Genomic DNA, 60,948 nt, shown 5'->3' on the forward strand with positions numbered 1-60,948 from the left:
GTGCGAACATGGGATGAAGAGTGCGACCACGCATTTGAGACTCTCAAGAAATACCTCACTAGCCCTCCACTCCTCAGCTAAACCAGATGTGGAGAAACTTTGGTCTTGTACCTATCAGTCTCCCCATAGGCGGCTTCCTCAGCCTTAGTAAGAGATGAAGGTGGGGTCCAAAAGCATGTGTATTAAACCAACTAGGCTTACCAAGGAGCAAAGGCTAGATATCCACGCATAGAGCAGCTCACCTTCGCCTTAATGGTGACCACCCGAAAACTCTACCCGTACTTCCAGGCTCATCCTAAGGGTCCTCACCGAGACCCCCTAAAGAAGATCCTACAAAGACCGGATGCCCCAGGTCGCCTTACAAATTGGGCCATGAAGCTGAGCGAGTTTGACATCGAATACGAACACAAAACACTATTAAGGGAAGGGTATTGGCAGATTTTGTGGCAGAATTCATCGGCTTCCCAGAAGGCATCGAACATGCACCTCCCATCAAGCCCTAGAATGTCTTTATTGATGAATCGTCCTGCCAGGCTGGAGGGGGGAGTGGGGGTGCATATTATTACAGACAAGGGTAAAGAGCATAATTTTGTTATTAAGTTTACATTCAAAACCATAAACAATGAGGTGGAGTACGAGGCACTGTTCTCGAGTCTGGTGGTCGCCTGGTCTCTAGGTGCCAAAGAAATAGAGGTGCAAGCCAACTCTCAAGTTGTGGTCAATCAAGAAGGGGGGGAGTTCACTACGAAGAGCAAAAAATTGAGAAAGTATCTAACACTGATAAAGGCTGAGCGCGCCTACTTCGGATACTTTCATATCCAACAAGTGCCGAAGACCGAGAATCAAAAGGCGGATAAATTGGCGCGAGCGGCATCTGGTCAAGAAGCTTTTCCCCTGCCATAATGAACAGTGATCAGGATCGTTAAAATACCCGTCATGGGAATTGAAGTGGTAGAAGTGAAGTCAAGAGCTCCAGAATGGGCATTGGTTATTATCATGTACATAGATGCCAACGTGGTACTCGATGGTAGGCGCGAAGCCAGAAAGATCAGAAAAAGTGTAGCGTGTTACACTCTAGTCAGAGGGTCCTATATCGAAGAGGATACTCCACACCTTTCCTAAGGTGCATCTCATTCGACGAATCCCAATACGTGCTATGGAAGTACACAAAGGAATCTACAGCGACCACTCCGGAGAAGAGTTGATGGCAGGAAAAGTGATGAAGGTAGGGTACTACTGGCCTCACGCCCTACAGGATGCCGAGGAGTATGTGCGAAAGTGCAAGAAATGTCAAGAATACTCCAAAGTGCCCCATTGCCCCCGGAAGAACTAACATCAATCACCTCGTTGTGGCCCTTCGCCCAATGGGGAATTGACCTAGTAGGCCCCCTTCCCTCGGGCAATGGAGGAGTAAGATTTATAGTAGTGGCAGTGGACTACTTCATCAAGTGGGTAGGGGCTAAGGCGTTGGCAACGATCACGGCAAACAACATCACACCATTTTTGTGGAAGACGATCATTTGCAGATTTGGCATTCCCCGCGTCATCATATCAGATAATGGGAGACAATTCGACTCTAACCACTACCAAGACTGGTGCGAAGAACTGGGGATCAAATTCCGCTACTCGTCTATAGGACATCCTCAATCCAACGGGTAGGTGGAAGCGATAAACAAGACACTGATGGGAATGCTTAAAAAGAAACTTAGTGACATAAAGAGCGCTTGGGCGAAGGATTTTCCTAGAATTTTATGGGCGTACCGGATCACAATGAGAACCCTGACAGGAGAAACCCCATTTAGCCTCACTTACGGTCATGAGGCGATGCCACCAATAGAGATCGGGATCCCTACCTACAGGTACAACACTTTGAGCACAACGACAAACGATTAGAAAAATAGCTTGACTTGCTGGAAGAGGTCAACCTTGAAGCAGAAGGACAACCGTCAACAAGAGAAGAGCATAATGATGCTTCAATAAACATGTACGATCAAGGGCATTCAAGATCGGGGATCTCGTACTGAAACAGACATGAATAACTACCAGAGACGAAGGAAAGTTGGGCCCTCGATAGGAAAGCCCCTATGTGGTCACCGCCAACAATCGCCCGGGCTCAACTAGCTCCGAGACTCCCAAGAGAACGAGCTGCCACACCCCTAGAATGTCGAGCACCTGTGAAAGTTTCATTGCTAGAAAATTTTATGACTTGTAATTTACATTTCCACAGTGTATGCTCTATTAATGAAATTATGACTTTTTAGGAATAAAATATGTCTCATCTATCTCGACTCCACTTCATCAACGTAAACTATATCAACGTAATCTCCATCGACGAAATCTCCATCGACGACTACTTACCTCCCTGCAAGGCACCAAATGGATGAGTTACGCCTAAGGCTGCCTTATCCCTCTCGTGGTGGAGAGCGGGCCAACCCTTACCTGCTCGACATTTACCTTCTTAGTAAGAGTCAACAAGCGGGAGCGAGTCTAGTCCCAAATTACCTGGTAACTTACCTCCCCGCAGGGTCCTAAAGGGCGAGATGCGTCTTAAGGCCATCTCATCCCTCGCGCAACTAAGAATGGGTCCAGCCCCTCAGCTACCCAGCAACTTACCCCGACCTCCACCACGAAAAAGAGTGGGATCAGCACCAGCCTGACCCAATACTTACCTTCCCTGTGATGTTAACGGGCGGGAGCGGATCCAATCTCAAACTATACCACAAACAAAGCACAACAACCATGGAACTAATAACCCCAAAAATGTTCTTTTTTACAACCATCCCAAAAATGCATTTCTTATAACCACTCACGCCAAAAACTCCTTTGTACCCAAAATACAACCATTTATTACAGTGTACACCATGGTCTCCCCTCGGGACCACCCGCACACTCTGGCTCCTTTCGTCACACCACGGGTAACGACCGCGTGTGTGACTTCATTACAGCGATGCCAAGCTTCGTGCCCGACACGTAACATGACCAAGCATCCTCTAACACCCGCCAGCAGAAGGGTTCCAAAGTCGTACCAAAAGCGTTACCGTCTTGGCCAAACCTGTTGTTGCCTAGTGACAGCCCAAGGGACGTCACTCAGTTTTACACGCTCCTGAGTGACCATAGGACCTCCATCGAGATAATACCCCATATCGGCTTCACAAAAATATATTATTTTTCCAATGACACCAAAAGCAATTTCAAATTTTGCCAAATAGCATAGCACAAATGAATGATTCAAGACAAATATTAATTACAATGAATATGCAAATGCATGACAGACAGTATATTGGACGACATGGCATAGCACAAACAGTCAACCAAACAACAACACATAAGTTACAATTCCACATATTCACAAACCCCAACTATATGCGTTTCCCATCCTTCATCCACCCCTCGGCCCAAATTCTGATAACAACCACATCAATTATTCCCAACACTTCTCTAGGCCCAAGGCCCTTCTTAACACAACAAGACTGCAACAAAGTTTGTGATAAATTTCTCATTAGAATTCCAAGGGTCACGTTGGAGAGTTACTTACAATGCGGAAGGCAAATAATCTGGATGATCGCACGTGATGGTTTATGGGGTCCCTCAATTGAATGAGTTAGCGTGTCGCTGTGTGGACGGACAGAGTTTGTTAGATTAAAAATTGGTCATCCAATAAAAATAAAACACAAGGCAAGAGGCACAAAGGCTTACGGTTGTGGCGTCTAGAGGGGCGGAGCACGGCGGAGCAGTGGCGGCAGGCAGTGGTAGTGGTGAAACTGACAGAACATAGGGGCTAAAATGGGTTTCTTTTAACAAAGATGGCAGATCTGACATGCTAGTAGGTGAAGGTGGGGATTTTCGCAGCTGGGTGCAGCGGAGCATGAAGGGGCAGCAGCTACGGTGAGCTTTAGCTCACGGGTTGGGTGGAACCCAAGGAAGAGGACGGTGGGAAATGGTAGTTGGGGTACACAGGGGTGGTTGTGTGGCCACCAGAAGGTAGCTGGGAGTGCAGCGCACGGCGGTGTTAGGGCAAAACTAGCCTTAAAGATTTTGGGATGCAGATCCAAGGGTGAGGAAACGCTAGAACTAGGTTTTGAGAGAGGGAGAAGTTGATTGAGGGATGGTTTGAGAGAGGGACAAGCTAATTGAGGGATAGTTTTGAGAGAGGGAGCGGCAACGGCAGCGGCGGCTACGATTGGGGGGAGGGGACATCATTGGCTTGACTAGTAACGCACGCGTGGAGTGCGACGAGGGGTGGGCAGCAGCGCTAAGCAGTTGTTGTGGCCTCATGGGTCAGCAGGCTTCCAAAAGCGTGGGTTGGCCAAGACGCACGGTGGAGCCAATGAAGGGGAGGGCTCTGACCAGCGGACACATGGAGTCGGGGTGGTGGTTGCAAGGAGTGGCACTGTAGGTCACGAGATGGCTCACGAGTCTGCAGGTAGCGGGGAGAGAGAGAGAGAGAGAGAGAGAGAGAGAGAGAGAGAGAGAGAGAGAGAGAGAGAAGAAGGAGAAGAAGAAGAAGAAGAAGAAGAAGAAGAAGAAGAAGAAGAGAGGTCTTGCAGCGGCAGGGGAAAGAAGAAAAGATTAGGGTTTTACCCTTAAGCTAAAAACGGCGTCGTTTAGGGGAAGGAAGGCAAAAAAATTCATAGCCTCAAAACAGAGTCGTTTCAAGTAGGGGAGGGGCTAGGCTATAACACACAGGCTGGGCCTGAAATCCTCACTCACAAGCCTAAAAATAATTGGCCCACAACAACTACAACAACAATAAAAAGGTCCACAACAACCAAATGGACCTAATTCCTTAAAGAAAAGAATAAAAATAAAATAAAATAAAACACGCTAATTTTTGGGGTCTCACATCCTCCCTCCCCCTTAAAAGAAATTTCGTCCTCAAAATTTACAGGCTTAATCCATTAATTCCAAGACAACTTGCAAGATATAGCTCAAAACATGCTTGAAATATGATATACAATCAATAATACCCAAACAAATACGGGTAATGCTCCCTCAAGACTGCCTCTTTCTCCCAAGTGAAGTCCTTAGCCATTGGATCTCCCCAAGACACCTTCACTAATGGTATTGTCTTGGCTCTCAGCCTTTGTTCCTTCCAATCCACAATCTGAGTCGGTGCTACCTCATATGTAAGGTTAGGCTGCAGTTAGAGGCTACCTGGGTCGTCCAGTCGTGGTTCCTGTTGCCTAAAACTCTTCTTCAACAAGGATACATGAAACACGTCGTGCACCTCCCCAAAATATTCTAGTAATGCGATCCTGTAAGCAACAAGCACAACCTTCTCCACAATCTGAAAAGGGCCAACATACCTTGGGCTAAGCTTCCCTTTCTTTCCAAATCGCTTGATGCCCTTAATGGGTGAGACCTTGAGGTACACACAGTCACCTTCTTTGAATGATAGGTCTCTTCTTCTTGTGTCAGCATAACTCTTCTGGTGACTCTACGCTCCCGCCATCCTGTCTCTTATGATCCAAACCCGATCCTTCATCTCTTGAACTATATCTAGCCAAAGAAGTTTGCTTTCACCAACCTCATCCCAAAATAATGGTGATCTAAATTTCTTCCCATAGAGAGCCTCATAAGGTGCCATTTGAATGGATGTTTGGAAGTTGTTGATGTACGCAAGCTCAATGAGCAGCAAGTGATTCTCCCAACTACCTTTGAATCCCAAGGCATAAGCTCACAGCATGTTTGAATAGTGCGCTCTGATTGGCCATATGTCTGAGGGTGATAAGCATTGCTAAACTTCAACTTAGTGCCCATGGCCACCTTTAAGCTCTTCCAAAAATGTGATGTAAACCGCAGGTCCCGATCCGATACAATGGTCATAGGTATCCCATGCAACTGGACTATCTCTTTCACATACAACTGTGTCAGCTTCCCCAAAGTGTCGGTATTAGTGACAGTTAGGAAATGAGCACTCTTGGTCAACCGGTTGATAATAACCCAAATCAAATTCTTCTCGTTGGGAGTTCTCGGCCAACCCATCACAAAATCCATAGCAATGCTGTCTCATTTCCATTCTGGAATCGAGAGGGGTTGGAGGTTACCGGAAAGTATTTGGTGCTCAGCTTTGACTTGTCGACAAATGGCACATCTCTCAACGAACATAGCAGTGTCCCTCTTCATCCCTTCCCACCAAAATTCCTCTTTAAGTCCAAGTACATCTTCGTACTCCCGGGGTGAACTGGATAAGGAGCCACATGCGCATCTGCTAAAATTCTCTCCTTAAACTCTGAATTAGTGGGAATCACCCTACGATTTCGAAATAGTAGAATATCATCCTTATCCAAACTGAAGTGTGTAGGTCCTCTTGACTTTATGACGCTCTTCTAGATATCTAGTAGCTTCGGGTCCCTCCTTTGAAGAGTCTTCAATTCTTCAAAATCGACAACTCAGACTTCATGCATAGAGGCTAAAACTTTCTTTTGCTATGAACTCTCTACAAGAAGCCTTCTCATCCCGCAAAGGAGAGAGTCTAACCCCACGACTCAGCCTCATCCACCAAGTGATACTTCCGACTTAACGCATCAGCAACCTGTTTTGCCTTCCTGGGATGATACTTAATCTCACACCGGTAGTCGCTGATTAACTCTAACCACCTTTTTTGCCTCATGTTGAGATTTTTTTCTATGTGAAGAGATGCTTCAGGCTCTTATGATCGGTGTAGACCTCACATGCCTCACCATAAAGATAATGTCGCCAGATTTTAAGAGCAAAAATCACTGCTGCAAGCTCCAAGTCATGAGTGGGATAGTTCTTTTCATGATCCTTCAGTTAGTGGGACGCATAAGCTACAACTCACCCCTCCTGCATGAGAATACAATCCAAACCAAATTTGAAAGTATCACTGAAAACCATAAACGGCTTGCGCTGCTCTGGAAGTGCCAAAACAAGTGCCGAAGTCAATCTCCTCTTCAATTCTTGGAAGCTTCTTTCACACTTATCAGTCCAAAAAAACTCAGCATTCTTCTTAGTCAGGGCAATGAGTGATCCGGACAATCTAGAAAACCCCTCTACAAATCTTCGATAGTACCTTGCGAGTCCCAAGAAGCTTCGAATCTCATGCACTGAGGTGGGAAGTGGCGAGACCAAAATAGCTTCAACCTTACTGGGATCAACAGCCATACCCTTCTGAGAAATGACATGCCCGAGGAACTTGACTTCATCCAACCAGAGCTCACATTCACTTAACTTTGCATACAATTGGTGTCCTCTCAGCTTACTCAAAACCAACCGCAAGTGACTAGCATGCTCCTCCAAATCCTGAGAAGAAACCAGAATGTCATCAATAAAGACAACCACAAAAGAATTCAGATAGGGCCGAAACACTCGGTTCATCATGTCCATAAAAGCTGCAGAGGCATTAGCTAGTCCAAAAAGCATCACCTTAAACTCAAAATGCTCGTACCTCAAAGTAGTTTTCGATACATCCTTGTCTCTTATTCTTAGCTAATAGTAACCCGACCTCGAGTCAATTTTCGAAAAAGTAGCCGCACCTTGAAACTGATCAAACAAATCATCAATCTGATGTAGTTGATATTTATTCTTTATTGTCACCTTGTTAAGCTCCTGATAATCAATGCTCATTCTAAGGGTGCCCTCTTTCTTCTTAACAAACAGCACAGGCGCTCCCCAAGGTGAGGAATTGGGCTGAATAAATCCCTTGTCTCCCAATTCTTGCAACTGGGCATTCAACTCCTTTAGTTCAACTAGTGCCATTCTGTAAGGATCCTTGTGTACCAGAGCCACTCCAGGTTCTAAGTCAATAGTAAACTCGACATCGCGAACCAGAGGTAATCTAGGGAGGTCATGCGCAAAGACATCAGAGAACTCCTCAACGATTGGGATTCCTGCAACAGACTTCCTCTCTGATGGTTTAGACACCACTTGAACCAAATAGGCATCTGCCCCGCTAGCCAGGTCTTTCTTCGCTTGGATCACAGATATAACCATGGGTCTCGACTTCAGATTGCTACCCGCAAATTCCATGTCATCCCTTTTGAGGGAGATGAAAACGGAACATACAGCTCCAAAAATTGATACTCCTAAAGTGCCAAAACAGCCAATCCATACCCAGAATGATGTCGAACCCAAGCAGCTTGAACACTATCAGGTCGACATCAAGTGTCCTCTCTCTAAAATCCAAAGGAGAGCTTAAGAAAACCTTTGAACACCAAATTGTCTCTCTATTTGGTAACGCCACGACCACGAACTGTGCAAAAGTGGCAGGCACAAAGGACCGGGACGCTCCCAAGTCAAATAAAGTACAAGCATAGTATTCATATAACCGAACTCTATCTAATGAGATCAAACACTTCCAATGAAGTCTGTGGTGCGGGTAGCACCCCTACGTGCTAGTGAGTGAAGGTGGGAATTTTCGCAGCGAGATGCGGCGGAGCACAGCGGAGCAACGGCTGCGGTGAGCTTTAGCTCACAGGTTGGGTGGAACCCAGGGAAGAGGACGGCAAGAAAGGGTAGTGGGGGTACAAAGGGGTGGTTGCGCAGCCACCAGAAGGCAGCTGGGAGTGGCAATGCACGGCAGCGTTAGGGCAAAACTAGCCCTAAAGGTTTCGGGATGCAGATCTGAGGGTAGGGAAAAGCTAGAATTAGGTTTTAACATAGGGAGTAGCTGATTGAGGGATGGTTTGAAGGATGAGGTGCTTCTCCTATTTATAGCCGAGGAGTGGTTCTCAGCATCAATAGCAGCAGCAACGGCTGTGATTGGGGGTAGGGGACGGTATTGGATTGACGAGCAACACACGCGTGGCCCACGACGAGGGGTGGGCAGCAGCGCTGAGCAACTGCCATAGCCTGCTTCCGAAAACGTATGTTGCGCAAGACGCACGGTGGAGCAGATGAAGGGGAGGGTTCTGACTAGTGGACACGTGAAGCTGGGGTGGTGGTTGGGAGGAGTGGCACTGCAGGTTACATGATGGCTCATGGGTCTGCAGGTGGAGGAGGAAGAGGAAAAGAATAAGAAGAAGAAAAAAGAAAGAGGGAAGAAGAGAGGTCGTGCAGCACCAGGGGGAAAGAATAAAAGATTAGGGTTTTACCCTTAAGCCCAAAATGGCATCATTTAGGGGAAAGAAGGCAAACAAATTCACAGCCTCAAAATGGCGTCGTTTCAAGTGGGGGAGGGGCTGGGCTACAACACATGGGCTGGGCCCTAAATCCTCACTCACAAGCCTAAAAAAACTGGCCCATAGCACCTACAACAACAATAAAAATGTCCACAACAACCAAATGGGCCCAATTCCTTAAAGAAAATAATAAAAATAAAATAAAATAAAACACTAATTTTTAGGATGTCACCTCCTCCCCACTTCGGAAAGCCTGGGTTGGGTAAGACGCACAGTGGAGCAGACGAAAGGGAAGGCTCTGACTGGTGTACACGTGGAGCTAGGGTGGTGGTTGCGGGGAGCGGCGCTACAGATCACGGGATGGTCACGGGTCTACAGGTGGAAGAGGAAGAAGAAGAAGAAGAAGGAAAAAAAAAAAAAAAAAAAGGAAGAAGAGAGGTCGTGCGGCTCCATGGGGAAAGAAGAAAAGATTAGGGTTTTACCCTTTAGCCCAAAACGGCGTCGTTTAGGGGAAGGAAGGCAAAAAATTTCACAACCACAAGCACATGGGCTGGGCCAGGCCAGAAATCCTCACTCAGAAGCCTAAAACAAATTGGCCCACAACACCTACAACAACAATAAAAAGGTCCACAACAACCAAATGGACCCAATTCCTTAAAGAAAAGAATAAAAATAAAATAAAACACACTAATATTTGGGGTCTCACACTTTCCCAATCGATGCGCCACGCTTCAGTGCCACTGAGTCTGAAGGGAGTTCTTGCACCTTCAGTGTCCTCAAATTGCTTCAAGGATTCAGGAGCACGTGATCCCTCATTCTCTCAAAACCCTCCAAATAGCTGTAATTTCAAGTATCGTCATGGACCAAACAGACGTGTGACAACTCCTCGCACAGTCGGGGAAGGGTTGTTTCAGTGCAATCAAGGTGAGATCGCAAGTCCTAGATAGTGGCCTCATGGGTAGCTATCACACTATCAGCCTCAACTTTCTCGAACTCCAAACTCTTCACTCTCTTATTTTTGGCCTTGAGAGAGTTCCTTTTTTCCTGCAGAGACTTGGAGGCCTCCTCAAACCTCCCTTCCAACCACTTGTATAACTAGGATTCAAAGTCGTGTTATTTGAACAACTTCGAGTTGTCAGTTTGCAACCGCTCCAGCTCCCCCTATTGACGATCGAGCGACTCCTAAAGGTTTTGCCTCGCCTCCTTAGTAAGTGCCGGTTCAAGACGGTGCTAGTTGGCCTCCACTTGGGACCTCGCCAAGTTGGACTTAGGTTGGGTCTTACATTGACAAAGTTGGAGTATCCTCTTCTGCCTCTGTAGCTGACTGAACTACACCTTGATAATGGTTTCCTCCAACTCCTATTTTCTCTCCTTCTCTTCTTTGGCACAATGCAAGGTCAACCGTGCCAAAAATTGAAGTTTCATGTTCTCGCCTTTTTGTCCCTCCTGGTCGTCCACAATGAATGCCGCCAACTGCTTTATACCCTGCCACGAAAATTTCAAGTTAGTGACGAAGGAAAATGCACCAAGAAAACTTAAAGTGAAATATGACAAGTCGGTAGCTGACCTTGGAGAAGAACTCCCTCAGCCTCCGAGCCATTTCCTGGACACGGTCAGGACAGCCCCCCGCCTACCGCCAACCTTGGGGCAGCATCCCCCCTTCTCCTCAAAAGTGTTCTCGAGCACAACGTCTTCACCCCCCGATGCCTCAGCACCCACCATGAACTCTGTCGGGGATGGACCTCCCTGGTCTTCGCCTTCACCTTCACCTTCTAGGGCACATTTGGAAATCTCTCTGACCCTTGAGCTCGTAGAAACTGTTGGAGCCTTGCCAGCTGCCGACACATCTGTACCAAGCCCGAGGGGGGCTCCCTCGGTCTCTCCCACTACTATTGCACCAGCCCCAGTCGACACCAAGGTCAGGATGGTGTCAGTGAAGGCCAAAGAAACACTAACATTTGCCAATGTGGTCAGGGCGACACCACCCTTGCCAACTTCAACCCAAGCTATAGCTTCCGTCGAAACCAAGGCTAGGATGGTGTAAGTGGAGGGTAATGGAGCCCCGTCGCGACCTCCATTGACACCGTCGTGACCTCAATCTCGAGTACATCCGCCAGAATCCCCTTCGCCCACGACACGACCCTCACAATCTCTCTCCCGGACACTACATCGTCACCTGCCTTGCCCTCCAAGCTGGACTCAGTCGAGACAATCTCGACTTCAGGGGAATAAGCGATGGGAGAATCTAGGATGGAAACCCAGCCAAGGAGATCCTCTCCCCCGGTAAGGCACTCTTCCGACAAGGGTGAAGGAACCCTCTCGAGATCAATCTCGGGGGATGGGGGCACTATCTGGGACTCTCTAATAGGACGGTCCAAAAGGACCCCATAAAATTGCATGGAGAGCAACTCCTCTCCAGACGAAAGTTCCACAACCAACACATTGCCTAGCAGGGTCGGAGAAAAAGCCTCCAAAATAGTTGGAATCCCCTGGACTGTGTAAGATTGACCATCGGAGGATCAACCTGAATTAACTGAAGAGAATCTAAGCCACCCGCCCCTCATGGATAAAAAGAAGGCGTGGCAAAAGGAGGCGGTACAGTCACCACCACCTTCTTTGGCGACCTTGGCTTTGGCCGTTGAACGAGCACCGCAACCGACGACTCCCTCATGGGCATTTCATCAGAGTCTGCTTTGGCAGGAGACTCCCTCATGGATTTCTTCCCCTTCCCCTCCACCGACGGGCTAGGGAAACGTCTACGGACCTGGGGCACTATCACTTGCATTGGTATTGTCTGGTCAGCAAAACGCACGTTGGTTGGAGGAGGCAAATATCGTCAAAGACTTCCCTCATCCAACATGGCCTCGTAAAAAACAGCGTCCAGATAGGCTTTCACCCAATAGCGAACAACCTCGATCCAGCTCACTTCCTTAAGAGTTGCTGAGGGTCTGGAGCTCTTGTCATCACCCACTACGCCCCAGATTGTGCGAACGGGCAAGTGCCAAGTGCAGGTAGTCCAGCACATCACGAACTGGACGGCAGAAATGCAGCCTAAGGCCTCTGGAGAACATGCTACGGTACACAGCCACCTTCAAAGTCCACGACGCCTTCGTCGGGGATGGCACCTCAAACTCTACGATGTCAGGCACCTTGTAGGTTGTCCTCAGTGACTCCAACTCACCAAGAGTCACCACTGACCACCACGAGAACCCATCAAATCTTTGTGACTCAGTGCAGACAGGATGATGTAGGCCCAGGGAACATGAGAAGGACCAAGAGGCTTGGCAAGCTTAAGGTTTTTAGGGGAGGGACGTGAAGAGTTCTTTAGAGCCACGTGAATGTAAAGACAGAAGAAGGGAAGATGGAATACACGCAGAGAGAAGTTTGAAGAGAAAAGGAGGAAGCGCGAAGAGCTCTAAGAAAGGAAGGGAAGGCAAAGTGGGTTCCAACAACGAAGGGGGGATTTAAATAGACCCCAGCGACGGTTGGCATCCCAAAGTCATGGGAATGTACTCTTCCCACGAAGCTGGCAAGACAAGCACGGATCTCGCAGCATGTACTGTACGGTGCGAAGTGGAGAGAATGATCCGTCTAACACCATCAATGCTGAGGAAATTGGAAGGACGCAATCAAGTGAAAAATTCAACCATCAAAAAACATGCCAATAAAGTCGGGAGGGGAACTGTCGCTTAACATCGCTAAAGTGATGAAAAAACCATGGACATAATTTAGAGCCCATAACCTGACAAGTAGAATAGCCAGGAGAGTAATAACCGCCTATTTTAGGGAAGAGGATCTCAATGGCAGCAACTACGAGAAAATATATAGCATGAAGACAAAGGCAAAAAGGAATTTCCATCGAATTGATAAGAATTGACTGGATAACTGTAAGGGGTTTTCCCCCCTATCGGCCCATATAGCAAGCCCACGAGGGACCACTAGGGAAGTAAGTCAGAGAATCCGGCCAAGCCCAGCCAAGCCCAACAACCCTCCTCTGGAAGGAGTCAGTGGGATTTTGCAGAGTACTCGTCCCATGAGTGAAACTCAACCACGAAGCAACCCACGCATAGGGAAAGTGAACGGTAGGGAAAAATGGGACTCACTGCCCTGACACCTCCCCAATGACACCCTACCCTCTAGAATCTACGTAGGCAGGTGTATGGGAAATAGGGAGAACCTTTGATCTCCTGACAGCAAGCATGGAGGGGCTTAACAGGGAACGTATGCAGGGTAAAGTGAGTTAGGGAGCCACGCTGCATTAATGGCGCCACTCCTCGGACTCTACTCCCCAGAAGCCATGCCGCATTAAAGGATTCTGACTAAGCGAATAGATAAAGTGACATGGACTCCCCGAAGCCAGGTGTGAGTTGTTCCCACCCAGAAACCTAGTATAAAAGCCGACCCCTAGGTATGAAGAACTCTCTCTGATTCCTCTAAGTTCACCCACGAACTACTAAGGTGATATACTAACTTCAGCATCAGAGACTCCCCGACCTCCACCAAAGGCCCCCACTCTCCATATTTTCTTAATTGTTGTGAAGGTGAAGACTCAAGACTCAAGTTTCTGGAACCCATAACAAAGGCGTACTAAACACAATGTTAACACTTTCCATATGTTTTTATGCGTGTGATTTTAGAAAGAGGAAATTTCCTGAAGAAAAACATGTAATTGCATCCATCTTTTTCATTTTGCTATCACGTAGATTACCAGAATGGTAATTGCAATTGCCTTTCATGTTTAGTATGCAGTTTGTATCACAGTGTCTGGTCAAAAATAAATAAATAAAAACAACAACAAAATAAAAAACGATGGGGTCATGCGGTTGAGCCAAAATTTTTTATTTTGAAGTGATTATTAGGCATCCTCATCCTAAAGTGTTTCCATTATGTTATAGAATATTATGTCAATTACATGACATGTGGTGATAGAATAGAAGTATCATATCATCCAGAATACTTAATAATATTTTCTTATTTTATGAGCAAATTAATATGTATAGATAGAAAATGAGATACCTCTCCAATAAGATGTGATGTAAAAGCACTTTTCTATCTTCCAATCTCCAATCCCCCCGAAAAGATTCTACAATTTAAATAAAAGAAAAAACATAAATCACACAAGATAATTATGTGCTTGAAAATATTAAAATATAAACTCAAATCCTAAAATCGCTAAATTTTCCCTAACCCTAAACCATTTTCTTACCACCACCAGTAACAACATCCAACTAGTCGTCCTTAGGGTGGTGGCAGCAGCCGCCCCGAGAAGTGGCCAGAATTCTTTAATTATTTGTAGATCACCCTTAAACACCACTAGGCTCAACAGACTTTAGTTTGAGGGCATAAAAGACTAATTTAGACATCTTGTTTTAATATATATAAATTCATAGACAATTTAGATCTGCATATATTATACTTATGTTACTATATATGTGTATATATTATGCATTTGTTGTTTATAATTTTTTTATAAAAAAAACATATAATAGATGCAATTTCATTTCATACCGGCCATTCAAGTTACAACAAACAGAATGTGAAGTAAAATAAAAGGAATAAAGGACTAGTCTTCTCTCATTTTTTCTCTCTCAGGAAAAAGTGAGGTGAATGGGTGGCCCACAAAGATTCTAACATAATCGAGTGGAGGTTGTTGGGAATAGAAAAAGGTGTGAAGTGGAAGTGAGGGTCGAGGGGTGTTTCACGATTACTGAAAGTGAGTGGAAAAGGAAGTCTCGAGAGTGGTATGGACGGCAATGAATGAGCTCGAGGAAAGGTGGGAAAAATTGAAGTTAACAAAGGAGGAAGCTTTGAACATCAATGTGGGGGATGATTTATCGGAGGAACTGAGGTTTAGGAAAGAACGAAGTGTGGTAGGGAAAGTATGGATGGAGAGAAGACTAAGCCTTGCGGTGCTAGAAACAACTATGGGAAACATTTGGAGGATCAGCCAGCTAGCAAAATTCCAGGAAGTTAGAGTAAACATCTTTGTGATTGTGTTTGCTACTCACACTGATAAATAGAGGGTGGTGGAAGGTAGACCGTGGCTTTTTGACAACCAGGTGTTTGTTTTAATGCAGATTGATGGATACACACCTCCACAGCAGTTGGATTTTGGATATGAAAGATTCTGGGTTTAGCTTCATAATCTACCCCTAGTTTGCATGAACAAGGAGCGAGGAGAGGTCATTGGAGCTACTATTGGCAAGGTGATAAAAGTGGATTGGCAGGATGATGGCAATGGATGGGGAAATTTTCTCAGAGTACTGGCGCAGATAGATGTGTCAAAGGCTTTGGCAAGGGGTTGTACCATCTCTGTTAGAGGGAAGAAATACTGGATACCCCTGAGGTATGAAAAACTTCCACACTTTTGTTTTAAATGTGGGTGCATTGTTCATAAAAAGAATGAGTGTGAGGAGAATGGGAATGGTGGTGATGATCAGTTTGGGGTCTAGCTCAGAGCTAGTCCAAGGTTCAAAATGAGAGAGTTCCAAAAAAAAGGTGTATAAGGTAAATAATAGTAGTTTTGATGTGAATGATGGAGGAGTAGCATGTGTGAAGGGTCTGGGTTCTGAAAAGAGCAATGCTGAGATAGAGGAGGAACTAAAAGTGAGATTGGGAAGGATTGTGAGAAGAGCGGAGATGAGCAAATTGAAATAAGGGATGAGGGGAGCAGTAAGGAAGGGGAGGGTAATACAAATGATGAACCACCAAATGTGATTGAGGAAGTAGTGGTCAGAAGGAAGATGTTAGGGTCCTGGAAGAGAAGGGCAAGAGACATAGGTAAAAGTATGGAAAAGAATTTTGCGGTTACAAAAACAAAATCAAATAGGAAAGAGGCTGTTGAAAGGAAGGGTGGAGTGAGGGAGATAAAGAAACAAAAGAACCAGGGAAGTGCAGGATCAAATGAAGAAGTTTCATAATAGGTGGAGGCTGTTAAGCAGCCCCACCCAACACAATGAAAACTCTAAACTATAACTGCCGAGTACTTGGAAACCCTTGGACAGTTCAAGACATTTACCATTTTGTATTAGATAAGAAACCCAACATAGTTCTCTTAATAGAAACTAAGATGATGAAAGGCAGATGTGAAGGGATTCGGAGAAAGCTGAAGTGTGAAGGTTTTTTTGTAGTTGAAGCAGTTGGAAGGAGTGGGGGTCTAATCATTTTATGGGACCATAATGTCAAAGTAGAGATGGTGAATTATTCACAAAGGCATATAAGTGTTTGGGTAACGAATGAAGGGGAGAATGAGAAGTGGTTGTTGCCTAGATTTTATGGAAATCCTGAGCCAAGTAGAAGGGAAGATTCTTGGACTCTCCTTAATTCACTAAAACCAAATGCAAATACTGGATGGTGTGTTATTGGTGACTTCAGCGAGATTGTGACTCATGATGAAAAATGAGGAGGTAGACAGAGGCAAGAAAGACAAATGGCTAGTTTCAGGGATGCTTTTGAGGGGAGTCGGCTGTTTGATTTGGGATGGAGATTTGATAAATACACTTGGAGCAAAAAACATGAAAATGAGACTTTCACCAAGGAGAGACTTGATAGAGCTGGGATCAATGTAAGATGGAAATGTATTTTTCAAGAGGGTTGGGTAGAAGTGCTGGCAGCTAGAAGTTCTGACCATAGACCTTTACTCTGTATGAACCAGAAGGGAAATGAGGAAAGGAGAGGAAGAAAGTTGTTCAAGTATGAAGCTAGATGGGCTTTAGAGGAGGAATGTGTGGTGGCCTTAAAGAAGGTATGGTATAAGAGGATGATGGAAGATGGCACTCCAAAGAATCTACAAGATAGCCTGACTAACAGTAAAAGAGTTTTTATTAAATGGTGTAGGAAGAATGGGGAAGATAGAGGGAGAGAGTTGAAGCAGAAAACCCAGCTCTTAAAAATGCTCCAAGAAAATGAGAATAGACACAACTCTGGTGAGGTTAAAAGAATACAGCAGGAGATTGGGTTATTGTTAAAGAAAGAAGATTTAAAATTGAGGCAAATGGCTAAAGTGAATTGGTACCAGCTAGGGGATAAAAATACCAAATTTTTCCATAGTTGTGCCAACCTAATGAGAAGGAAAAAAATAATAATTGCAGTTAGGGATGATCAAAACATATGGCACTCTAGACATGAAAATGTGGAAGGAGCTTTCAATAAGTTTTTTGGGAGTTTATTCACATCCTCATCTCCTAGCCGACTGGAGATTGATGACCTTTTCTAAAAGGGAGGTTCAGGATGCTTTAAAGCAGATGGCACCTCTGAAGTCACCTGGCCCAAATGGCTTTGGAGCCTGTTTCTACCAAAGTCATTGGCATATCATTGGTGAGGAAGGCAGCATGACTATTTTATCCTGGTTAAATGGTAATTATTTTGATCATTCAGCCAACTTCACCTACAATGCCCTCATTCCAAAAGTTTCTATTCCTAGACTTGTCAGTGAATATCGACATTTTAGTCTATGTAATGTATCCTATAAGATCATTTCAAAAGTATTAGCTAATAGACTAAAAACTGTATTGGCTGATTTAATCTCCCACAATCAAAGTGCCTTCATCCCCGGGAGATTACGAGTTGATCACTGACAACATTACTGACAACATCATGGTGGCTTACGAGTTGCTGCATTCATGAAGACTGGGAAGAGAGGCAAAGTTGGAAATGTGGCTATAAAACTCGATATGTCTAATGCATATGACAGGATTAAGTGGCCTTACTTGGAAGCAATTATGAATAAGTTGGGTTTCTGTAGAAGATGGGCTGAGCTTATCATGATGTGTGTGTCCTCAGTCTCTTACTCAGTTTTAAATAATGGAGTACCAGGTTCCAAGTTTTCCCCTTTGTTCGCATAAACATATATCTGCAAGTGTACAAAATCGTAACAAATAGTAAAGTGTTTTAAAGAAAACGGTTATCAAACTCACAGGAAATAATTATGCTATTGAGTATTGAAATTGACTAAATTAATTATTATTTGGAAAGTCAAAATTTGAAGAACGGTTTATCTAAATTAAACTGAAGAAAAGAACATTAAAATTAAGATTTTAAAAATAATAAAAATAGATCTAGAGCATTTGACTTTACCTAGCAAATCCCACACAATTTATTCTTCCTTGTTATAGAATCAATTATCCCAAGTTGATGATAAAAATTCCTTAACTATTCAATATTTTCTCTCAAACAATACCAAAAATATCTCCAACTAAAAACTCTATATCTCTATGTGAATTTAACTAATTGGAAACTCATTAAGTTCTTTGAATTTTTTTTGAAAATCACACAAGTCGCAGTAAAGCATCTCTGCTTTCGCTCAACTAATGGTGTTTAATCATAGAGCTTTAATCACAAATCACTTCTCGGTCTCATTGCAATCCAAAAGATAGAACAATAGTTAGATAGAAAATTATAAGTATTAAGAATAAGGAATAAACACTCAATCATAGAAATATTAAAATAAAATAACTTGGAATATAAATTGTGTGTTCAATGCTAGGCTACATCAAAACTCTAGAAAATAAAATTAGTTCATAATGAAATTAAAAAGAAAAATAATAAAACTAGTGTTCTTCGTTGGAGTTAGTTGATTAAGCATGCGGCTCTCGCCTCTGCTTCCCCAAATCTACTTCCTTGAAAGAAACTCAAATAATAAACTCTAAAGTATCAAAACCCAAAAACAAAGACCCCTTATTCATCCCACAAGACGAGATAAAATAGATGTCAAAAATCAAATCCAGAAACAAAATAAATGCGGCTATAATCTAGCCTAAAAATCTGGAAAATAGTTTCCAAAGATAGATGTTAACATAAAAGGAAATTATCCTAAGAATATCGGAATTATCTAAAATGGAAAATTCAATGATATGCAATTTGAATTGCAGAGTTCGGGAGGATTTGGTCGTCAATAGATTGATTATGGAACTCTGAAGGGTCCCACTAGGTATATGTCGTGTGCGCTGAATATAACTGACTGGAAGGTCATAAATGAACGGGCGTGGAGGTCACAAACGAACGAGCCTCTCTCGCCTACGGAGTGGAAAGACTCCCGACCGGAATGAAAGACTCCTCTCACATTTTCTAGTCGTTGCCCATGATGTTGTTTAGGTTAGTCTTTTAAGTTGGTCGTTTAGACTAGTCGCCCAATCTAACTACCTAGAGCCTTGTCGCCAAGTCTTCGCACCTTATGGTCACGAGTCTCATTGCCTACCGAGAGGTAAGTCTTCTCGCCTTTGGGCAAGAAAGATATCTTTGCTGCCAACGGGACGAGGTTCCTCGCCCAAATCTCATCGACACTCTTCAAATCTTGCTGCCTCTCATCGGTCTAGATTCGTAGTCTCTTCTTTTGTACCAAAATGTTCTCATTTTGCACTAAGTCTTCTCATTCCTTCAAATCTAAGAAAATATATAAAAATATGTAAAAATAAAATAAAATCAATATTCAAATCTAAGAAAATATATAAAAATATGTAGAAATAAAATAAAATCAATAGTATTGAAGGAAAAATGATATTTTTCATAAATAAAAGAGTGATAAAAATCACATAAAAATAACATTTATCACCCTTCAAGAGGTTTGAGACAGGGAGACCCCTTGTCTCCCTACCTTTTTATATTCTGTGTTGAAGGTTTATCTTCTCTTCTCAATGCCTCTAATTTGAAAGGGGATACAAGGGGGTTGTAGTGGCTAAGGGAGGAACTAGAGTAAACCACTTACTGTTTGCTGACGATTGTGTACTACTAGGCAGAGCAAAAGTATAAGAAGGGAAAAAGCTGCAAGCTATGTTACTGGTCTATGAAAAAGCCTCGGGTCAGGTTTTGAACAAAGATGAATCTGTCCTGTTCTTTAGTTCTAACACTACTTCAAGAGAGAAAGAATTGATAAGAGAAGAATGTGGAGTTGTGATGGTTAGTTGCTATGAAAAATATATGGGCCTGCTCTCAGTAGTGGGAAGATCAAAGTACTTAACTTTTAGATGCATAAAAGAAAGAGTGTGGAAGAAGATTAACAACTAGAAAAATTCATTCCTATCTTCTGCAGGAAAGGAGATACTTATTAAGGTAGTCCTTCAAGTTGTGCCCACATACATCATGAGTGTTTTTCACTTTTCAAAACAGTTGTGTAATGAGCTAAATGGTATGTTTGCAAAATTTTGATGGTGCAACCAACACAAGAACAATGGTATACATTGGAGCGGGTGGGAGTCTTTGGGAAAGCAAAAAAGTATGGGAGGATTGGACTTTAGACATGTGGAATGCTTCAATAAAGCTTTGTTGGCTAAGCAGGGATGGAGGTTTTTAAATAACCCCAACATCTTGGCTGCCAACATTTACAAATAGACATACTCCAGAGGGACATCCCTGTTGGAGGCTAAGCTGGGTTTGAAACCATCTTTCATATGGAGGAGAGTGTGGAAGGCTTTATGTCTGATAAAGGAAGGGCTGAGATGGAGGGTGAGGAATGGTAAAAGTATTAGAATATGGGGGCAAAAATGGATATCATCGCCTGTTTCTTATTGTGCTCAGTAACCGGTGTCGATGTTAGATGGGGATGCTAAAGTGGAGGAGTTGATACAGCAGAATATAGGAGAGTGGAATGAGGTATTTGTCAAAAACATTTTTAATGAAGATGAGGCTAAACAAATTTTAAGTATTCCCCCAAGTAAAACGAATATAGAAGATAAAATGGTATGGGGACCATCCAAGAAGGGACTTTTTTTGTAAAAAGTGCCTACTACATGGAGGTTGAGAGGAGAAGAGTTATCAGAGAAGAGCTATAAGAGGAAAAACCTCAAGAAGAGAAGGAGTAGACATTAGATGGAAAGGTATATGGGAGCTGAACATACTAGAGAAGGTAAAATTATTTTTATGGATGGCAGGGAATGACTTTCTACCCACAAGGAAGAAGTTATACTCGAAGAAGTTGGTGGATAGTGATCTCTGTCCAATTTGTAAAAAGGAGGGAGATGATGTTATGCATGTTTTATGGAAGTGTACTGAAACCAACGATGTGTGGCCAGAGTCATTGATTAGAATTCAAAAATGGTGTACTGAGGAAGATGACTTACTAGATCTCTAGGAAAAAATGATGATGAAACTGCCAAAAGCTGAATTAGAAGAAATAGCAACTGTCATGAAGGGTCTGTGGCTAAGAAGAAACCAACTCATTTTTTATACTTGTTTCAAAAAAGCCTGGGCAAGTCTTAAGTATTGTAAGGGGGGAGGTAAAAGACTTTCAAAGGGCTCAAAGCTTAATATGCAGGAACCAACCTAGCCCAGCTACTGCAAGGCATGTGAGGCAAGTAAAGAGGAAGAAACTGAGAGAAAATTGTGTGAAAGCCAATTGGGATGCAGCAATTGACCAAAGGAAGAGAAGGATGGGAGTAGGAATTGTTATAAGGGACGAGAAGGGGGAAGTTTTAGCAGCTATATGCGTTTAGAATGGGCATGCACAACAAGTAGCAACAATAAAGGGTTTAGCCTTGTGGAAGCTATGGAGATTTGCAGTGACCTTAACTTTAGCAGGGTTGTTTTCAAAGGAGATGCTCACGTCATTGTCAAGGCCATTAATGAAGAATTTCTAAATTATGAGATAGTGATTGTAACGCCCCAATGGAAGGCCCAAACCACATGGCCTATACTCCAAAAGGACTAATCAATGATACAATTGGAGCTCCACTAGAACCTTATAAAGAGCAAGAACTTCTCCTTCCCAAGTAATGTGGGATCTCATACACCACCTACTCTTATCCATATTATATGGGATATCACAATCTACCCCCCTTAAATTCCCGACGTCCTCGTCGGGCCTGTCCATTGTAGGTGGCACGGCTCAAGTCCCACATTTCTGGTTGAGATAGGCTCTGATACCATTTGTAACGCCCTAATGGAAGGCCCAAACCACATGGCCTATACTCCAAAAGGACTAGTCAATGATACAATTGGAGCCCCACTAGAACCTTATAAAGAGCAAGAACTTCTCCTTCTCAAGCAATGTGGGATCCCATACACCACCTACCATTATCCATATCATATGGGGTATCACAATTTCCTGTGTTTCTCTCTCTCTCATTAGTGGACCTCTTTCTCATCGCTCTATCCCTCTGTATTCAGCCACCCAGCTGCCAACGTATCCACCGAAGCCGCTCAGCTTCGACCGAATCCCTGGTGTGGCCTCCTTCCTCGGTGAGCCTTGTCGCTGCCTCCTTTTTCAAACTTGAAAACAAGTTTCAGTTTTTGTGGATCCCGTTTGTGTTGTTAGCATTTAGTTGGTTTAAATTTCCAGTTTTAGTGAATTTCCAGCGCAAGCAAGTGTGGTTCCAGTAACTTGTTGCCTTGCACTTAGAGGTATTTTGCTCTTTACGTAAGGTTAGGGAAGCTTAGATCTAGGGTATTACGATTTTACCCTTGAGTTACAAGCCAAAGCATTAGGTGGTTTGAGTTTATATATTTTTTTTTCGGTTGGGTAGGGTTGTCTTTTACGAAGGGTTTTATGATGGCAGATAAGTCTTTTTAATGTTAGTCAAAAATATTTCTTAAATGCTTTAAATTTGTTATTTCTTTCAAAGGAATAATTGGTAAGGTTGTGTTTTTACTATGACTTAGTTTATTATATGGTTGCTGTATAATTTAAAATATTTTGTTATAATTATATTATCTAGTATTAGATTTTATAATTACGCTTCAATAGTAAACAAGTTAGTTTTTTTAAATGTTTTTAGTTGAAGTTATTAAATGGACATTGCCAATTTTAGAAAGGGATGATATATGTTTGGGCTTTTGGGGGTTTTAGGTTTTGAGGAATTAAAATAGGTTATTTTATAAGCCTAGGCTTAAATATCGAAATACGTGATTGATTGAAAATTTACGGGAATTACTTGATTATTTGATAGGTGACGATTGTTAATTGTTCGACATTTTGGGGAAAATTCTGAAAAGTTAAGAAATTCAGGTAAGCGGGGTTCTTATGCTAGATTTTGCATTAAATAAAATGAACTGAGGTTCTTTTTGAAAAATGTGAATGTTCTGCTATGAAAAGAAATTTGAAAACAACCTCAGATATTTGTTCTGCATTACTCATGAGATTCTGTTTAAGAAGAACGTATTTTCTGTCATGACTGGTGTAGACATGAGCCTATTTTTGACATTCTGTTTCTAAACTTTGAAAAAAATAGCGAATATTAAATTTTGTGCATAAATTATGTTGTGCTATGATTTTGTTCAGTACTCTGTTTGGATAAGACGTGATTTCTGAAAACCTTTGGCATGACTCTCTGATTCTGAATTTGATTCTGTTTTCGCTCTATTCAATTACGGCCCTGTCACGAGTGATAATAGTGGTATACGGCCCAACCACGGGTTACAATAGTGGATACGGCCCAACCACGAGTAATAATAGTGGATACGGCCCAATTACGGGTTATAATAGTGGATACGGCCCAACCACGGGTAATAATAGTGGATACGGCCCTGCCACGGGTTATAGTAGTGGTCTCTGTTTTGAGTGCACACCTTGGTGACAGAGTGTTTTATGTTCTTCTTGGCTATCCGCAGATGCACAACCCTACCACGGGGGTTATACATGGCCTCTGTTTTGATATGATGTTCTGATGATGATGATGATCTTTTATGCTATGCCAAAGAATATTTTCAATGAAATTATTTCTAAATCTTCACTCTGATATTTCGATAACATGTTCTGCTTCCGCACTCTGAAAATGAAAATATTTTGTTCTGCATTCTGGTTTCTGTAAATGCTCATGTTTATACACTGGTATATGTACTCTGCTTACTGAGTTGTTGATAACTCACCACTTATCTCCATATATTTTTTAGATAATTTTAATGGTTCAGCTGGGGAGTAAGAGTAGAAAGTTTAGCAACGTGTGATAATCGTAGTGGAATAAGTGCCTGAGGGTATAAATGCTTATTTGAGAGTCGTAGTTAGTAAACTGATTTATTTTTCGAGTTTTTGGAGAATTTCTAATTTATGTTATTGGGGATTTCTTTATTGTCGCCATGGAGGAACTTAGATTTTTGGTTTGATTAAGTGTATTAATATTTTATGAGATTTTCTGGAGTTTATAGTTGTGTTATTTAAGTTAATTTTAAGTATTCAGAGCTAACTCTCCGGACCTCTGGGAACGGGGCGTTACAGTTGGTATCAGAGCCAGGTTTGAATTCTGCATACTATAAACCTTGGAGGTTTAGATATCTGTGGGTTTACAAAGAAATTTCAGAGCTGAGTTGTAGAATTTTAAAGAATAAGAGACGATTATGTGGATAGTTAAGGTTTTAGATTTTGCAATACTTTGTAATTGCGTTTTTGAGATTTGAGGTTTAGGGATTTTATATCCAACGGACTTAATTTGTGGAATATAGGAGATTATATTTAGAAAGATTAATTTAAGGTTTAGACTTTGAGGTTTAGATTCTAAGACATAAGGCAGTTTAGAGCCAGGTCGGGCTTACAATTATAGAGGGTAGGAAAGACTTTATGAGTTGATTAAAGACTATTTTCATCTATTTATTTGTTACTTGTTTTAAAATATTTTAGCTGGTATTTATGTTTTACATGTTTTGTTTTCTTCCCTAGAACTTTTAACTGAGTTTAAGAAGTTCAGGATGGCTGCTCGGCGTCGAGTTCAAAACCTTGAAGATTTGAACAAAAACAACAATGAGAGAGGCTGCACGTTCGAGCAATTTAATCGCATTCATCCGCCCACCTTTGATGGAAGGGGCGATTCCAATGTAGCTGAGGATTGGATTCAAGACATCAAAGAGATATTCGGTGTTTTGGAGTGCACCGATCAACAGAAAGTTCGTTTTGCAGCTTTTAAATTGATCGGAGAAGCGAAGAGATGGTGGAACTCTGAGAAAGCCATCAGAGAAGCTGGTGGAACTGGAGAAGTGAGCTGGCCTCACTTTAAGCAAAACTTCTTCGACCGTTTCTTTCCGAAAGCAGACCGGGAAGCTAGAGCTCGAGAGTTTACTAACTTGGTGCAAGGGACCATGACGGTACGCCAGTATGTTGCAAAATTTGCAGACTTGTCACGCTTCACCTCATTTTTTATTCCCGATGAGGAGAAGAAAACCCGAAGGTTTGAAGAGGGTTTAAATCATCGGATCTACGAACGGGTTATGGTTTTACAAATTCAAAACTTTTCAGACTTGATACATAAAGCGATGCTAGTGGAGCAGAATCTTAAGAGAAGTGCTGAGTTGCAGGAACAGAGAAAGAGAGCTACTCTACATGGATCCTCTAGTATGGATCAAGGGCCATGGAAGAAGAGAAATGATGGGAGCAGCTCGGCACAAAAGCAAATGCAAGGTTATCAATCAAATAACCCCTGCAAGTTTTGTAACCACGTACACACTGGGGAGTGTAGAAAGGAAAATGGGTCATGCTTCCGATGTGGAAAGACTGGCCATTTCATCAGAGAATGCCCATTACTGTCAGACGACAAGAATAAGACCAACACACCTCCAGGTCCCCGTCAGACGACACAGGGAAACAATCAACGTAGAATGGGACCAGCTCGAGTGTTTGCATTGACAGCTAAAGATGTTGAGGACGATAACAATGCGATCACAGGTACCCCACTATTTTTTTTTTCTCCTTGAAAGCTTTTGTTTTAGTTGAGTTGGAATTAATCATGATTGCATGAAACTTTTCTAGTTGTATAATTTATAATATTGTGGTTTGGTTGGAAAGGTTTTCAAATGGACTAGACCCAATATTTTTTATCTACGAGGCTCTAGCTTTTGGTGTTTGATGAGTTAGTATGTGTTTTGGAAGTGAGGAGTTTAGGAAAATTTATGGTTGGAAGTAGATCTTCTAAGGATTCGGGAATACGTGACTTGAGTTACCTAGGACTTAATTTTGGAGCATTTGATTGTACTATTATTTGGAGGTTTAAATATTATTTTGGGAGTTCTCTTTTAGTTATTTGTGAGGCTTAGCTGGTAAAGACTGATTAAATGTGGAGGTTAGTTCTTTTCCGATGTATGTGTTTGAGATTCAATGTTTTAGGACTATAAGTTGTTACAGTGAGCAGCGGAAGCGTGGTTGTAATGATATAATAGTTTGAGAGTGTATTTCGTTATTTATTGAGGTTTTATATTAGGTGGAGATTTTGGAATTTATTAGTTGGTCTTTAATTACATTATGGAGGTTTATATTCTAAATTTGATAAGGCAGTGTGTGCAAACGTGTATGGCTAAGGATAATATAGGAGAATATAATCGATAATATTGGAGAGCTAGGATTTGAAATATTAGGTTCAACAATTTTGGGATTATTTATTAAGTGCAGCAATATAATCGACGTTTGGGGTAGGCATGAGATGTTTGTAGTGGATAAATATTTAGGTTTTGCTTATGGTACTAGCAAATTTCGAGGACGAAATTTTTTTAAGCAGGGGAGAATGTAACACCCGGACTCAGAATTTGTATGGTTGGACCTTGGTTTTTTTTTTTTTGGTTTCTAGGTTATGGATCGAGTAGTGTTTTATTTTTTTTTATTTAGCGTTTGGCCCATCAGTTGCGGATTAAGGCCGCACCCGTTTGACTAAATCTTAGAAAACCTATCGGTTTTTGAGGTAGCTGTTTCCCCTCACCCGCACGACTCTCGTCCCAGCCGCATGCACGTCCCTCATGCTCGTCCCTCGTCCGTTTGGTTTTCATCTAGGGTTTTCGCAGTATAATTTAGTCGCTTGTTTTTTTTTTCCATGCTAGTAAAACTATTGCCCAAAACACAAACCGCCACACCACTTTGAATCGCAAGCCAGCCCTCCATCGTCCATACTGCTGCCACCAGCAACCTCCGAGCCCAGCTCAAACGAAACCGACGCAACCCGTGCACTGCATCTCCACGGATCGTGGCTCTTCCGCCGTACACCACAGTCACCATCTTTAACTGGCCTGTCTTTCCCTCAGCCTCCATGCATGAAGCCGCCAAGGTTATTACAGTGAACCCGTAGCCCCCACGGTCTCATTGTCCCCTGTTTTAGCCACCCAAAAACAGAGTAAGGAAATCACCTCGCTTCCCCAGTTTTTCAGCCTCGATAGACGACGGAGAACCACCCAGCCAACCTCAAACCGTCGTCTAAATACACTTCGTCAGCCTTGATCAGTTGTACGTTCAGCATCAGCACGGTAAGCCATGCCGAAACTACCCCCTGCCTCTCACGTATATTTTTTTTCTCTCTGTGTTTCTCTCTCTCTCCTTAGTGGACCTCTTTCTCATCGCTCTATCCCTCTGTATTCAGCCACCCAGCTGCCAACGTATCCACCGAAGCCGCTCAACTTCGACCGAATCCCTAGTGTGGCCTCCTTCCTCGGTGAGCCTCGTCGCTGCCTCCTTTTTCAAACTTGAAAACAAGTTTCAATTTTTGTGGATCCCGTTTGTGTTGTTAGTGTTTAGTTGGTTTAAATTTCCAGTTTTAGTGAATTTCCAGTGCATGCAAGTTTGGTTCCAGTAACTTGTTGCCTTGCACTTAGAGGTATTTTGCTCTTTACGTAAGGTTAGGGAAGCTTAGATCTAGGGTATTACGATTTTCCCCTTGAGTTACAAGCCAAAGCGTTAGGTGGTTTGAGTTTATATTTTTTTTTTCGGTTGGGTTGGGTTGTCTTTTACAAAGGGTTTTATGATGGCAAATAAGTCTTTTTAATGTTAGTCAAAAATGTTTCTTAAATGCTTAAAATTTGTTATTTCTTTCAAAGGAACAATCAGTAAGGTTGTGTTTTTACTATGACTTAGTTTATTATATGGTTGCTGTATAATTTAAAATATTTTGTTATAATTATATTATCTAGTATTAGATTTTATAATTACGCTTCAATAGTAAACAAGTTAGTTTTTTTAAATGTTTTTAGTCGAAGTTATTAAATTGACATTGCCAATTTTAGAAAGGGATGATATATGTTTGGGCTTTTGGGGGTTTTAGGTTTTGAGGAATTAAAATAGGTTATTTTATAAGCCTAGGCTTAAATACTGAAATACGTGATTGATTGAAAATTTACGGGAATTACTTGATTATTTGATAGGTGACGATTGTTAATTGTTCGACATTTTGAGGAAAATTCTGAAAAGTTAAGAAATTCAGGTAAGCGGGGTTCCTATGCTAGACTTTGCATTAAATAAAATGAACTGAGGTTCTTTTTGGAAAATGTGAATGTTCTGCTATGAAAAGAAATTTGAAAACAACCTCAGATATTTGTTCTGCATTACTCATGAGATTCTGTTTAAGAAGAACGTATTTTCTGTCATGACTAGTGTAGACATGAGCCTATTTTTGACATTCTGTTTCTGAACTTTGAAAAAAAGAGCGAATATTAAATTTTGTGCATAAATTATGTTGTGCTATGATTTTGTTCAATACTCTGTTTGGATAAAACGTGATTTCTGAAAACCTTTGGCATGACTCTCTGATTTTGAATGTGATTCTATTTTCGCTCTATTCAGTTACGGCCCTGTCATGAGTGATAATAGTGGTATACGGCCCAACCACGGTTTACAATAGTGAATACTGCCCAACCACGGGTAATAATAGTGGATACGGCCCAACCACGGGTTATAATAGTGGATACGGCCCAACCACGGGTAATAATAGTGGATACGGCCCTGCCACGGGTTATAGTAGTGGTCTCTGTTTTGAGTGCACACCTTGGTGACAGAGTGTTTTATGTTCTGCTTGGCTATCCGCAGATGCACAACCCTACCACGGGGGTTATACATGGCCTCTGTTTTGATATGATGTTCTGATGATGATGATGATCTTTTATGCTATGCCAAATAATATTTTCAATGAAATTATTTCTAAATCTTCACTCTGATATTTCGATAACATGTTCTGCTTCCGCACTCTGAAAATGAAAATGTTTTGTTCTGCATTCTTGTTTCTGTAAATGCTCATGTTTATACACTGGTATATGTACTCTGCTTACTGAGTTGTTGATAACTCACCACTTATCTCCATATATTTTTCAGATAATTTTGATGGTTCAACTGGGGAGCAAGAGTAGAAAGTTTAGCAACGTGAAATGATCGTAGTGGAATAAGTGCCTGAGGGTACAAATGCTTATTTGAGAGTCGTAGTTAGTAAACTGATTTATTTTTCGGGTATTTGATTTGATGAGTTGAGAATGTTTTCGAGTTTTTGGAAAATTTCTAATTTATGTTATTGGGGATTTCTTTATTATCGTCAAAGAGGAACTTAGATTTTTTGTTTGATTAAGTGTATTAATATTTTATGAGATTTTCTGGAGTTTATAGTTGTGTTATTTAAGTTAATTTTAAGTATTAAGAGTTAACTCTCCGGACCTCTGAAAACGGGGCGTTACAGTGATTGAAGATGCAGAGAAGATGCTCAAAAATAGGATAGATTGGAAAGTACAATTTGTGCATATAAATTCTAATGAGGTAGCTCATATACTTGCAAAAAATCTCTAAGTTTAGAGTCTAAACAGATATGAATAGAAGAATTTCCTGATTGTATTAGTCAAATTCTAGAAAACGACATGAGTTGTAATGACAACAATTATTATCAATGAATATAGGATGATACGGTTTGATTAAAAAAAAAAAAAAAGTTACAACAAACAGTTTTTTTTTTTTATCAAACTTGATAATTAGTCATATTGAAGTTTCAGTGTGAATAAAATAAAATAAAAATGCATCTTATTTCCAGTTCATGTGCTTTCTTCACGAAGAAAAAGAAAAAAGAAACCAATTGATCAAGAGACTTAGGAGAGATATGAGCATAAAAAATTATTATGGGGTTAAACATTTTTATATTTTTAAGAAATGGAAAAATTTTACAAAAAAAAAAATGGGCTTTTTGAAATTTATATCTTCAAATATTAAAAAATTTTGGGGCCGGGTTTTAAATTCTTTTAGGTGTGCATAAATGTTCATTTTTCTATTTTTGAGGAAATTTTTGGATTTTAAGAAACTGATTTTTTTTTTCATATTTCGTGCAGTCTCAAGAATTCTAAATAGAGTTAGAAGAGACTTTTTCAAAAATATTTGACAAGTTTCAAGAAGGTTTTCATATATTTGAAAGGATAAAAAATATTTTTTTAACTTTTATTTAAGTTAAATAAATAAAAGTCTAGTTACAACTTTTATTAAAAAACCAAATTATCTCATCTAAACTATTTCATATAATCATTATAATTTTTTTAAATTTTCATATAAAATATAATAAATTTTTTAATTTTTTAAAATATCAAAATAAAATAATATTAAAAAATTATATTATAATAATATTTTATTTAATTTTAAATAAAATATTTTATTTTATTTTATTTGATCTGTATAACAGAATAAGGCTTAAGAGGGTCTCTAGCAACGCCCAACGCCAAAAAAATTATATATCCCTTCTAGCCCCCAACTACATTCCTCCGGAAAATGTTCTTTCAAGTTTTGTCGAAGAATAATATAGCTAGGAATCGATAAGATATTAAAGCTATTAGTAGGCTGGTAATGTTTCGTACCTTCGTATTTATGACATGATTCCTTTTAAAAATGAGATATACAATTTTTTTTATATAATCATATTTTAAAAATTTTTAAAAATTAATATTATTTTAAAATTATAAAATTAATGTCACCACGTCCAAACTATTTGATCTTTTTTGTTAGATCAAATTTAGAGCAAATTGTCTCTTAAACTTAGAGAACCGTGACAACTTCATTTGTCTCTTAACTTTTAGATACCATCTAAGTAGGGGAGATGAGTGAGAAATAAGAGAATAAGATGAGGAGGATGAGAAAAAAAAGAAGAAGAATGATGAGGTTGTCGTGGGTTAAGGGGGGATGAGAGATTAGAGAAAAATGAGAGAGAAATAAAAGAAAGTGAAGAAGAATTGAGAATAAAAAAGATCTATAGGTATTATATATAATATTATTATTCTTGTTAAACTAAATTAATTATTTTACTCATCATTCATATACCACATATTTAATAAAAATAAAAAATAAAAAAATTATATGTAATATATAGTGTGTAGTATAAAAATAATGAATAAAATCTTTTCTTAGTTTTACATGTTATAACCCTTCTGCCTGTCCAGTATTATTGTGTAAATTGTTTGCCCGATACAAAGCGAACCATACAGATGGTCAAAAAATAGGAGAAAAATATTTTTATGATGAGACTCACACAAAAAATATTAAACTCAATTAATATCGTAGAATCTATGTGTTTCTTTCATTCTAAATTCTAAGATTTGGGTAAAAATATTTAAAATACGAAGCAACAATGGTTTCCATATGCAAATGGTATTGTCTTAATTTCTTGAGTTACTTTTTATTGGATTAAAAAAATGAGAAATGATATTTTCAGTTCTATGTGTGCAGACCCTTTCATACTTCATTTGAAAAAATGAATAAATCTGAGATTACATGAAAAAAAATATTTTTTAAATTATGAATTCTACTTTTTTTTAAATGGAGTGCGTGAGATTTGTACATTGTATAACTAATGTTAATCTAAAACTGTATCTGATATTACTCATTTTTAATTTAGTATTTATTATTGTTCATATAGTATTATGTATAAAGTGAGCACTTGATATAAATGTTATGCTATATAAAATTTACTTTATCCATCTTCTTGCTAATTTTTAAATGTTTACTAAATATGAAATTGATTCCTTTGCCTTCTAATTGCACCTTTTACCCGATGAAATTTGAAAGAAGGATCAAATTAGCTCATAATTTTTCAATCTATTAATAAATCATTATAAGCATCACATCAACACTAATAACTATTCAACACGTCAAGTGCTCAGCCATATTGTGTGCACCAATGGTAAAGAAACAATATAAAATTTTCAAAAAAAATAATAATATCAAATATAAATTTTAAATAGATAAATCTCATATAAATTTTTTTATAAAAAAATAAATTTTATTAATAAATAATAATTTTTTTATTTTTTAATATAAAATTTATATTTTTACAAAAATTTATATGAAACTTATTTATTTAAAACGTATACAAACCATTCCTAAAAAATTAAAAATAATCATTCAAAAAGTCACAAGAATCTAAAAAAGACAAAAAATGAAAGCAAACTAAAATACAAATAAAAAAAACAAAAAATATATATAACTTAAAGTAATTAGTGTTAGAGTAGATTTGGTTGTTAAAGTGAGTTGAGTTGAGATGATAAAATATTGTTAGAATATTATTGTTTATTATTATTATTATTTTAGGATTTGAAAAAGTTGAATTGTTTATTATATTTTATTTAGGATTTAAAAAAGTTGTAATGATGAGTTAAAATGAGCTCAACTTCTAAACAAAGCCTTAGGTTGTATTTGGATGTTGAAGTGAGTTGAGTTGAGATGATAAAATATTATTAGAATATTATATTTTAAATTTATTATTATTATTTTAGAATTTGAAAAAGTTGAATTGTTTATTATATTTTGTATTGAAATTTGAAAAAGTTATAATGATAAATTGAGATGAGTTTAGATGAATTAAGTAACCAAACGAATCCTTAATGTGTAGTATTTTCCTTGGTATTAAAAAATCTTCATTAGTATTAAGTTGCGTTTGGATGTTGAAGTGAGTTGAGTTGAGTTGAGATGATAAAATATTATTAGAATATTATTTTTTAATATTATTATTATTTTAGGATTTAAAAAAGTTGAATTATTTATTATATTTTATGTTAGGATTTAAAAAAATTGTAATAATGAGTTGAGATGAGTTGAAAGATGTTTAGTAACCAAACGAAGTCTTAATATAGTGTTCTTAAAAAATTATTAAGAAACTTTCAATATATTGATTTAAATAATTTTTTGAGTTTGAACTAAGTATAAAAGGAGGAAAAGAGAGAGAGAGAGAGAGAGAAATTAGAGTGAAAAAGATGAGATCCATGCAGCCTAACGTTCAGTTGACTCGGGGCAGTAAAAGCATTTGTATAATAAATTCTCCCTTTTAATAATCCCAAAAACACATTGAACTTTCCTGCTCGTTTCTCTCTCTCCCTCTCCCTCTTTCCCTGAGAGCTTCGCATCGTATTTCTCTCTTCTGTCTCTCGCCGGAGAACCCATCCTCCGGCGCCATAACTAAGAGCCAAAGGTGCGAACCCATTTGTTTCGACCACGGCCGGTCTGGCAACCTCGGAGACAGATCGGATCCAAGGAAGTGGGCGATCGGTACTTCAATTAGTTAGCTGGCAGAGAGGATAGAATACAGAAGTGGGAGAGAGAGTGATAGAGACAGAGAGAACTGAAGAAAAATGTACAAGAACCAGCTTCAAGAGTTGGCACAGCGGAGCTGCTTCAACCTCCCCTCCTACACGTGCATTCGGGAAGGTCCTGACCACGCGCCTAGGTTCAAGGCAACCGTCAACTTTAATGGAGAGATCTTCGAGAGCCCCCACTACTGCTCCACCCTCCGCCAAGCCGAGCACTCCGCCGCTGAGGTAGCACTTAACTCCCTCTCCAACCGCGGTCCCTCTCACTCGCTCGCCGCCAGGATCCTGGTGAGTTTCACAGCTCTCGTTGCCTTTCCCCAGCCCCCCCCCCCACCCTCCCAAGCCCCGTCTTTAAAACGGCCATTAGGGTTTTTTCAGTTCCTTATTCATCTTTTATTTCGAGTTTGTTTTCTCTAAATAATAACTAAATAATAATTTTTTTTTTTATGTGCTTCGTTGGTCTGATGATCAGCTCATCCTGCGCATACAGCGTTTTTGCTCTTTTCTCTGAGAGAGAGAGCTATCTGGTTTTGTCTTTCTTTTATCAATGTCTCTGAGAACCAGCCCGTACTTGCTCTGATTTTCTGGTGTAATAAATTGCTCTATGAGGGGTATTTTTAGGTCATAAAGTAAGGGAGACGGAGTGGTTAATAACCGGAACTTTGTAAACCTTTGTTCATCTGCATTTTACCCTATGTTTGGTTGCCAAGAAAATGGAGGAAAAATAATGCAAAATAATTATATATTAAAAAAAAGTTGTAATCAAATTGTCTGATGTCATAGCATCCGGAAGATTAGACCCCAAAAAAATCAACTTAGATAACTAAAATGGTTGTTTTGGCATCGATCAGTGGAGGTTTCTGCGTTTCAGGTCCCAAATGATGAGTCTGGCATTGGGTTCCAGATAATAGATTTGGATACATGTACCTATATCTTTTTAAATATTCGGCTAGACCTGTAACAACCCGCTCCCAGGCTTAGGAATAAAATCACCTTTAGAAATTCTTGAAAATACCAGAGTGTTACTGCTGAACCTGACCTAAAAATGTTTTCTTTTATTTTGAAGGAATTGCCAAGTATAAAGATTTTCTATAATAAATAAAGTTGTTTAGAATTAAAATACTGAAATCATAAATGAGAGTGTGTTGAACATTTATTAAAGTTTCTCAAAATCTGTGCCATAAAAATTATAACGTAAAAATCTATGTACATGATCTAGGCTACTGTCAAACCTCTCTAGACTATGCCTCATCCTACAGCTCGACCTTCATAAATATTCTGATCTAGAGTGTTTAAAAACATTAAAACAAACTAAAATGAGTCAATGACGCAGTAAAAAATCTATCATAACGTAAACATACTTAAAATAAGATTTTTCATAAAATATTTCATGCTGAGAATTTAAAATCATGACTGATCATACTGATGCTTATGTTATATATAACTGATTTGTCTGAATTAACTGACCGATCTGATTTATCTGACCAATCTGACTTATCTTGCTGGCCGACACACATAACCCTGTGTGCAAGATTGTGCACTAACTTCCCCTACTACAGTAAAGGAAGCCGACTGTGCAGTACTCTAGTGTACTACGGTGAACCACGCTTGAGTCTGTGGCTTGCAAGCCCACACTGAAACTGTATTGGTATCATGCATCTGAATGATCATTCTAATTAACTGTTTTGAGCTTATATTACATTTGATCTTATGAAAGTTTACGTGTCTTATACAACGTGAGATGCATAATACATACATAACTATAATATGCAGAATGAAACATTATGAATTACGTGCTTGCAAATATCATGTCATGCATGGTACGTAAACATTGGTTTCGAAAGAACTGGTTTTAATAATAATATATATGACTAGCTAACATATGCTAATCTTAATTTATGATCAAGCTACTTACCTTATAGTGTTGCTTCCTAAAATTTTCGACAAAAAATGATCACAGTGCTAGACTGAGAGGTTTATGTTTTTTTTTCCAAATAACACGCAGAATGGAGATATTTTTAGAGAGATTTGGGAGAGGGTGACAACCAATTTGAGTTGGGCTTGGTTAAATAGTTTTAATGTGAATATGACTTGTAGAGTTGTATCCCTGTTGGAATAGGATGCTAACGAGTTCGAGTTAGACTCAGTCATAATCATTTAAGAAAAGAGTTTGAATTTAAAAACATGACCTAGTAGTTCATTTAATGTAGGATATGCAGTGACTAAGGTTGCGTTTGGTTGCAAGACTCAGCTGAGCTCAGTCTAATTTTAAGCTGACTCTAACATCCAAACACCTAACTCTCAAATTACTAAACTCATCTCAATTCAAAACCTCCTTACATGTGAAACCCACAACCTTTTTCAACTTAACACATCTTTATATGTGAGATCTACAATCTTTTTCAACTTCCCATAAAAAGTATTAAACTCATCTTTACATTCAAATACATTTTAAACTCAGTTTAGATGAGCCTCACATAACTTCTTTCACTACTCAACTCACTACTATGCATAAAGAATTGAGCTCAGCTGAGCTCACCTCAACATTCAAACGCAGCCTAGGATTGTGCAGGAAACTTCAATCAATGATGAGTTTAAAGTGAAATAAATTTCTAATATCCAATCTATAAATTCTAAAAGAAGTCTAACTTATTTAATAAATAACAATTGAGATTTAACCTAGTTATTGAGCTTAATTAAAACTCATAATCAACCTCAAAAAATTTTCGCTCATGGGCTTATCCAATATGACCCATTAAATATAATTTAGGTCCAATAAAAATTATCAATATTCTAAATTTAGAATTATTGGGCCGGGTCGTTACAAGAACACTTACATATAGCTTCACTAGATATTTTTTATTTCTTCTTTTAACTTTAGGCTTGGGTTGGCTAGTGCATTGAAGTCAAAACTTTGCCTTCTTATGTATGGATTTGATAAGTATGGTAGTGTCCATAGGAATATTTAAATGATACATTTAGCAATTTAGAAGATAGGGGGTGAACTTTGTAGTTTGAGTCTTCAATCTTAATGATGCAGATATTATTGAGTAATCAATCCATTTATGGTGTATTTTTTTATGGGCTTAGCCCGTTCATATAAGTTGCAATACTGTGGCTTAGATTTATTTGGATTAGCTGCACTGCCTATATCAAGTTTTCCCTTTATGCAGCCATCTATATTTATCCCATTTTGTCATACTCTTCAGTCTCTTCTTAGCACGTTCCGAAATCAAATTTTAATGCATGATACTAGATTATAAGATGAAAGGATCTACCCCTTCTCTGGTTTTGTACTAATATAGATTAATTTTATGGAAAAAATCTGAACAAACGCTTAAAGCCTATCAGTTTGACCTTGAATGACATTTGCTACTTGCTTTTCAAATTATGATGCGAACATCCAAGAAATAGCACAGATTTAGTTTGCTTGTCCTGATACTGATTAGGCTATACTTTGGTTAGGATGAGACCGGTGTGTACAAGAACCTCTTGCAGGAAATAGCACAGAGAGTTGGAGCCCCATTGCCACAATACACAACATTCAGGTCAGGCCTTGGGCATCTACCTGTTTTCACAGGGACGGTGGAATTGGCCAGAATAACATTTACTGGGGAACCTGCCAAGAATAAGAAACAAGCAGAGAAGAATGCAGCTATGGCAGCTTGGTCATCTTTAAAACAATGTGAGTATTTATCCAACTGTTTTTAATAGTTGGAGTGAGCGAATAGACGCTGGAGTAATGCTTCTGCCCATTATTTGATTTGTTCGCTTAATAAAAATATTATTAGGAATAGCACCACTAGAAGATGGATCTCATACCTCTCTCTTGAGCTCCAGTAAAATATACAAATTACTAAACATTTTGCATGCAAAGCAATGTAAATGTAGCATAGAGTTGGCCGAAGTGTACCAATCATCAGTTTAGATTGAAGCCTGGTGACTGTTACAGAAAATAAGAATCTTTGGAGGACCACTTTATCGATTCATTTGGACTTACCTTGTCCACAGTTCAAGGCTCAATGCCATGATATTAGTGATGCTATTTTTGAGTTGTCAGCAATGCTCCTAGATGCCTGTGAACATCGTACTGAATGTTACTTCTCTTTCTGGCTAGTGGCAAAAGAAGCTGCAAATTCTTCATCTGACACAGAGAACAATGACGAGCTGGAACAGATCACAATAGCAAGGGCTTTATTGAATTACCGTATGAAGGAGAAAATCGCAATGGCTAACCCCAATGCCCCAATACCATTTCCAAAGAAGTTTCCAATTCAGAGCCTCAGACCACCCAGCCCACAACCTGCCTCCACAACCACATCAAAGATCCTCCCCTTAATTTGCCAGAAGACAGCTCCTCGAAACAGACCTCCATCAACAACGGGAAATGAGAGCCAGTTGCTAACACCAGAGACGTCTTCATTGGATGGCTGGGTAGCTCGTCCACAAAAGTTCCCTGCAGCAGGAGCAGTTCCTTATGTTCCCATCCGACGGTTTAGGATGCCTTGCCATGGTATTGCACAGCCAGTGACAATAAGGACTGCAGTGCCTGTTTACTCTGCTCCACCACTTCCTATGCCATCCAAACCAACCCCTCAGTTGATGTGGGCACCATCTGTTCGAATTGCTCCTCCAGTCTCCATTAGGCATGCTGTTCCAGTATTTGCCACTCCACCCACGCGGAAAGAAGACCCTCCTCATGTTGTTCGAAAAGAAGATCCTCCAGCTGTTTCTGCTCCTGCCCAACTAAGTAAATCACAGGCTCAAGTAGAAGAAACAGAGGGAACAACTGCAAACAATCTACAAGAATCGAAGACAGTAGTACAAAACCTAGAACTACTCAAAATATGAGGATTGTTTTTAACTTGAATTCATGGGAAGCAATGTTATGTTTTTGCAGAGTTCTGAAGTTTGCCTTCTCCATCTTTCCTCATCTGTTATATGAGTGATCTTACTTTAGCTTCTTTTTTAATTTTTTTTTTTTTTTTTAACCGTTCTCATCTTTATTTTGTTAAAAGCTACAACACTAGATTAAATTAGTAATCAGCAGTCTCGAATCTTTGCCATTCTAGCTGTGTCTACTTCTCTGCTTGACTTGTTATTCCTTATTGTTCTGTGAAAAACCTAGTTCAGAACCCTTGATGAGTGGGTTCCCAATGACTGGGGGACTTTATGAAAGAAATATTTGATGTGACCATAGGGTTTATCTTCGACAGTTTTGTCCCCTCCAAATATGTATATACATCATATAACCACCTGGGACCTTGTGGATGATGAATCAGACCTTCTATTCCAAATGATTAATTGGTTAGATTTGCTGCAGAGTGATAATGGTGAATTGTCTTCTGGTTCATGGGAAGAAGTTGCTTATGTCTCCTGTTACTGTTGCTTCTCAAGTTTCTCCATTTCTACATCTTCTACCTGCAAGTTTTTCTTATTAGGTTGCTTTGTTCTGAGCTAACTTTTTAACAAGAAACTAGGGTTTGGTCCTGGACTAATTAGTCTGGCTATTTTACTTTTTATGAACACTGAAATGACAGGAAGCATATAGCAATAGAGTAGGGACTTGGATGAAATTATCACCATGGCAAAAAGTCTTAAGGCAATCTTTTCATTGTTTTTCAAGAAATTATATATACAAATTTTAAATATACAAATATCACGTAAGATCTTTATAAAAAAATAAATTTTATCTAAAAATGTGTGAAAATGTACTTTTTGTTTTTTTTTTATGAAACTCACATTTTTACAAAAAAGTCTTGTATAAGATTTTTATATTTAAGGCTTATACTTAGTATTATTCTTGCTTCGTGTACAAAGATATATATATATATATAATTATTTTAAAAAATTATATAAATTTTAACTTATCAAAATTACATCAATTTTTAAATTCAAATTTCAACCCCAAAAGCAGAAAAAAAAAATTAAAAAAAAATATTCAGTCCTTTAGTACTCTTCAAATGCATCTGACAACTGCAATAGCAGCTTATGCACCAGAGGGCGGTGTATGGAAGACTTGCCATGTCACGTAGTTATATTAAAAAATCATTTTAGGAGACTTGCTCTGTAGTGTCTGAAACTATAAGAGATGCTCAGAAATGAATCGGCTATATATAGCCTTCAGTTCTACTTCTATGTAGGAAGCAGTTGAAACTTTAAAGATGTATACAGAATCCAAACAGTGTTAAAACCAAAATAGATATATGAATCATGCTTGTGGGTATCCATTTTGAGTACCGATCATTTCTTCGATACTATTTTTTTTTTAATAATTAAGTAAATATTTTTTAAATATTTTAAATAAATAAAAAAAAAAAAAAAGCATTTAACCTTCCCAATGACAGTGTCAGAGCCACTATACTTATATAAAGGTTTCGCTTGCACTTTCTCATACGTAGTCACCAATGATGTTCTTCATTATTTTTTTATATTTTACTTATCAATAAATAAATAAAAAGTAATGAGAAGTATATAAATCTAAAATGTGCAAAACTTTTTGTAAGAATATGAATTTTACTTTTAAAAAAAAAAAAAGTTGATTCATATTTTTATATTTTTTATGAAAAATTTCATTTTTTTATAAAAGAATTATTCAGAACTTGTCTATTTAAATCTTATAAAAATTATTATTCCTATGTGAGTATATCTTGTATAAAAATTATAAAAGCAAATATATAATTTTTATACAATTATGTAATATAATATTAATTATTTTATTATAATTATTTTTTACTTTTGCTTTTGCTTTTGCTTTTGCTTTTGACCTTGACTTGTTTAAATTCAAAATAAATATTTATTCTATTATAATTGATGGAGTTGTGAAATAATTATAAAATAGTAGCAAGTGTATGACTTCTTGTCACCGAATTATTGTTGTGCAAGGATATGAAAGATTTTATTTTTTGGACTCGTAACAAATGGGGCTTACATAAAATTTAAAATCTATGCAATTTTAACGGTAATTATTTGTTTCTTTGTGTTCTTATTTTTTATCTACCAAAAAAAGGGGTTTACTAATTTAATTAATTTTTTGTATTAATTTATCTTCTTCCTTTTTTTATTTAGAAAATAGGGTATCGAATTCCAGACCTCCATTTTAAAAGTTAGGGGTTATGTCAACAAGATCACAGGTCTTTAACTTGTATTAATTTATCTAATAAAAAAAAGAAAGAGGAAAAAATATTCTTACCTTATATGGACCGAATCGGACCGATGGTTCAGTCCAGAACAATGGTGAACCGAAATTTTCAGTCTGTGACTCTCTGAACTTGACCAATTACAACCCTAACATTGTCAACTATTTAAAAAGACAGCAATTTAAAATATAATAATCTCAAATAATGTGTATGATCCCTTTGAAAGATGGCTTGGGTCATTTTATTCTCCCCCCCATCTGCATAATCATATTTATTGTTCACATATGCAACCCAAACTTTCATTCGACACCAATGATGAAAGCAGGTCCTCTTTGCTATAAATAGCAGAACCAGAACAAGGGAGAGTATTACATAATCCAGGCTCTAACCTAACATACACATGGTTTATTCCCCATTCATATATTGTCCTCTGCTTGTTCTTATTTGCAATAGATGATGTTCTGATGTTAAAAGTCATGCAACTCCACATATGATATGTTCCCCCAAAAGACTTTTGAAAATTCAATATTATGGTAAATAGATCACTATGATGGGCCAAAACCAAACTGATTTTTGGCCATGTAGATTGTGGGTGTCCAACCCATAATTTTATATGATTAGCAACAAGCATGTGTTTAGGAAAGCAAACATGGTGGCGGATTTTTTAGCTAAACATGAGGCTAATGGCCTAATAGCGGGACTCGGGATTTTTTTGGGGAGGAGATTGGTCAAGGGAGGCTTTGAGGGCTTCTTTGTACAGATTGATTGGGTATTTCTTATGTTAGACGTTATGAGATTTTTTGTTTTTGGTTGGGTTTATTGCTGTAATTATGATGGTTCATCTGCCTAGTGAGGGTTTATTAATAAATGGAGATGTCGCCCTACTTTTCTTAATACATTCATATATATATATATATATATGATTAGCAATATCTAGAAAATATTGATAATAATGATAATAATCTAGAGAAAAAAAAAAGGTGAAACTAATGAGGCTAAAGAGAGATTGATTTGTGCTTTTCTTTTTTTAGGGGTAATTTTTTTAGTGCTAAAAGATGCTTGAATAGGAAATGGAATTGTGTTTTCCTAACCTAAAAAATTGCCAATTTGTTTTGGAGTAATATTAAGACAAGTTTTAAATAGATAAGTCTCATACAAATTTTTTATAAAAAAATGAATCTTACTGGTAATTAATAGTTTTTTTATACTTTTTTAAAGTGAGATCTAATTTTTTACAAAGACTTACACGAAATTTATCTATTTAAAATTTATACAAATCAATTTTTTTTTTAATACCCAAACAATAGCTAATCTTATTTTCAAGTCTCAATGACAACACCTAATAATTCTAATCTTTATGACAGATTAGGGGTAACCATCAGGTGGTTAGACATAATTAATCAGTTTGAACAAAGAAACCCCATTTCTTTTTTGTTTCTTCTTTCTTCTGCATTATATTGTCATCTAGTGGACTTTCATTCAATATGACTGAGCCAGCAGTGGCATCTTTATCCAATTCTGATCTTTTTCCAATGGTGAAAACAACAGAGCATTGGGAGCATCATGGTTAAAAAGTTTTTTTTTCCCCTTAAAAAAATGCTTGATTTATACCGAACTTTTATACAAATGAATTTATAAATTGATCTACTTATTACGAAATATTAAATTATAAAATTTTTTATTTATAAATAAATATGAAATCTCACGTTAATCTTTATGGACATATTTAAAATAAAAAAATATAAAAAAAAGTTCGTCTTTTAAACGTTTGTATATAAAGATTGAGTTTCTATTTAAGTAGAAAGTGTTATTTTTTGAACGTTTTTCTGTTGAGAATATTAATAATAGCAAAAATCAGACTAGTCACAAAAAAAAATAGTGTGCTGGTAGAGTTTTAAATACATTATTTTAATTTATGATGTCATATTTAATATAAAGATATCACGAAATGTATACGATAATGAATGTAAATTTTTTTTATGAATGATTGATGATATTATATAGATATATAAATTTAATTTTATAAAATATTTATAATACATATAATTTATATGAAATAATTTAATTTTAATTTAAAATTTTTTAAATTAAATTATATCACGCCAACGACGTGGAATACATAGATTTGCCAGAGAATACAAACTCATTAACAGGTAACAGGTTTGCCAGAGAAGCAAAGGCAGAGAGAGAGAGAGAGAGAGTCTCCCTTAGTTTGCGAGGAAGTGGCTGACTTATATGTGGGACCAAGTCTCCACTTCAACGACACACCAACCCACAAAGCAATGCCACCTCAGCATTCTATTGATTTACGCAACAACAATTATTTTAATTATTATATTTGATTTTTTGGGTTTTTCTTTTTTATTATTTTCCTTGAGGAGTGTACGTATGGAGTCTGATGGAGACAAGATGGGCCCACAAGATTGGACTGGAAATGGGGCCCAAAAAGGAGGGGGGGCTGGCAAGGGGAAGCATGGCATTATATTCCTTTCCTATGTGAAAAGCAATGGCTAAAGGCAAAAGATGGGAACCCTCCACCCATTAGGAAGAAGAACAATCACAAAAGGCAAAAGAAAACAAAAGAGAAAAATTTCAAGGGGGAGAAGAGAAGGGGGACAAAGTGGAAGGATGTTAATCCCATCACATAAAGTTTAGGAAAAAAAATTATACCCATTTGACTTTCTTATATCTTATCATACACTATTGATTGTACTATATATCTATCTATATATATATATTCACCATCTAATTATATGTGTCATCTTTTATGACTTGTTCTTGCATAAATTCTCGAGATTTTTTGTTCCAATTCTAGAGTTTTTATATCTCATCCTACACTATTGATGATATTATGTGCATGTCTATTTATCATGTAATATCACCGTCATATCTTCTGATCTGTTCTGTTTGATTCAACTTTATGAGAGTTTATGTTCAAACTGTATAACTTATTAGAACAAACAAAGCAAAAAATAAAAGTTGAATTGTTTCTGAGATTAGATGGTAAGTTGAGTTGAATAAAATATTATTTTTAATATTATTATTGTTTTATGATTTGAAAAAGTTGAATTGTTTATTATATTTTATATGTAAATTTGATAAAGTTGTAATGATGAGATAAGATGGATTGAGAGTGTTTCTGTATCCAAACGGGATCTTATGAATCTTGTATAGTTAGCTATCAATGCAAGTCCTGAAAAAAATTAATCAATAGATCTAGTTGAATCCAATTTATATACATATATTTTTTTTAATGAAACTATGTTATCTTTTATTCTTACTAAAAATGCCATACCTTAAACTAAATCATTAATGCTAAAGTCATGGGAGAAACAAATATGTTATATAAGAAATTATTTAATCACGAAAGAGATTTTATAAAAATAAATTTATAAATTTATGTGGTTTAATATAGTGCATCATATTAAAAAATTACTTTTTATTATAAATTATATATAATGTATCACATAAAATCACATCAATTTATGAGTTTACTTTTGTGTAATCTTGTTATATAGGAGGCACTTCTTATATTACATAAGTTCTTCTATTTTTTTTTAGGAGTGATGCTACTATGTCCCATAATTCATTTCACTATCTTTATCTTTTGACGTGACATTATAATCTAGTTTTATTAAAAAAATATATATTCAAGATAAAATGATATTAAAAAATATAAAAAAATGAAGACTAGAACTTAGATTTCTTTTACCCTTTTATATCTATATTTTTAATTTTTTTTAATAAATAATGTGCACCATATTAGATTAGCGCATCAAAGAGACAAAATGAACTATAGGAATTAGGAAATTAAATTGATTGTGGGTGTGGTGAGGCACAGTTATGCCGACAAGACCATATGTAAAGCAATGGAAAGGGCTTTTCAACGTTTGAAAGTCAAATTCTTCAACTTCTGTATTCTCCTCGACAAATTCTCCATCCCTCGTTGTGTTTATCCAATTGCCTATTGGAATTGGGATTCCAATTTTCTTTTCCTTATAGGAGACCGAAGACGTCTAATTTTGAATTTGGCGTTTGAACGTTTAAAAGTTTTCTACGGTCATTTTCAGATAAAGACAGCTTTGAAAATACATGATTTTATTGTTTTACCTTGAATATATAAATATTAAACGACTAACAATTTAAGTTTAAGCGTTGAGAAATAATATTTATAATCGTTGAGTGCGCAAGTACAACGCAATTTCTTTTAAAAAAATAAATAAATATGAGATCTGCATACAAAAATTTAATTTTGTAATAATAGGTCTCATTTTTTTTCAAAATAATTACGCAATGCTTACACATTCTACGATTGTATATAATATTACTCAAATCATAATATTTTAAAATAATCTTAAGAATGGTCTTTATTTTTATTATTATTAATATTATTACAATATAATTTATAGAGTATAGATAATATTTTAAAATAAAGAATGGTTTTTATTTTTATTAATATTATTACTATATAATGTATAGAGTAGAGTTATTTTATGTTACAATAATTTTAAGGAGGTCATTACATATAGATTCTCCTTTTATATCCATTTTCATACAACTTTTTCCGTGTTTTTGCTTTTTTTTTTTTAGTAGTTTTTATACTTTATTCCACAAGTGATAACATATGACATGACTCATAAATTTAACATGAACATGATATGAAATAGATAGATTTAAGTTTGAGGTAAATAGATTTGGGTCTAATATAAATAAATTTGGACCAAAACGAGTTAATCAATAAAACATGATTAATAAACAAATCTATTGGAGGGAAAATGTATCGAATAGGTCTAACCCAAACCAAACCAACCTATTGGAGGGCTTCGAGGAACGGTGGGTTGCCAAAGTGAAGACTCAAATAAGTGCTCAATGAGAATGAACCTCGTTGAAAGTGCTCACTAAGAGCTTGGGCTATAATCGAGTCAAGTCAAACTAGTCTTTGATTTGCTAAACTCGACTTGACTTAAAATATTCGAGTTCGATATTTCTATTTATTTTTTGTTCAAACTCGATTCGGTAAGCTATACTCCAAATTTGAGCTTGAGCTCGTCCCACAAATGAGCTTAAGTCGAGCTAAGCTTGAGCTTGGCTTGAATTTCTACTTGTTAGTTGTAGAAATACTAATATATGAAATTATTAAATTTTATAGACTAATTATTGTACAAATTATAAAATATAATTATGAAATATATTCAATATATAAACATACGTAATTAGGTTACATATTATATATTTAATTATAAAAATGTTATGCTTATATTATTAGCTAATATATAATATATATATATATATGCGTGTATGTATATATTTATTAATATATGAATGAGGTTTAATTGAGTCAAGCTAATGAGTTGATTCGGGCATAAACGAGCAGGCCTTAACGAACCTTAGCCGAGTTTTGTTGAGTATGTGTAATTTATTAATCGAGCGGGTATCTGCTTTAACGAACGAACTTTTTTTTCACGAGTCGAGTTTGATCGGACAAATACTGATTAAACTATCGAATAAATTGGTTTTATTTACAACCATAATAAGAATAAGAAAATACTACTCTTACCACTAGTTTCTACCACTGTAAGTTTTTTATTTTATTTTTATTATTTTTTTGTACTTAATGATTAAGTAAGTATTTTTTAATAATATTATTAATTTTTTTTATTTTTTAAAATATATTTAAATGTGTTAAAAAAAAAAAAAAAAACTCATCCTAAAACCACTAATGAGAGCCCAACAAAAACTACGTACAGTGGAAGTAGCACCGCTCGTAAGAATATACCTCACCCACAAATGCTTGCTAGGAGTGAGCCATGCCTTGAAGTGCTCGGTAGGAGCAGACCTCACCGTGAGTTGCCTTGAATTGCACCAAATATGCCCTTAATTTATTTTTTATTTTTTCTTTCAAACATTTTTTAAATATTTTTAAATATTTCTAAAGAATATAAAAAATACACAAATTTATTAATAATCAATTATTTAATTATTAACAAAATAAAATAAAATAAAATATACCTTGAAGCAAATTTAGTAGGGCAAATTTAGTAGGCTTAACAAAGCATTTTTAATATGACATTATGTTAGTTGAGTCAAAATATATGTACCAGTCAAATCAACATTTTTTTATTTATCCAACCAATATCCAAAATAGAGGACAAATTGCCTATCCTCCTTAACTATAAGGTAAAGAGAGGCGCTAGAGAGATCTATTGTAGTGGTGCACATAATGCACACATTACTTAAATGCCTCTTATCTACTTATTTTTTTATTTTATTTTCTTCCTTCAAACGCAACGGCTTCTCTCTCTCTCATCTCTCTCTCACTAGCGTCTTTCTCTCATCAACTCTCTCTCATCATCTTCGTTCTCTCTCTCTCATCTTGATCTCTCTCTCATCTCATCTCTGCTCTCTCTCTCTCTATCATCTCATCTCTCTCTTATCTCTGCTCTCTCTCTCATCTCATCTCTCTCTCTCATCTCCACTCTCTCTCTCCTCTTTGTTCATCTCGATCTCTCTCATCATCTCCGCTCTCTCTCATCTTGATATCTCTCTCATCTCCGCTCTCTCTCTCTCCTCTCTCTCTCATATTTGCTCTCTCTCTCATTTCTGCTCTCTCTCATCAACTCTCTCTCATCCATCTCTAATTTTAAATTTAAAAAATGTGTAGTGTAGATTTTGACACATAATGTGTGTAAAAATGACTGCTATAAATAGTGGCTTCTCCCAATAATATTTCTAAGTTAAAAGGGGATGATCTTGATTTTTTTTAAAAAAAATGATATTTATAGTGAATATATAAGTATCGTATAATTTTATTTTAAAATAAATATAGAATTCATGTAAAAAAAAAATTAATATTTTAATAATAAATTTTACTTTTTTTTAAAATAATAATATAATATTTATACACTCCACAACAACTATATGTATAACATTAGTCTTTATTAAATACACAAGATATCCTCTTGCTGACGTGGAAAATTCCAAAGAGAATCATACCAAGAACACCTTTACAATTATTTAAAACCTCACACCTCTGAAATGGAACCAAATCCATTGGATCGACCCCAATATTTAATTATTAAAATATTAAAATACACAATCATTGTACCAAAAAGACTAATTTCGACCCGATCTATAGATAATATATATATATATATATGTGTGCGCGCGCGCGCGAAACATAGTAATTTTATACACATCCTCGTTGCGTCTGATTCAAATACTGCATCTGGTTGCTGGTTGTTCAATTAATTATAATTTTTAAAAATACTTTTAAAAAAACTAGAAAAAGAATTTTGCAAGATGGGCATTTGTGGGAAGCACATGACACTACTTTTCACGCATGCCAAAAGCAGGTGCTAATTTGAGAATTATAATATACGCCATAAATACATACCAAATTTTACTGATTTATATATATATATATATATATATATATTCTGAGAGAATTTAATAAGTGAGCTGCTGCTATCGTAAGCTACCAAATAACAATACTACTGATGTGCAATTCCGCCGTACTTGTAGGGTGGCACTACAGTTTCGGTATTTATATTTTTTTATTTCTGTTGAAAGTACAGATCTATAATTTTTTAAGCTGTACTTCCTTTTTTTTTTTTTTTAATGTATCTTTTATTATTATTTCTTTTATTTTAAGTTAAAAAAACACACCATCTCTTAAATTTTTATCTATATAATGTATCATTCACTTCGTCTTAAATAGAGTGTAGAGTTATTTAATTCTATCTTAGAACATAATATGAGGTTTGTTAAATTTGTTTTAAGATATAGTATTGTCTCTCAAACGGTTTGTTTGTAGAAAGTTACAGCAATGGATTAGACCATATCAGTCACAAAGAAGTTTGTGTATTAGATAGCCTTAAAAATAGTAGTTGACTTATATTTTATATGTTTTATGTTAAAGTTGTAATGTCCAGTTATAAATAAATGGAGTTTGTTCTATTTTAAAAAAAATTTGGATAATAAAGTGAAATGAGATAGTTTTAGATTAAAATTGAATAAAATATTGTAGAATATTATTTTTTTAATATTATTATTATTTAAAAATTTAAAAAATTGAATTGTTTATTATATTTTGTGTGATAATTTAAAAAAATTGTAATAATGAGATGAAACACTTTCATTATCTAAATAGATCTTCAACTTACAGAGATTTCACAAACACAAGATTGTAATTTTTTAAAAATAAAAACCTAAAAACTTGAAATATAAATTCTAGACTTTTAAAAACCCTAATTCTAATTATTTTTAACACCTATTTCCTCGTTGCCACTTCAAGAGGCGTAAATTCATAGTAGGACTCAGGAACTGCCTATTTTTAGATCAACATATGAGTTTATAATGTAGTCCGAGTATTAGTCCATGTTAATTTGTTTATAACCCAAGTGGGTACCCGGCCTTGGTTAATAAAATCAAGGTATTCAATCGTTTAGATTGTAACCAAATATCCAGATTTATCAAAAACCTTTTGAAACATGAGAACCATAAAAACAAAACCATGCCGATTTATGTATAAGATAAATTTTTTGATACGTGAAATCCGATTACAAGTATCAAGTATTGATCTTGTTCCAATATTATATACTAGTACCTGTATCCAACAAGCACGAATATGAAATTTAGACAAGAATATGTACAAAATACAGATATCTGCCCGAATAAAACCTAGAAGGATATCCTTATCCAAATCTTTAAATTTTAGACCGTATTTATTTAAAAAAAAAACTGATCGAATGTACAACCCTAAACTCCATATTAAAAAAAAAATAGTTTTATAAAATCAAATTTCATTCAAAAGAAAGAAAATTTGAAAGCAACAAGATGAAAATACAAAACTACAAACAAGCAATGCCCCCAAACCAGTCAAAGTACAGGATGGAAGGGAAAAGTTTACTGTTTATATCTTTTATTAAAGACTATAAAATAAAAGATGCATTAGTGATCTCTGTCCAATTTGCATTGAAGAAGTAATCGCCATCATGTTTTAGGGAGAAAGCAAGAATCTTACATCATCTTCTGCTCTTAAATGGTACATAATAATAAATGAAGGAGTAGTATTCGTGTTGACTACAGTGAGAGCCTTTGCATGCTGCTTGTATTGTAGGGAACAACAGTACGATGATATGTCTACATCCAGTATGTAATGTTCTTCTTCAACTTTAGGGAATGGTTCAATAACATTATTAAATAAATGGTTTTAATTAACATCATGCATGCAACCACCTTGTTTCATTTATTTTCTTTTACGTAGGGATGATGATGAAAGACCAAAGTAATATGATGTTTTATTGATGAATTTAATAGCTCTTCATTTATACCATTGTTACATCTAGGGGAACATGTTTTTTTTTTTTTAGTACCTATTTTGTAGGTGCCACCTCACTATTACGTCACAAATGTAGAGGATGAACAAAAATCTCTTTCTAGTCAATATCTCTCTCCAATACCATCTACCTCTTTCCAAGCCATTTGATATATCAATTTTTAACATTCTCCTTGACATATACTCTTATGCAAACTTCCCAAGTTATTAAATCGAAGCGACTGTTAAAACAATATTTTAAACTGTAAATACATGAGATTCACATGACGTTACGTTTTCAGATCGCTTCGATTTATATAAATCACTTTAGTCTAAATTAACAATTTTATATCTTTAACATCTATTATTCATGAGGATTACTACTAAACTCATATAACGCAAGTTTACATTGATTATTGTGGCTCCTTCAAGCAACTCATTCTTGAACTTGTTAGGGCAAGTATCAATCAAGGTGATCCTTCTTTTAAACTTTGGATACAAATATGAACCTTCTATTTTATTTCTAGTCTTTTGTTTTTTTATAACATTACAACAAGTGATTTGAAAAAATAAAAATTATTTAGAATCTCCGTATCTATTTATTAATTTTTAATTCTGCCAACATAAAAAATTAATAGAAGTAAAATTTTAGAATAATGCTAAATATAATTTTAGAATACGCAATTTCTATACATTTTTTAAAAATGAAGTTCATTATTAAATTTTTTTCATAAAAATTTCAAATTTAACTATTTTAAAAAAAGAATAGTTATTCATCAGTCTATAGGTGCAACACACCTCACATAATATATATATATATTTTTAAACTTAATATATTGAGTATGCTGTGGCTATAAACTGATACAAATAATTTCTCTTTAAAAAAAGAGATCCTATAAAATAAATTTATAAAATGTGATTTAATTGGTGAAATTATAAAATTATTTTTTATATAAAATAAAATAAATTATGTAAATTTATAAATTATTTTTTATAAAATATCTTTATAATTATATTTTCTTTTTGAATAAATAGTACGTTAAATTTATAAATATCATTTTTTAATAGATTAATTGAAAACTTCAGGCAAAAAGTATTACGGAACGTGGTACCGCAATAAATATGTACTGAGGGGTATAGATTTGGTTAATTGACCGATGCAGAGAGAGAGAGGGGCTGCGCCTGCGAGGTTGTGACCTCTGGCTCTGGGGCCTAAGACGTCAATAAGAAGAAACACTAGGGACAACGGCGTAAATGCAGCCGAAATTATAATAAAGAAACCATTCCTGCTGCCTGCTCGTGTCTCTCGATTCGCGTGCAAATCATCTCTCTCTCTCATTTTCCACTGTTTCAGCTCAGCTCCAATCTCAGATCACATCACTGTCTTGGTTCTCTAGACTCTCCCATCTCCCTACTTCACACCCTCAGAAATAGCGCACCAAAATCTTTCCCCAATATTCATTTTTCAAAGACGGTAGAGTAGCTTCTCGTCATGATTAGGGTCTCGCCTTCTTTTCTTCTTGCTTTTATATTATCGTTACCCTCTTCTCTCTGATCTTCAACCACTGGCTCTCTTGTCCCCACACAGAGAGAGAGAGAGAGAGAGAGAGCCGTCGCTAATAAGTTCTCTGATTTCAGTCGCTCTTCTTTCTTCTACCCGTGCTTCTCTCTGTGAACAAGCATAAATAATAGCTTTAACGAATTCATTGGAGGATCTTTTTTAGCTTTTTGTTTGAGATTTATAGCTGAAAAACACGATGTTTGAGATCAGGGTTTTTGAGTAACAAGTGTATTTTCTCCGGTTTTTAAGTCTTGACGATATCTCCGTTCGAGGTTGTTCAAAACAGCAAGAGGTTTCGGTGAAGCTTCTGGTTCTATCTGTGGGAAACTTAAACCGGAGTATTTCTTTATAGCCGTTCGTTCTTAAAGTTTGGTGAGCCAATAGCGCTGAGGCTTTAGAAAGATACAGGCTCTATCCGTGTCTGTATTATACGTATATTGCCTTTAGCATTTTGGTCTTACCTTCTCCAACAAGCAAAACTAAGTGTTCCCCACTCCAAACGGAGACGGACTTTACGAAGCGAAAGAATCTTTAACCTCAAACTCTCTAAGCCAAAACCCACAAAGGAAGCAGCTTTTAACCGGCTTTTTCTTGGTTGGGATTTGAGAGAAATGGCGTTGGCTGTGGCTCAGCAGCACAGAGAGAGCAGCAGTGGGAGCATCGACCGGCACCTTGATGCCGGCAAGTACGTAAGGTACACGGCTGAGCAGGTAGAGGCACTCGAGCGCGTCTATGCAGAGTGTCCAAAACCCAGCTCGTTGCGCCGGCAGCAGTTGATCCGGGAGTGCCCCATTCTCTCCAACATCGATCCCAAGCAGATCAAAGTCTGGTTCCAGAATCGCAGGTATCGGAATGGTCCTCTCGTCATTTGGGTGATTGGGTTTCAGTTTATGGTTTCGCATCTTTCAAAATCGTTTCCTTTTGGGCGCAAATGTTTGAACCAAATACTAATGTTCGTGGCATTTCCAAGCATGTTGCTTTTGATGTTCTATTAGCAATTTTTTATTTGTTATGAGACTGTATTCTGAGCAAGAATTATTTCCTCTTTTCAATTGGTTTTCGGCCTATTTAAGTGGCTATTTGTTTCATAAAAGCATACTGTTTTTTTTTTTTTTGTTCTGAGCTAGAGGAGTGTATGGAGGCTGAAAGGTAATGGTGTTTGGCCATGCAGGTGCCGAGAGAAGCAGAGAAAAGAGGCTTCGCGCCTCCAGACTGTGAACCGGAAATTGTCAGCGATGAACAAGTTGTTGATGGAGGAGAATGATCGCCTGCAGAAACAGGTTTCACAGCTCGTATGCGAAAATGGCCATATGCGGCAACAACTTCATACTGTAAGCACATATGCTTGATCTCTTTTAAATTGCTCGCTCTTCTTGTTTCCTTCTACCTGATCTTTGTGTGTGCGATCATTAGGGGTTTCTAATTGCGGAATATGTGTTCAATAAAACTTACTCCTTATCTATTGACAGGGAATTAATGATGGATCAACTCTTTATTAGATTGTGCATAATTTTTTTGTTTGTAATTTTTCGGTAATTTAATGCGAGCCAATTATTTCTCTATTTGCCCCTAATTTGTCTGCATGTATTTTATTTTGGTTGAGTCTTCCTATCTTAAAATAATGCCACGACTGAGATGTTTCAAGGATATTGATAGTGCTTGCAGCTTTATACCTTTTAACGATTTAAAGGGCCTACTTGTGCTGGGGTAGAGTTTGAAGTGATTTGATGTTTTTATTAATGATAACATGTTAATCCATCTGTAGGCACCAGCGGCAACTACCGATGCAAGTTGTGACTCAGCGGCTACCACTCCTCAGCATTCTCTGAGAGATGCTAATAACCCTGCTGGGTAATCTCAAATACCAATGGAGAGCTTTCTCTTTTCACTACGTTTCTTGTGATATAAATCTTTATTTTGGTGCCTTTTCTGATTGATATTTTTTTCTTGTTGTCTGGCAGACTTCTCTCCATTGCAGAGGAGACCTTGGCAGAGTTCCTTTCCAAGGCTACTGGAACTGCTGTTGATTGGGTCCAGATGCCTGGGATGAAGGTTTCAATTTCCTTAAATGATAATATAGAATGCTTTTGGGCTGAGACAAAAACTAAATTTGGTGTTTACATTTTTTAGATTTATGTGTGCAAGAATGATACCATGTTTCTCCTATTTTGAAGCTGTATTACCTGAACTAGTTGTTTTATTTGTTGTCAGCCTGGTCCGGATTCGGTTGGGATCTTTGCTATTTCACACAGTTGCAGTGGAGTGGCAGCTCGAGCATGTGGTCTTGTGAGTTTGGAACCTACAAAGGTAAGTTTACTAGTATCACTGAAATAATCTAGGTGGGTATTGTTGATTGTTTGCATTAAGCTATCATCTCAAGTGAATAGGTTCATGAGCTTGATTTGATGCATTGATACATGAGTTCTCAATAGACTGCAGAGATCCTTAAAGATCGCCTATCTTGGTTCCGGGAGTGTCGGAGCCTTGAAGTTTTCACCATGTTTCCAGCTGGAAATGGAGGGACAATTGAACTTGTTTACACACAGGTGAACATGAATATAACTTTAGGCTTCATCTACAAATAAATGTAATTATTCAGAGAATAACGTCAAAATAACTTCAGACATATGCTCCAACTACGCTGGCTCCTGCACGGGATTTTTGGACTTTAAGATACACTACAAGTCTAGAAAATGGCAGTCTTGTGGTAAGTATGCCTCTGAATATTAAACTAAATATATAGTTGCACGATACTTGATTATGACATACTTGCAACTTGGTACTTCTAGTAAACAATTGAATCTATCCTTAGATTGAGGATGCCTATTGTATATGCTCTTAATGTGTTTTTTCCTGTTTATGTCTGAAGGTTTGCGAGAGATCCCTTTCTGGTTCTGGTGCTGGCCCAAATGCAGCAGCTGCTTCTCAGTTTGTGAGAGCTGAAATGCTTCCTAGTGGCTACCTGATTCGGCCATGTGAGGGTGGAGGGTCAATAATCCATATTGTTGACCACCTGAATCTTGAGGTTTGACTCTTGGCAATAAGCTTCTTGAAAATGCCTGTCCCTGGCACACTTAATAAAGTTTTTGGTATTTTTACTCACCCCCCCACCCCTCCCAGAAAAAATATAACATGGCAGTAGAAACTAAGAAAGGATTAAAAAAAAAAGATAATTCCCTTAATTCTCTTCCAGGCTTGGAGTGTGCCAGAAGTGCTGCGACCGCTTTATGAATCATCAAAAATGGTGGCCCAAAAAATGACAATTGCGGTTAGTAAATACTGTTTGGTTTAATAAGTAGGCTTTTCTTCTGCATGGAGTTCAATTCGAGTACAAAACAAATTTCCCCTTCCCCAGAAAAATAGAAATAAAAATGATAGAATGTGCTGACTGATAAATATTGTCTGTGCAGGGGCTACGTTATATCAGGCAAATAGCTCAGGAGACGAGTGGTGAGGTTGTTTATGGTTTTGGCAGGCAGCCAGCTGTTCTGCGAACTTTTAGCCAACGATTAAGCAGGTAGCTGCATGATTATCTTTGTTACTTGGTTTCTAGGTTTCTCTGTGCATTTAAGTAGACTATTGTGAAAGACATAGTAATCGATTTCGGGGTATTTTGCTGTTTGTTTTGCATATTAATCTGTAGTTTCCATTGAATACTCTATCTACTCCATTGTTGCAGAGGCTTCAATGACGCTGTAAATGGATTCAATGATGATGGCTGGTCATTGATGAACTGTGATGGTGCTGAAGATGTGATTATATCAGTTAATTCAACCAAGAACCTGAGCACTACTTCCAATCCTGATAATTTCCTCGCGTTTGGTGGAGGAATTCTCTGTGCTAAGGCTTCCATGCTACTCCAAGTAAGTATAGAAACTGCCTCTGATGGGTAGTAAATGTAGTTAATTTTTTGGAAATTATATTTTGTACCTCCAAACTACATGTATTTTCAATTTGCAGCCTAAACAACCAAAACCATCAATTAGCATCCCAAGCTATTGATTTTTATTAATTTTCACTCTTAGTTTAAATCTGACCTTCAAGATTGATGAGAATAGGACACTTGGAAAACTCTTGACGATGAAGTGTGATCAAGGGTGCAAATTGACAGCTTTGATAGTTAAGTTGCAATTGAAGAAATGGTTGTAGTTTGGGGTTAAAACTTACTTCCCCCGCCCTTTTTTTCATGTTGCTGACTAAATCTTGCCAAATCTCTTGCAAGCCTAACAGGGAAAGTCATATGATTATTCCAAATTGTTGGAACCTTCACTAGTTGGAACAGACTTTCCTAGATTTGTTTGGTCTGGAACTCTGATATGTGAATTTGCATGAAGCCTATTTTCCAATATACATTTACTTAAATATTTTATTAACTTCGGACATTTTGGTGCTGATAGTCTATTTTTTCACTTATTTGATGATCTAAATATCTATAACTAAAACACTTAGCAAAATGTTCAGCATGAATCAGAAAAGAAAGTTTAGTAGTGAATTCTTGAGGGATCTTGCTTCCATGTAGCACTTGCACTTGTGCATATGTTTAACGTGGTTGTGCATATTTTTCCTTTTTCTTGCCAGAATGTCCCTCCTGCAATGCTGGTTCGTTTCTTGAGGGAGCACCGTTCAGAGTGGGCTGATTTCAATGTTGATGCATATTCTGCTGCATCACTAAAAGCAGGTTCATATACTTTCCCAGGGATGAGGCCTACAAGATTTACTGGGAGCCAAATTATCATGCCTCTTGGCCACACAATAGAACATGAAGAGGTATGCTTTCTAATGATAGTTTATCCACCAAAATGAAGCTAATTTATTTTGTTGGACATTTGGACCATTATGCATGTATATTTTATTTCCTCCGCTTAGAGTAAACATTGAATGCTGCTCTCATGCTTTAGGAGAAGATGCAATTAGATTTTTCTTTTTCTTTTTTTTTGCAGATTGTGATTGTGATAGAACATGTAACTGATATTTGCTTCTTGATATCTCTTGGTTTGTATTCCAGGTTCTCGAGATTATTCGACTTGAAAGCCATTGTCTTTCTCAAGAAGATGCTTTTGTATCAAGGGACATTCATCTCTTGCAGGTGCTTTTTTCTAAACTTTTGCTTCTTAAATCTTTTGCATTTTTTTGTTAAGTAATATTCATTTCATTATATTAGATGCTAAATCTGCATTCCAAGTACAACGAGGAGTGTACAAGTTATCTAGCTAGAAATAGAAAAAAGATGCAAGATAATCATGTAGAGTTAGCCCATTGAAGTCAGTTGATGCAGTCCAAGGAAGGAGTGTTGAAGAAGAAAGTATTGAGCTTTTTTATAGTCCTTTTATAAAGCCTTACCACTTGTCGTTTATATTGCTAATTTCTGCGGTAATGTAAAATTAGTTTATTATCTTGTTTAAATGGTGGAAAAAATTTTGTTTCTTCAAGTCTTTGGGATTTTTTTAAAAGAAGAGGATGGTACCCCTTAATTTTATTAAAAACCTTGTTTACATTCTTTTAAAGTTTTAGGATTGCTTTGCACTAATTTGAGAAATTCTGGTGTTTTTTTATCATCTTTGATATCACAAGCTGGTTCTAAGCATAGTCAGCAGTGGTGTGAGTTCATGTTTGTTTGAAAGCCCACCAATATGTCATTTTTTCCCATGCGGGTAGGTGTGAAATATCTTTGTTTGGGTACTAGAAATTTCTGCATTTGATGGATCAGACTTATCTAAGTTTCATTTTCTGCCTTTCCCTGTTCTTTTCCTACAGAAAGTAAAATTGAGAACCCCATCAATTATCCTGTTTTTCTGGTTGTCCTAGTTAAGAGATTGTATGTAATCATAATTTGGTTCTTTTTTTCTTTGGCAGATATGTAACGGAGTTGACGAGCATGCTGTAGGAGCCTGTTCTGAACTTATATTTGCTACAATTGATGAGATGTTTCCAGATGATGCTCCGTTGCTGCCCTCTGGTTTCCGTATCATCCCATTGGATTCAAAAACAGTTGAGTTTATCTGTGCTACTTGTACTTTCACAAATTTCATTTTTCTATGAATTAAAGAAATTTGTAAATGTAAATAAGATTTTTGTTGAATAGAAATGCAGCGTCCAATTTCTGACTCAAATGAGTAAAACATTCCCCTCTATTACGACTGATAGATCGTTTTGCACATGCTTACTCATGAAGCCTGAGATAGTTTATATGAAGAGTGTTAACATTTGCATCAAATTCAAGATGTTAGCCTTTGGGGTATTGCTGGAGTTCAGTTTTACATTACACTTTTCCCCATGATAATAATTAATTTTCATTTACAGTGTGATGCAAAGGATTCATTGCCAACACATCGCACCCTAGATCTGACATCTAGTCTTGAAGTGGGTCCTGCTACAGACCATTCTGCAGGGGATGCATCGTCATGTCATTCTCGATCAGTGTTGACTATTGCTTTCCAGTTTCCATTTGATAGCAGTCTGCAAGATAATGTTGCAAACATGGCTCGTCAATATGTCCGAAGTGTTATTTCCTCTGTGCAGAGGGTTGCTATGGCGATATCGCCTGCAGGTTTGAACCCAGCTGTAGGACCAAAACTTTCTCCTGGCTCTCCAGAGGCTCTTACACTAGCGCACTGGATCTGCCAGAGCTATAGGTACGTTCAGCTGCAAATTGGATATATGGCATGGACATAGGAGGCTTTCAATCAGATGATAGCAGGTTTCAATCCTGCTGCATGCAAAAGTTAATAAAAATGATGATGAACCTATCTTATACAAAGCAGTTATTATACGCTTTAGTATATATCATTCCAATAATTGCAGCACAAGCTAGGTCTCTTATTATTTGTTTTCTTCTAAGCACAGCACTAGCTAGTTTATTGTTGTCTTGTATTTGTAAAATTAGATGGTATTTATTTCTCCTTTACTTTTTCTCAGTTACCATTTAGGGACAGAATTGCTGGGATCCGATTCTCTGGGTGGTGATTCAGTGTTAAAACATCTGTGGGATCATCAGGATGCCATTATGTGCTGTTCATTAAAGGTAAAGGTCTATTACGGTAGACAACATTCCTATTATAGGGTCTCTTGAGTATGTGAGAAGCACGTGATATTAAAAAAAAACATGTTTTCTAGGGAACATGGAAAATTATTAGTTTGGGCTGGAAGAAGTTTCTTTGTCCCAGTTTGGAGGAACTTTATTCTTTTCCCTACTTACTGGGAATGGTGTGGAATTGTGTGCACATGTCCCATTGATGGTGATTCAGCTTAATCTAAATACTTCAGAGAGATTTTTGCTAAATCTGAGTTTTATTGGTGCAGTCATTGCCGGTTTTCATCTTTGCAAATCAGGCAGGGCTTGACATGTTGGAAACAACTCTAGTCGCTCTACAAGACATTACACTAGATAAAATCTTTGATGAGTCTGGGCGCAAGGCACTATGTGCTGATTTTGCCAAGTTAATGCAACAGGTAACTTGTACATGATTTTGTTTTTTTTTTGGTATTTTCTTGTGCCTTTAGAATGCTGAAACATGTACTGTCATCCGGTTTAGAATCTTCCTTTCGAGTTATGAGCGAATAAAGGAAAAATTATACTCATCATCTCCATACACTATACATAATTTTTTATTTTTTATTTTTTTTCTATTACCAAATATGTGTTGTATGGATGATGAGTAGAATAACTCAATTAGTTTAGGAAGAATAAAACCAAATTTTTAAAATAAAAAAACTAAAAATAAGTATGGTGTGTGGTGATGATGAGTAGAAAACTCCAAATGAAGTGTCAAGACTTCATCTGATGGGTCCTGTCTAGTGTAGTTATATTACCTAAATTTTCTTCTGCCAGTCTATTCAAATTTTCTTCTCAATTCAATCAAACTAATAGAACCCCCTCCACCTTTTTTATTTTGTTGGTTTCATTTGTGGTCGGACACATTATTGTTACTGTTATGTCGAACTCATCAACTTACCTTTCTTTTTACTTGGTTTTGGCTGAAACACAACTGACCAAATGGTTTCTGCTTTCATTAACATTTGATATCAGGGGTTCACTTACTTGCCCTCTGGAATCTGCATGTCAACCATGGGTCGCCATGTTTCATACGAACAAGCAGTTGCATGGAAAGTCCTTGCTGCAGACGAGACCACTGTCCACTGCCTTGCCTTCTCTTTCGTAAACTGGTCTTTTGTGTGAAAATTTCAGTTCATATATCCATTTACCCTGCTGCTCTTTTTCCCTCTTGAATCTGTAATCTGGAAAAAATGAAAAACAACTATGTGGGACATACTTGCAAGAGATGGGGGGAAAAAGCAAAGAGAATGGAAGTTTTGTACTATCTAAATCCCAGCCTCAGGTCTGCATGCATTATATTAAATTTAATTCAATTTTTATTTAATGTGCCCTTATAAATATAGTTAATGGATAATAAGCCTCACACACCATACCATTCTTTTATTTATTTATTTTTTCTTTTATCAAATGTGTAGTATATGAATAATTAGTAAAAAACTTACAAAAATTGGAAAAAAAAAAAATGGTGTGTGAGGCTTGTGAAAAACATAGCTCTTAGTTAATATAAGTGAACTTTTGGTAGTAGAGCTATCCTACAAAAAACATTGTATAGGAACTTGAAGCAGCTACGGGGGAACAAGAGATCTACTTTCCCCGTCTTTTGTAGCATGCAGTGTCTGACAAATGAGAAGTTACAAAAAGCATTGTTGTTTTTAGTCCTTGCTGCTCTGCTGCAACTTTTTTGCGGAAATCATACGTCACTTTCCACACCACCTAAATCTGAATTTTCATTTAAATAAAGTGGTGTACATACATGTATAATTATAATATGTAGTTGCTTCTGGTACCAATAATGTCTTTTGCTTTTCTCTCTGAGCTCAGGTACATGTAATTCTGTAGCAGTGTAGGCATGTTAAAGGTTGCAAACTCAGCTAAGTGCATTAAATTTTTAGACTTACTAGTCTGGCATCATCATGGGTAAAGCTTCCATCCGTTTCTGGGAGCTCTCCACCAAACATTAATTGTAGGGAGTTTTGATAGTAGTAGCGTCCTTTTTCTGTTCAATGTTTTTTGTTGGAATTTGGAGGACTGTCGGATGCGTATGTCTGTAGTTAAGAAGCTTTGAATAGGTACGGCACTGTTCATGCAAAAAGCATGCATGCATACCAGAGCCATTGGGGTCAATGGGATCGGGGTCTTCAATTCTTTTGTCCATTTCTCTGCTAAGAAAATGATTTCTCTGAAATGGTTGTAATAGTTAAGGTCTCAGTTTTGGATGATAATTTCGAGGTGAGTTTCACGTCTTCTGGAATTCAAGACATTTGTCAACATCTCGTCCAGTTCTAGATAGAAAGTTTCTTACATACATGGTTACACTTCAGTTGTTCCATGTTTGTTTGGTATGTTACGGGAAGGGTGGATTTACACCCAGCCACTTCGTCCTCACTAAGGAACACAGGTGGTTCTGCCTCCCTCCCAACAAGGGGCGGAACTAGCATTTGGTGCACGAGGGGCGATTAGTAAAGTGTGTTGTATGTAGGGGTGAACAATAATCGACATTTAACATTAACCATATAAAGGTTATTTAGGGACAAACTAAATTGTTAAAATTGCTCATCTAAATCTTTCACTTGAGTTCCATCGGATTCAAATGA

The 60,948-nt window shown here is 37.1% G+C and overlaps 3 protein-coding genes across 3 annotated transcripts; all 3 read left to right on the forward strand.

The window, feature by feature from the left end:
- Positions 1-16,509: 16,509 nt before the first annotated feature.
- On the forward strand, positions 16,510-21,505 carry LOC108980578. Its single transcript, XM_018951536.1, has 2 exons — positions 16,510-17,090; positions 21,328-21,505. The coding sequence occupies exons 1-2, from the start codon at positions 16,510-16,512 to the stop codon at positions 21,503-21,505; spliced, it is 759 nt and encodes a 252-aa protein (XP_018807081.1).
- Positions 21,506-33,018: 11,513 nt separating this feature from the next.
- On the forward strand, positions 33,019-38,355 carry LOC108980580 (double-stranded RNA-binding protein 2-like). Its single transcript, XM_018951539.2, has 3 exons — positions 33,019-33,572; positions 36,750-36,969; positions 37,402-38,355. The coding sequence occupies exons 1-3, from the start codon at positions 33,327-33,329 to the stop codon at positions 38,133-38,135; spliced, it is 1,200 nt and encodes a 399-aa protein (XP_018807084.2). The 5' UTR covers positions 33,019-33,326; the 3' UTR covers positions 38,136-38,355.
- Positions 38,356-51,053: 12,698 nt separating this feature from the next.
- On the forward strand, positions 51,054-60,622 carry LOC108981958 (homeobox-leucine zipper protein REVOLUTA-like). Its single transcript, XM_018953220.2, has 19 exons — positions 51,054-52,144; positions 52,472-52,631; positions 53,066-53,151; positions 53,262-53,352; positions 53,512-53,607; positions 53,733-53,846; positions 53,924-54,007; positions 54,170-54,325; positions 54,494-54,568; positions 54,711-54,817; positions 54,980-55,163; positions 55,879-56,067; positions 56,306-56,386; positions 57,154-57,288; positions 57,601-57,932; positions 58,216-58,321; positions 58,600-58,749; positions 59,327-59,636; positions 60,176-60,622. The coding sequence occupies exons 1-18, from the start codon at positions 51,912-51,914 to the stop codon at positions 59,474-59,476; spliced, it is 2,529 nt and encodes an 842-aa protein (XP_018808765.1). The 5' UTR covers positions 51,054-51,911; the 3' UTR covers positions 59,477-59,636; positions 60,176-60,622.
- Positions 60,623-60,948: the final 326 nt, after the last annotated feature.

This window comes from Juglans regia, chromosome 5 (genome assembly GCF_001411555.2).
Source record: "Juglans regia cultivar Chandler chromosome 5, Walnut 2.0, whole genome shotgun sequence".
Taxonomy (NCBI): Eukaryota; Viridiplantae; Streptophyta; class Magnoliopsida; order Fagales; family Juglandaceae; genus Juglans; species Juglans regia.

Bases quoted from the DNA above. Each gene is read 5' to 3' on its own strand.
- LOC108980578 (XM_018951536.1), top strand. From the start codon at position 16,510: ATGGCTAGTTTCAGGGATGCTTTTGAGGGGAGTCGGCTGTTTGATTTG. The intron at 17,091-21,327 runs GTACCAGCTAGG...CTTAATATGCAG, and splicing joins CAAATGGCTAAAGTGAATTG to GAACCAACCTAGCCCAGCTA.
- LOC108980580 (XM_018951539.2), top strand. From the start codon at position 33,327: ATGTACAAGAACCAGCTTCAAGAGTTGGCACAGCGGAGCTGCTTCAAC. The intron at 33,573-36,749 runs GTGAGTTTCACA...TACTTTGGTTAG, and splicing joins CGCTCGCCGCCAGGATCCTG to GATGAGACCGGTGTGTACAA. The intron at 36,970-37,401 runs GTGAGTATTTAT...CTTTCTGGCTAG, and splicing joins TTGGTCATCTTTAAAACAAT to TGGCAAAAGAAGCTGCAAAT.
- LOC108981958 (XM_018953220.2), top strand. From the start codon at position 51,912: ATGGCGTTGGCTGTGGCTCAGCAGCACAGAGAGAGCAGCAGTGGGAGC. The intron at 54,326-54,493 runs GTTTGACTCTTG...ATTCTCTTCCAG, and splicing joins TTGACCACCTGAATCTTGAG to GCTTGGAGTGTGCCAGAAGT. The intron at 55,164-55,878 runs GTAAGTATAGAA...TTTTCTTGCCAG, and splicing joins AGGCTTCCATGCTACTCCAA to AATGTCCCTCCTGCAATGCT.